Source organism: Canis lupus, chromosome 7, assembly GCF_048164855.1.
Source record: "Canis lupus baileyi chromosome 7, mCanLup2.hap1, whole genome shotgun sequence".
Taxonomy (NCBI): domain Eukaryota; kingdom Metazoa; phylum Chordata; class Mammalia; order Carnivora; family Canidae; genus Canis; species Canis lupus.
In genome coordinates, this window is record NC_132844.1 from 36,318,482 (window position 1) to 36,390,570 (window position 72,089).

The 72,089-nt window shown below is 35.3% G+C and overlaps 1 long non-coding RNA gene across 1 annotated transcript; it reads right to left on the minus strand.

The window, feature by feature from the left end:
* Positions 1-12,323: 12,323 nt before the first annotated feature.
* On the minus strand, positions 12,324-35,926 carry LOC140636282 (uncharacterized). Its single transcript, XR_012033573.1, has 8 exons — positions 35,868-35,926; positions 25,162-25,256; positions 22,518-22,654; positions 20,879-20,967; positions 18,806-18,912; positions 14,942-15,043; positions 13,677-13,754; positions 12,324-12,557 (listed from the first exon to the last, which is right to left on the minus strand). It is a non-coding gene; the product is annotated as an uncharacterized lncRNA (long non-coding RNA).
* Between the last annotated feature and the right edge of the window lie 36,163 nt (positions 35,927-72,089).

Genomic DNA, 72,089 nt, shown 5'->3' on the forward strand with positions numbered 1-72,089 from the left:
CTGAGCAACCATGTGACCATTGTGGGCTTCCTATCACTAAATGGAAGGAGAAGAGAATAAATACAGTACAATTAGCGAAAAGAATATGAATGTCTTCTTCCTCACTTTAGTGAGAATGTTTCTAGTGTATATCATTAAGTATCATGCTGGTTATTGTGTTGAAATATACTTTAACAAGTTAATAAGGTATCAATTTATTTCTATTTTATTAAAGTTCTTTTATCGGAAACATATATTGAATTTTATTTAATTTTTCCACATGTATAGAGCTGATGTATTTTTCTTTTTCATCCACTGATATAATGAATTTCATTAATTTATATATTTGTAATATTGAAGCCTTGCTTGTCTTTAGGATATGACTCTCACTAGGGACATCCTTTCGTAAAGGATAAAAAACTCAAAATAATTTGAATACCATTTTCTTCAAAAGCAAAATGTAGGTTAAGTAGTCCTGATTTTTTAGGGCATAGGTTTAAAAGATCCTTTGGGATTGAGAGACTTAAATTAAGCAGGAAGCACAGTCTGAAATGTCTTCAAAGATTGGATGAATGACACAAATGGAGAAAGAGAAAGTAAAGTGGTCTTAATGAGGACAGAATAAGTGTCAGGCCAGGGTAAAGGGATAGCTAATAGTTCCAGCCATGACGACTGCTATGAGGCATTTCTGTGATGCCAAGTTGTCCTTTTTTTCCCAAGCAAATCCAAATTCCCTATTTTTATATAAAATTTCACAATTTGTAAATATTGATAACAAATTTAGCATCACACACATACACATAGGCCAAAGAAAACAGTAACAGAATGGATCGGGCTGCCATTGGTTACCTCTGGTTTAGAAAATATTTACCCCAGGGGCACCTGGGTGGCTCAGTTGGTTAAGCGTCTGCCTTCAGCTCAGGTCATGATCCCAGATTCCTGGGATGCAGCCCCAGATAGGGACTCCTGCTCAGTAAGGAGCCTGCCTCTCTCCCTGCTCATGCTCTCTTTCTCAAATAAATAAATACTTTAAAAAAAAATAAAAACAAATAAAATAAATAAAAAATATTTATCCCAGCTCAGGGGGAAGTTGACTAGGAAAAGGCAATTGAATGGTTTAGGGCACATAAGGCAGCAGATACAAGGACCAGAACTAATGGAGATCTAAGCTGGGCTGTCCCCTTGACTGTCTATATGCACTGACAGTATGGTGCCTAGTCAGGCCCTAGGGCACAAGGGTCCCATAACTAGGGTGATGTTGAGACTTGCCTTTCCCCAGGGAACTGGGGCTCTAGAGTACAGTAAAGCCCAAGCGGAGGGCCCACTATACAGCCCTCCTGCTCCACTCTCACCTCAAAAAAGTAATTAAACCACTTCATGGACTGTGAGTGGCACTTTGCCCAACTTTAATCAACTTCCCCCTCACACTGGGGCATTTTTCATGGAGCACAGCCCAGGAAGAAAGGAAACTATTTCAGATGACACTACTTCCTTGGACTATAGGGAAGCTTCAAGCATGGGAAACTTTTTATTTATTGCTCCAAAAGTAGGATAACTGAAATATAAGTCTGCAAGGTTAGTGCCCTACAGGCTTTCCTATCACCATGCATCATCTAGGCCCACCAGCATGTCAGACTAGGCCTGCCATAGTCCTTGCTACTACTCAAGCCCACTGTCCGCCCTCTTTACTTTGCATTTTATACCTCAGCAACACAAAATTGTTCATAGTTCCCCCAAATACATAATTCTATTTCATGCCTGTATATGGCCCATACCTCCCACATGTCTTTTCCTATCCCACTTCTTTGCTTCCTGTTAATTATTTAGGCTCCACTTTGGATATCAGCTCTCCCAGGGGTTTTTTTCTGGAGCACCATCTCCTATCATCCCAAAGCCACACCCAGGCTTTAATTCTCTCATCGCATAATAAACCCTGCCTGCCTTCATCATAATTCTATTTTGCTTTCAATTTATCTGTTAATATGTATGTCTTGCATCAAGGGCAAGAATAGAGTTTGGGTTTGTTGGCGGTTTTGGTGGGTTTTTTCTTTTCATCTTTATATGCCCAATTTCTAGAATTGCATCTGTCACAGAACAGACATTCAACTGAACTGATCTGAACTATACTAAACCTCCTCTCTGGCCTCATCAGGAAATTAAAGCTATTGGCCTAAGCTTTAGAAGATTTCTGGGGTTGCTTCCAATTCTAAAGTGATTTAAGACATTCACTCCACAGATTTACAAATGATTTATGCTATTGTTTAAGCTGATATGAGACCATTCCAGACCTTTCCAACTCAATCAGACCACACCTTACACCAATTAGAGCATATTTTTTATCAGTAATTTACAGTAATTTCTCTAACTCAAAATGACCAAGTGATTTCTCCTGGCCTCTTTGCACAAATCTTTCCTGGACTTCAAGATGCTGCGATCAGCATTCAGTGTCTTCATCCTGCTTACTTCCTTTTTTAATGTCTCTCATGTCTCTCCCTATTTTTAATTATGCTACTAGTGTCCATACAAAATCCCTCAAATTTTCTCATTAATATCTGTCTCTAGGACTAACATAGTCTAGTTTACAACTCATATACCTCTAGAGAAATTTTTTTTTCAGATATCCCACCTTCAAATCCTCCTTCATTCAGTTTTCTTGATATGTCATAAAATAGTTCTAATACAAAGTTATTCTTCTTTGCTTTAGACCCACTGATCCTAAAGTATTCTACAACCTATGGGCAGGCAGTGAAATTCAACAAGCTTTTATCAAGCCCATTGTAGTCAAATAGTTGTAGTAGACCAGTAGATGATTTTTGAGATGGGATTACAAAAAGTTTGAATTTTTACTAAAGTATAAACAGGATATGAACAAATTATCCTAAAACAAGGTAATACATGATAAATATCTTAGGAGGTTAAAGCAAAATTCTGTAGGAATCTGAGAAGATAGTTCTTTTCTTGTAAGGTGACCAAAGAATGCTTAGTAAATGACTCAATACTGGGGCTGTCCCTGGAAAGTCAATGGGTTTGTGGTAGGTTTTGATAGGATGAAAGAGAAAGACATAGATAAAAGGATGACATGAGTAAAGAAAGGCTTGGAGACCAAAAAATGTATTAAATAACTGAGCTGCTTGTTTTATTGGATCATGGGGAAGCATCTGAGCTTCAGGTGAACAAATCTGGTTACAGAGGGATCATAGAGAGACTGATGGTCCGATCAAGAAAACTTAGTTTGGGATCCCTGGGTGGCGCAGCGGTTTGGCGCCTGCCTTTGGCCCAGGGCGCGATCCTGGAGACCCGGGATCGAATCCCACGTCGGGCTTCCGGTGCATGGAGCCTGCTTCTCTCTCTGCCTGTGTCTCTGCCCGCCCCCCGCCTCTCTCTCTCTGACTATCATGAATAAATAAATAAAATCTTTAAAAAAAAATAAAATAAATAAAGACAGTGCTCACCTCAGCTTTTTAAAAAAAAAAAGTTTATTCAAGAAATGAGATATAGAAGACTAATGAATTTTGTGGACTGATAAAAGGACTAGAGCTATCATGCCTTACAAGCTAAATAAGTCAGTCAAAATTTCACTTATATGTGGAATTTAAGTAACAAAACAAATGAGCAAAAGGGAAAAAAGAGAGAGAAAAAGGCAAACCAAGAAAGACTCTTAACTATAGAGAACAAACTGATGGTTACCCAAGGGGTGGAGGTGGAGGAATGCATGAAGGGGATTAAGTAGTGCACTGGGTGTTGTATGGAATTGTTGAATCACTATATTGTACATATGAAACTAAGATTTATCACACAAAGAGTGTGAAGCAAAGACTTTAGACTTTCTGAAGAAAGACTTCAGAGTCTGAAGCAAAGGACTTTGACTTTCAGTGTGAGGCTGAGGAGAGGTACAGTCTACCCTGTAGTTACATGACTAATGTATCCTTCTCTTTGGACATGAAATGCATAGTGTGCATTTTTCCAAAATTAAAGAAGTGATAATACCAGCACTTTTCTCATCTGGTGGTAGTAAGAATGTAAGGAAATTGGAAATAAAGTACTTAGCACAATAACTGCACATAATAAAACAGTAATGTTAACTATTGTTAATAGTAAATTATTTTAAAAGATTGTATTTTAAAGATAATTTTTGTTGTTATATGCAGTGAATTTTAACTACTACTCAGTTTTTTTGTTAACCAGAACAATTACCTGAAATCTCTCTCCATGACAAAGCATATAAATGATCGAGTAACTGCTATATGATGATTTTTAAGAAATACATACTCGGTCATTCAGGTGACCAAAATGTATTTCTCAGATATATTTGGTCTTCATCCACAGTTCCTGAAGCCAGGTGAAATGAGTGTCTTGTTATTAATAATGGTGACTTTGGGACCCCACTCAAGAGCAAGAATAGCTGCCAGGAGGACCAACTATATGATTAGAGGGTTCAAACTTTCAGTACCCTTCTCACTAAGGGTTAAATCAGCCAATGGTCAATGACTTAGTCAATCATGACTAGATAGTGAAACTTCCACAAAAATCCAAGAGTATAGCTTTTTTTATCCTCTTTATCCAGAAAGCTTCCACACTTAGGGAACCAGGACACTTCCACATGTTACCGAGCCAGGCCCCAAGTTCCCACAGGAACCTTGCCCTATGTAACTCTCCATCTGGCTGTTGATTCTTATTCTATCTTTTCATAAACTGGCAAATTTAAGTGTCTCCCTGAGTTCTGTGGGCCACTCTAGCAGATTAATTGAACCTAATTGGAACCTCCAGTGTTCAAATGGTGGGTCAGAAACACAGGTAATAGCCTAGGATTTGCAACTGGCATCTAAGGTAGGGATTGGGGGGACAGTCTTATATGACTGAAATCTTAACCTGTGGCAGCTGATGTTATCCAGATAGACAGTGTCAGAATTGAGTTAATTTCTCAGATACTTTGACAGTGTTCAAGAACTGCTTGGTATTGTAGGGGAACCCCCTCAAACACTGGACTTGAGTCTGGAAATATTAAAGGACTAATGTACCGTAAATGTTAATATATGCATAGAAGCATTCCAGAAGGCATGTACACAAACCTAATGTGCTAAGAGGAATTTTTCTAGGGGCTGAGATTAAAGAATACTCTCACTTTCTATGATAAACATTTCTAAAATGTTTACTTTTTTAACAATGATTAATTTCATAAGAAAAAATAACTGAAAAAATTAAAATATTTAATGCAAGCAAATGGATGTTTTATTCTCTTTCTTAGTAACAACAACTGTGTGTTCTACATATGTTCAGGACTATGTTATTTTTCAGAATCAAGGTTTCTCAAGTGTGCAGTGCTTTATCTAGTTTTGTTAAATCACTCCTCATGCCATTAGATTTAGAAATTACAGCAAAACATGGAAGTTTCTAAGAAATAAGTTTGAGAAATGTTGATGATTTGGCAACTTATCCTATGGAACTTTTACTACCATTTGAATTTTTAAACAACTATTCAATTGTTTATCTGAAAATAAATATTTTCAAATACATAGACTTTTTTCTCAGTTCCAATAAATGAATTGTCTTTTTCCATCTTTCCAAGAATAATCTGCATGCTTTCATCCAAGTGGTTAGTACTAAAAGCTATTTTGACACTGTCTCAACATATAACTATTCTTTCCATTGCACATATATTTATTTTAAAGGAATATTTTGATGTTAAACTTAAAAATCCATGGTTTAACTGTAAGAGTACTCTATTAATAGTTTATAGGTCTTTTATGCAATATGTCATTAGGATATTTGCAAAGGCAGTCCTTAAAGCAGTTTTCCAGTAATTTGATTCCCTCTCTTCCACCATTGTAGCTGAAGAAATCATTTGATGCAGGGAAGAAACTATATTTCTATTAATCTAATTTGTTTGTATATTGCAGGTATCCAGCTAGATATGAAATTCATCTTCTAAAAATTTTAGAATACCAAAAATGATCCACTTAGAAAGAATCTCTTATGCCATTCAGCTCCGGAGATCCATATGAATGCATCCAGGACACACAGCTGGTTAAAGGTAATAAGGGTCTGGGCCAGGACCCCAATCACCTGGCACTCATTTTCATGTTCTTCACTCCACACTGGTTTTCACACCCAGAAATCTTCCCCAATCCCAATTAACCCTAAACTTATTTATTCATATTACATTTCTTATTTAGCCTCTGCAATGTGCAAGACATTTCCTTCGAACAGGAATCTCTTTGAAAAAAAGTTCTACAAGAAAGAGTGAGAAATGGTACAGTTTTTGTTACTGTTTTTGTTATTTTAACACACAAGCCATTTCTGCCTACATTTTCATCATGAAACCTTAGCTGTTATGCTTCGGACATGAAATTTTAAGAGTTTATTGTTATAGTTGCAATAGACTGCAGAAATTTGCATAGCCTTGGAATAAGACATACTTCTCTGTAAACTCAGATGAGGAAGGGATTGAAATGCCCTTTGTTTCAACCGTGGTCTTTCTTCAAGATGTGCCATCCAGAATCTGCTCCCAGAAAACAAGATGATTGTTGGTTTCTATCCACATGCCCTTGATCAAATTAAAGCTAACATTTTGTTGGTTAAGATCATTATTAACTGTGAAGCGGAACCATTACTTCTGGATTGTGGATACTCGAACCAGTTGTGAGACAAGCTGAAGAATTTAATAGTCTGCTTTGGTCATTTGGCTTTTGTTTCATGTTGAATTACTATGTTATATGACTTTTATTTTTTTAAGATTTTATCTATTTATTCATGAGAGACACAGAGAGAGAGAGGCAGAGACACAGGCAGAGGGAGAAGCAGGTTCCATGCAGGGAGCCCAACATGGGACTCGATCCCAGGTCTCCAGGATCATGCCCTGTGCTGAACGCAGCACTAAACCGCCGAGCCAACCAGGCTGTCCTTATGTTATATGACTTTTGATTCAAATTTTTGCAACTGACTCAGAAATCTATAATAATCTTTTAAAATATATTGCTATGCCTATACCATACAATGGAAAAAGTCCTTTCCCAAAAAAATAAAAGCTTTTACAATAGCTAGAGAAAAAACTCTGAAGTGAAATGTTTCCAGAATCTATAGAGATATAAGACAACTTTAGTTATTTTGAATAACTAGTTACAGAAAAATAAACTAGATATTATTTAATTCACTTAACACAAACTTCATCTAGAAAAATGCTTACACTGCTAATTTGATTTAGACTTTTTAAGAAATTCTCTAATTCATGAACAAGCAGCATTACATGAAATAATAATATTGTGAATGAAAATTAATATAATTGGGCTAAATATCTAAATGGCACCAGGAGGGTATTCTTAAATATATATCTAATATTCTACATTAGACATTACTATGGGATACATATTCTTTACTTACTATAACATTATATTAACGTACAACCTTTCAAACTTTAGGAAATTAATAACTTAGGAAGCTAAGTCTTTAAAGTATTCCTCTTACAGAATTGTACTACTGATAAAACAAGTTACTCTTTAAGTTAATTATTTGAGAAGACATACAGATGGCCAACAAGTACATGAAAAGATGTATAACATCACTAATCATCAAGAAAATGAAAATCAAAACTACAAGGAAATACCATCTCACACCTGTAAGAATGGCTAGAATCAAAAGTCACAAAGTAAGTGCTAGCAAGGATGTGGAGAAAAGGGAACTCTTGTGCACTGTTGGTGGGAATATAAATTGGTGTAGCCACTATGGAAAACAGTATGGAGGTTTCCCAAAAAAGTTAAAGGTAGAACTACCATATAATCCAGCAATTCCGCTTCTGGGTATTTGGGAAAAAATGAAGAAAATGAAAACTGTAATTCAAAAAAATACATGCACCCTTCTATTCATTGCAGCATTATTTACAACAACCAAGATAAGCAAACAACCTAAGTGCCCATTGGTGGATGAATGAATAAAGATGTGGCATATATATACAATAGAATACTATTCAGCCACAAAAAAGAAGAAAATTTTGCCATTTGCCACACATCAATGGACCTTGAGGGCATTACGCTAAGTAATGTCAGACAAAGACAAATACCGTATGATTACACTTATATGTAGAATATTTTAAAAACCCACAAAAACCATATAGATACAGAACAGGCTGGTGGATGCCAGAACTGGGGGGTAGGAGGTGGGCAAATTGAGTGAGAGGGGTTAAGAGTACAAACTTTCAGTTATAAAATAAGTCATGAGGATGCAATATATAGTATGGTGACTATAATTAATAATATTGTATTGCATATTTGAAAGTTACTAAGAGTTAATCTTGGAAGTCCTCATCACAAGAAAAAAAATTCATAACTATGTATAGGGACAGATGTTATCTAGACTTATTGTACTAATCATTTCACAACATATACAAATATCAAATTATTATGTTGTACACCTGAAATAATATATTGTATGTCAATTACACTTCAATTAAAAATTATTTGAAAAGCACTTTTAAAAAAGCCCCCCAAAATTGTTTCTTCCTACATTTATTTAGCTATGACAATTTCTGCATTGGGATACTCTTGACACAGCTTAATTAGATTTATTCTGAAGAATCCTCAGGTATGAAACTTGTCAATGGGTCCTGGCATACATTAAAGTCAGCATTCTTTGGGAGGTATTTTCAAAGAAAAGGAACAATTTCTTTGAGGAATGTCTCTTGGCAAAAAGACTCTCAACTGTTTTATTAATCATATTCAGGAGTTTCACTTCCTTTCCATTTAGAGCAACATATTATATGCTGTTCATGTGGCAAATCTAAATAAAACTGGAGAATATGTGATGGCCAAAAATCCAGTAGTTGTAATTTTCTTAAAAACAACTGAAAAAGAAATGAAGGAAGGGGAAGGAAAGAAACTTCATTCTATATTTAATCTCTGCATTTTCTAATGCTCAGGAAATAAAAATAATATCAAGTCTATCCAATACTTTGATGTATGAAAACAATAATATAATACATGTTATTTGCAACTTGTACAAGTTCAATTGTATATGGTATGCTAACTATAAATACCACATGTTTATACAGTATCCTTCTTTTTCTTTTTTTACAGTATTCTTTTGGAAGTAAAACAGGAAAAGGATAAACAGCCTTTGGTTTTTATTCAGTTGATAATTAAATATAAAGTGACAAATCAGTGGGCTCGACCTAGATGCTGGAGCAGAGACAGGGACTGTGTTGGACCTCTAAATCTTCCAGGCCAAGGGGAGTACGGCCCTAGCAGTGTGCTTTGCCCCCACTGTGAGACAGAAAAGAACGTGTACTATATGCCTATGAGTCCACTGATTGCCTGCATCACGGGCATCTGTTGTCAGTTTTGCAGAGGTATAGTTTTTCTGAAAGTCTGGTGTGGCACATCCACCTCTTTTACAAGGTCCCAAATCCAACTTTATGAAGTACAGATTGAGATTGTCCAGGATATGCATCTGCCTCTTGGTATCAGCAAGAAAATTATGAACAACCAGCTTGTTTTCTCTACAGGGCAGAGATTCTCCATCCTCTTCCATTTCTTTCCTGATAAAGATTCAGTCCATCATCTAAGTCTTGTCTCCTCCTTGAAATTTCCCTAGGTTTTTCTTCTAATGCATAGAAAACTTTTGGGAGATCTGTGGGTGTATGACCCAGTCGTTTGGATTTAAACAAGTACCCCCATCCTTATGATTCAGGGGCCCAAACATATATTTGAGGAATTGCTCCCTAGTAAAATTAAAAGCTTTTGCAGATTTATTATGCAGAATATTGACAAAATCTAATATGTTTTAAAATAGTTACTTCTAGCTGCTTTATTGATAATAGATTTTAGGGGGTCCAGAGTAGAATCAGGAAGGTTAGAATCACTATGGGTTTTTGTTTTGGGGGGGGGGTTGGTTTTGGTTTTTTGCAGTAATCCAGACAACAGACAATTGTGGTTCTCACATTGGTGGTTGCAGTGGAAGGTGAGATGTACTCAAATTCTGATTATTTTTGGTGATAAAGTCAATAGGAATTTCTTAACATAGTGAAAGTGGGGCGATTTTTAAACAACACTTAAATATAATGCCACAGTATTTGCCTGAACAACTAGAAGGATGGAATGCTATTAAATGAGGTGAGGGAAGCTTCCAGTGAAATCAGTTTGGAGGGTAAAAGGAGCAGCCTGTCTTGGGAAATTAAGAGTTTGAGATGACTGTTGAGCATTCAAGTGGAGATATCAAATAGGCAGTCAGATATACAAGTCTGATATATATAGGAGAGTTTTAACCATGGAGAGTTTAGATCTTGAGGATTGTCAGTATACAGATGGCTTTGAAAGCTAAAGTAGATGAGCCAATCCCACCACTTGATTTTTGTCATCTTTCCCTCCTGACCACAAGTATTGATCCCAGGCTACTCTTTAATAAAATTCTGCGTGCTAACGTCCACCTCTGAGCTCACATCCAAATTTAGCTTTCCTTGATTTAGTTAAAACATGTCTAAAATAAGATCTGCCCATATCTTTTGTTTGCTTCTTACCAGTAAAAGACTCAAAATTCTATAATCTTTCATTTTAATTCTTTCTTCCTTCCTTTCCTTTCCTTTCCTTTCCTTTCCTTTCCTTTCCTTTCCTTTCCTTTCCTAATATTCATTGAAAACCTACAATGTGGGACACCTGGATGGCTCAGTGGTTGAGCGCTTGCCTTCAGCCCAGGACATGATCCCAGAGTCCCAGGATCGAGTCCTGCATCAGGCCCCCTGCATGGAGCCTGCTTCTGTCTCTGCCTATGTCTCTGCCTCTCTCTCTCTCTCTCTCTCTATCTCTATCTCTGTGTCTCTCATGAATAAATAAATAAAATCTTTAAAAAAAAAAAAAGAAAATCTACAATGTGCTCATTACCTTTCTAGACACTAAAAGACTAAGAGCTTCTTACTAGTAACCAACTAAATGATTGTAAAGTCTTCATATAAACTAAAACTAGAACATGGGTTTAATTGAGGCATCACATTGCGTAATCTACTAAAGATTCTGATACCACGCATCACTTTACACAAGTCATATTTGGCACTCAAATTTTCAGAGAACAGGATTTTCCATAATGTGGGAGATGAACTTTTTATTATCATGAATTTTCAGTGTTTTCCTCCATTCTTGGTGATTACCAATTGCTGCTAGATACTCGTAGAATTAAGGCTATATTTCTTACTTACCATTTTGACTTATTTCATTTTTATTATCTCCAATTCTTTGTTTATTCACTAGCAAATAAAGCCATGCAAAGTAAGTAGCTGATGAATTATTTGCATTGTAGTCAAAAAGACTTGAGAACCATTGGTAAGATACAATTACTGATGGACTAAGAGGCCACCTACCTAGTATAATTTCAGGGGAAATTTATAACCCAACATATCTGCTGTAAATTAGGCACAACATTACATATTTAAAAATGCATTACTTCAAGTAGAAGTATTATATCCCTTTTACACAGAAAAAAAAAAAAAACAACAACAAAAAAGACAAATACTTTGGACTACTGCTTAGAGAAAATAGCTTCATCGTCTTGCATTCCAAAGTAATATCTATCTATGAACAAGGTGGCTGAAAAGGTAAATTTAGAGAGTTTAAGGGAAGAGTTAAATGATAGTTGAACATGTTTACTCCAAAGAAGCTCTTTTGAACCCTAAGGGCAGGTTTTGAGAACCATGTTCAAAGGAGCTACTCTATGGGCCTATGGGATCAGAAAGCTCCATAGAGTCCTGCCTTCCTACTTCCCACGCCCTGTCTCCATGGCTCTCAGCTCTTCAGCATCATTATGTCTTGATCTCCTGACTCTAGATGCCTACATCATGAAATCCCAGAGAAATTGTTAAGAATTCCAGGTTCATACCCCTAAATTTAAGATTGGAACTCAGTCTCCCACTTAGTCTAGAGAAGGAAATCAGAGAGTCAATGTGAGACAAGAGTAGGGACAGCTTGGTGAGGAGCCAAACTGGAGTAAACCACACAAGCAAAATGAAAGAATGAGCTATTGGTGCAACAAGGTGGCAAGAAGCCAGGATAATGGTACAGCAAAAGGATGAAAAGAACAAGAGAATACAGGCAGGTATAAAAGTCTCTGAGACCACAGGGACAAATTTTCCTAAGGGAATGTGTAAGGGATTGATCATTTTCCACCTTTGAAACAAAAATGTTTTTGGGTGTGACTTTGAACACACCAAGAACAAAGGTGAACTTCTTACACTTGTGGTTTTCTCTTTTTTTTTTTCAAATGCTAAGAGATGCTAAGTTTAATTAAAAAAACAACAACAAAGTATTATCTTTGAAATATTTAATTAAAAACAGAAATCCCAAAGATAGGGAATACCAAAAAGACTGCTGGTGGGTTCTATTTAAAGTCTGTGGGACTTACAGTTTATGAGTTCAGTATTTGTCAACATCAATTTTAACTGAAGACCTGTTTGATGGTGCTCTTGAAAAGTTGTAGCCACTGAAAGAGAGTGCCTCAGTAACACCCACATCTGCTCCTGGTCCAATGTGGAACACTCTTTACACACACCAAATGCCTGACATCTTTAGGAAACCTGTTTCTTCATAGACAGGGAAATCTGGCCCCTTGTGAAGGCAGCAGTAAGTAAAAAAAAATAAAATACAATCTGTCAGGTGGCTTGTCATCAGTGCTTTTCCTTCCCAGAATTTCTTTCAACTTGTGCCTGATTCAGGAATCCCATTTTCCTCCCCATAGCTTGCCTATTATTGCCCTCCCTATTGATACAGAACTAACAGTATCTTACATCCTCAGAGACCCAGTTATCAGTTCCAAAGATTTCAGCCAGTAAGCTATTAGCATCTGTGGGCTGAGTTAAAGATTGCTATAGTACCTCTCAACTTAAATTATAAAATAAATAAATAAATTCCTTTTCCCATGTTCCCCTCCACATTTTATAGAAAAGCTTCTCAAGGCCTAATTTCTTTTCAATTTTCTCTCGAATCCACTCCAATAAGCTTCTGTTCCTTACTACTTCACCAGTTCACTCCAAAATGCCAAATCCAGTGGGCGAGTCTCCATTCTCATTTTATGTGATATAAACAACTTTTAACATGGTTGATCCACTTCCTCCTCCTAGAAAATGTATCTCATTTTCCATCCAGGACACCACTGTTTTTTAGTTTTTCCCACCAGCCTCTCCTTCTCAATCTCTTTTACTGGTTCCTCTTTATCTTCTTTTTTTTTTTTTTTCCTCTTTATCTTCTTGACAAACAATAAAGTATTCATCTCCTAAACAATAAAGTACTTTGAGGTCTCAGGCCTTGGGACTCTTCTTTCTGAGGGTTACTTCTAGAATGATTTCATTCAGTCATAGCAGTAAATACTGTCTACACTCTGATGACTTTCAATTTTATCACTTCTGCCTGAATGTGCCTCTGAAATCAAACCTTAAATATTCAAGTGCATTTTTCATGTCCCCTCTTGGATTTCTAATAATCATCTTACCACATCTAGAAGAAATGTCTTAATTTTCCCCAAAATCTTCTCTTTAAGCCTCCCCATTTTGGTAATAGAAATTACATTTTTCTCAATGGTCAAGGGTTACATGTGTCTCTTTCCTTCTCTTACACTCTACATCCAGTCTAACCTCAAGTCAGCTACACTTCCTGAATGTGTCCAGAATTCAATCACTTCTCACCACTTCCACTACTCCCACTCTGGTTCAAACCACCAACATCTCTTACCTGCATTCTTATAACAGTCTCTTAACTGTTACTGTTCCTCCCGCTTCTGCCTCCTTATATTCTGCATACAGAAATCCCCTAGACACAAAATCACAGCAGATCAAAATTCCATTCAAAATGTTATAATGACTTCCCACTGCATTGAGAATAAGGACCAAAATTCTTACCATAACTTATCAGATCATGTTCCATAGCCCGTCTGACCAGATGTCTGACCATGTTCCTATGGTGTGGTCACACTGACACTGGTTTCCTTCCTCTTTCTCAAACACAGTTCTGTTTAAGGACCTTTGAACTTGATTGCTCCCTCTGCCTGGAGCAGTCCTCCCGCAAATACCAGATTGGCTCAATCTCACTTTCTTCAGACTTTATTCAGCTCTCACCCCTCATCTTGTCAGGGCAGTCACTCTATAGTAGAGCAACCTCTTTTTTTTTTTTTTTTCCACAGAGTGAAGTTTATTCCCGACAAAGTTTCCCTCCCCCCTCCCCAGCCCGGGACAGGGACAGACAGCTGGGGTGAAGATGGGGGGACCTCCGAGAAAAGAGGAAGGGCCCTGGTCCCCCAGGCCATGCCGTGTCTGGCTCCCCCAGCCTGGCTGAGTCCACTGCACCTCCCTGCCCAGCCCTCGGGAGAGGGGAGGGAGCGCCGGCTCCTGGGTGGTTCCAAAGTGGAGTGTGAAAATAGAGAGATATGTATATTTATACGCAGTGGGCTCCTTTCTTATTAACTTTCTGTCTCCTTCATCCTGCTTTACCTTTCTTCAGAAGTTTTATCACTGTCTGGCATATTTAATATAAGTAATTCCTGATTATCTATCCTACCCTCACTGGAATGGAAGCTCCAAGGTAAAATTTTGTCTCTATGTTTCACTGTTTCACTGCTGTATCCAGAGTACTTAGAATAGTTTCTGGGGCTATACAGAAGATACTTAACAAATGAGCTTTTTGTTATGAGCTTAACTATTTAATTAAATAAATAATAAGTGTATTTATAGAGTCTTTTTAATGCCATTTGAATCACTTCTTTCCTTCCTGATGCTGTCTCCCAAATCCAGCTGCTAGTATCCCGGTCTGCTCATGCTGGCTCAGGTGAGCATTCTAGTTCCTCAAATATTCCCCAGGAATATTTCTTCATAGCACGGAATAGAAAAGAAAAAAATAAATTTGGATTTACCTGTTTACCTTGCCAGGTAACAGGAGATGGACACTACAGGTATAATACATAAAAAAATAAAATAATAATAAAAAAATAAATTTGGATTTACCTGTTTACCTTGCCAGGTAACAGGAGATGGACACTACAGGTATAATACATAACGTGTGGATAGTCTTCAGGGCATGAAGAAGACTGCAGAGCTGGAAATAAGCTAAAGAAATAGACAAGGATCAGGTCAGCAAGAATGTACATGCCATGATGAAAGAGTATATATTTTATATTGAAGTTGACAGGGAGCCACTGAAGGGATTTAAGCAAAGGAATGCAATGACCAGGATCTAATCCTGGCCCCGCCCCTCACTGACTAAGATTTAGGCCAAATTTTTTGATGCAGTGCCTATCCAATTTTTTCAGCCAAAGAAAGTCTTTGTTCAAACAAAGGGTATCCAGAACTAACACATAAATCAGATTAAACAGAACACTCTGGTTGAAGACTGACCTGTTTGACTCTTTACTCTTTTTAGCAGTCTCTGAAGCCCCTCCATGACATCCTCAGAGCTCCATGGATTACATGGCACAAAACCACTGACTACATACTTGTTTCCTCAACTGTGCCAAAATCCATAATCTCTAGAAAGCTTAAAATATGGTTTTTCTATACAGCCTTACACAGTTGATGTTCCCCTAACAACATTCTAAAGCAATCTTTTTTAGGTCATTTGATTGTGGCAAAAGGTGTCAAAATTGTACTTTCATTTTTCCTCAAAAGAGCTTGCCCCAGGTCAAAAATATCCTTCCAGAGAATGACTTTTATATGAAAAAGAGATATATCCAAATAATATTGTTTTTCTTAAATATTTTTTTTTCAATTTTTATTTATTTATGATAGTCACAGAGAGAGAGAGAGAGAGAGGCAGAGACACAGGCCGAGGGAGAAGCAGGCTCCATGCACCGGGAGCCCGATGTGGGATTCGATCCCGGGTCTCCAGGATCGCGCCCTGGGCCAAAGGCAGGCGCCAAACCGCTGCGCCACCCAGGGATCCCCCAAATAATATTGTTATACTAAGTATAGGAACCTCAAGGCACCTTAACCAGCAGTACATGCTAAAGCCTAACTAAAAATATAGGTCCATTAACTAGCAGTACTATAAATCAATAGGAATACTAAATACCAAAGTTATGCTTCAAAACCTAAAGTTCTTAAATATGTTATCAGAAAAGACTAGACAATGAGATTTTGTTGCCTTCATGTCTATTCTTCTCAGGTACTGCACCCTAGACAGCATCCTTTAATGAAAGCCTTCTTTCTCATTTTATTCCATAACTAATAGAACTCTCTTGCTATATGACTTTACGAGTTTAGTTAATGCTACCCTGGAGAAGCACTTTAGTTTATCTAATATAGAAGGTGAAGAACAGAAATTTTTGAGAGAAAATTATGAGACTGCTAAGGAAAAATAAGTCAATCGTGGTTTAGCATTTCAGAACATAAGCAAAACTTAAGTGGGGAAAAAAGAAGTATTTTAAGTTTAAGAATTCAAAATTCTATAGGATTCAAGACTTGAAATTTATACTCACAAATAAGGTACATGTATTAAGGCAGAATAAAAGCCACCCAAAGATATTCATCTCCTAATCCCTAAAACCTGTGAATATGATACCTCACTTGTCAGTTAAGCATCCTGAGATGGATAGGTTATCCTGGATTATCTTGATAATCACAATATAATCACAACAGCCCTTATGATTAAGAAAGAGGCAGGCAGCAGGATTAGAGTCAGAAAGGAGGTTGATATGGAACAGAGGGTCAAAGCCAGAAAATCCTGTTTCTGGTTTTGTAGATAGAAGAAGGCATCATAAGTCAAGGACCATAGGTAGCTTCAGAAAGTTTTTGGAAAAGACAAGGAAACAGATGGCACTGCTGACCCATTTTGGATTTCTAATCGCTAAATAATTAATTTGTGTTGTTAAATCACTAAATTTGTGATAATCTATTGATAGAACAATAGAAAACCAATACAGATTTTGGTACTGAGAATGAGTATGTAACTATGTAGAAGAGCTTTGGAATTAGGCAATGGTAGACCCTGGGAGAATTTTGAGGAACATGCTAAAAAAAAATAAAATAAAAAAATAATAAAAAAAACTAGAAATCATTGAACATACTGTTGTAGAAATATGGTTAAAGGCACTGCTGATGAGGTCTCAGAATGAAGTAAACAGCATGAGAGAGAAAGCTTATGACATCTTAGGGAACTTCTTCAGGTAGAAATAAAATCATTCCAAACAGAAACACAGAAATGTGTTTGTAAGGATTGAAGAGAAATGGAAAGAGTAAATATAAACAGATTTAACTAACAAATTATAATATAATGTCTAATGTAGTTTAAAATGTATGTAGAAATAAAATCTATGCCAACAATGTAAAAAAGAGAATTGGAATAAAGGGAGTGAAAGCGTTCCAGAGTTTTAGCACTACTGTAGAAGTAGAAATGTGATCATTTGTTATGAGGTAAGGACAGATATTTGTATAATTTAATAACAACTGAAGAAAAGTAAACACTAGTTTTTAAGAAGTGTCGCTAATAAAAAAAGAAGTGTCACTAATAAATTAATAGTAGGAAAAGTTAAATAATAAAATTTATTTTATTAATTCAAAAGAAGAAAGCAAAACAGAGAAAATAGAACATAAAACAAGTAGGTCAAATAGAAAACAATTAAGATGGTAGGTAAAAATCCAGCTGTGTTAATTAGTGTATAAATGTAAGTAGATTGAATGCTGAACTTAAAATACTAGTATTTTCAGACAGATTAAGAAAAACCTATATGCTGCATGCCAGAAATACCCCTTAAAGACAAATTTTTAAAGTAAAAGAATAGAAAAAATATACTCTGTATGTGAGAACCAAAAGAAAGTTAATGTAACCACCCTATTAGACAATTAATATTTTAATTATTTAAGTATTATTAGAGGTAAAGATAGACATTTCATAATAACAAGGCAACATGAAGTGGCTAATCCACCAGAGAGATAAAACAGCTCTAAATCTGTGTGTGTTTTCAATAACATAAAAGGAAAAAAAATTGACAGAATGAGAGGAACAGTAGACACATCCTAAATCATACAAGGGATTTTATACTTTCATTAACAGATGATGGAGCAAGCAGACCAAAAATCAATAGAGATATAAACCTAAAAGTACAATTCATATATTTCATCTAATTAACATATATATAACATTCCATCAATGACCAAATTAACTTTTTTGCAACTACACTTGGATAAGCAACCAAAATTAATGCTATTAATGCTGATACAATGAAGTCCTGACAAATTTCAAAGATTGAAGTCATGTATTATATGTTCTTTGTGTGCAAAGGAATTAAACTAGAAATAAAGACAAAAAGATAACAAGAAAGTTGCCAAATGTTTGGAAATTTAAGAAATACTATTACAAAGCGCCCATATATAAATGAATGTATGAAATCAAAATTTTAAATTTAATCAGAGTTGAATTATACTGAAGTTAAAACATATTGAAAATAGTAGACCATGGCACAATCCAATGAGATATGAAATTATCCAAAGTCCAGTATCTTGGAACAAAGAGAAACTAAACAAAGGGGCTACACAGCTAGGCATCTCCAAGAAGTGTAGGCGTGAAGGTGAAGCCCTAGCCTGGGTTAGCTCTAGGTTTTCTTATCGTAAAATGTAAAGTATGTGGAAGCAAGAAAGGGAAAACAACTCTAAACCAATCACAAGAGGGGCAGCAGAGACCTGCAGTGGTGAACATACACTAGCGGGCTGCAGGAGAACTAACCTCAACAGACCTGGTTATCTTGTCCACCATCATGGCTGTTTTCAGCTTGTACTGTTCTCAGTACCGACCAATGGCAGGAATAATTGGCTTTTTGCCATACGCATAAAGTGGTTACCAGTTATGCCTGTCCCTGTTCTTACTGTTTCTCTTACCAGCTCAGGTCCTACTCTCCCACAGTAGATTGTATCTAAAGTAGTACTCAGAAGAAAATGTAATGTTTAGGGCCCAACATCAATTCTCAAGCATGTTTCTCAGGCATCTAGAAAAAGGATAGAAAACCAAATCAAAGAGAGTATAAAAAATAATAATAAATATAAGAGCAAATATCAATGCATAGAAAAAAATCAATAATCACAGTTACTTTCAAAAGATTAATACTGTTGAAATATTCCTAATAGGATTGATCTAGGAGAGACATAAATCATCAGGCCTGTAAAAGGGCACATCTGTACATATAATATCTAGTCACTTAAAAAGATAATCAGAATATTATAAACACCTTTATACCAGTAGAAAACTTTAGATAAAATGGACAGAATCCTTGAGAAATACAAATTATCAAAATACAAAATAAAATATGTGATTATTCTACCATCTATTAAAGAAAGAAAATCTGTTCCTAAGTACCTTTCCACAAAGAAAGCCTTAAAACCAGATAGCATCACTGGTGAAATCTATGCAATTCTTTTATTTAAGGAAAACATAACGCCAATTTTATGCAATCTCTTCCAGAAAACAGAAAAGACACAAACACTTCCCAACTTTTTTTTAGGAGGCTATCATAATTTTGATACCCAAACTTGACAAGAACATTGCTAGAAAGGAAATTTGCAGATCCATTTCTCATGAACATAATATAAACACTAAACTGCTGAACAAAATATTAGCAAATGGAAAGCAGTGATATATAATAAGAATATACTACAACCATGAGAGAATTAGCCCAGGAACATACGGTTGTATTAACACTCAAAAATAAGTCAATGTTAAAAAACAAAAAACAAACCCTCAGAGTTAATTCATTATGTAACTGTTAAAAAGGAAAAGATATATACCTAAATATTTACAGAATAAAAATATCTGACCAAAGTTGATACCCATTCATTGTAAAAACTCTTAGCAATGTAGAACAAAACTTCTTAATACGATAAAGACCTTCCGAAAACAATCTACAGCAAACATATTTGATGGTGAAATATTGAAAGCTTTCCACCTGAGATGTGGAAAGAGGGACAATGATAATGCTAACATCATTTCTAATCAACATTTCACTAGTGTTCACTGAGGCAGAATCATGGTCACCAGTCTGCAAAAAAGGAAAGCTGTAGGCGATATATTATCATTTCCTTCTTCCACTATCCAATATGTCTTTTGTTCTCAAGCACGAAATCGGCTAGACTGAATTCCTTACTCCATAGAATAATACAAGCCTTCACTTCTGATGGGTCATTCTCTTCTGTTATTGATTGGTAGAGTTGTTAATTTTTACTTTGGACATTAAAGTACTAAAAAATATCTGAGAGAATCCTATGGGTCTCAAATATGGAGAATATGGTGTTGGCCACCACACAAATAAGTGATCTTTGTGGGGAAAAGCTGTAGCAGAGAATAAGAATGAAGAATAAGATACTTGCTTAAATTCAGTACAGATCCAGTTCATGTAGCCCATGGTCTAGATCCATGCATCACTGAAGCAGAAGAGTTATTTAAATGTCACATGCAACACTGATTATATTCTGATGTTTTGACTTGAAGTCCTGCTTTCCAGGACTTTTTCAGAGTCACCACCTCTGTCACCACTCTGAGTTTGTTTTGTCCAACCCTGCCATGTTTCTCTGGTACGATTATAATATATACATCTGGAGCCAATTGATTCTTGCTTACTTTTTAATAATTACCAGATGGGAGTAATAAGAACTGATCAGAAAGAAAAGCTTATACAAAGGGAATGAGAAAAAAAAAGCAGAGTGAAAGTGCTTTAGATACTGTTTGTCCCTAAAAAGAAATAAACCACCTTTGACACCCCAAGCCCAGAGAAGGAACCTCAGATCGTTTTGAAGGACCTAAGAGGAAAGGGCTCTTGTCTCCACTACAGCTTATAAAGGGGCAAGTACGGTAAAACAAACACACACATAAGCAAACACCTCGTACACAGTAGAGTAAAAGTCAATGGAGAAGGGATTACCACAAGTGATATCTAAGCTGACATGGCTGGTATGTCATACCATGAGTCTTCCATTGGCCCCTCCAGAGTCATTCTCTTCTCTATTTTGCTCCCTTCCCGCTGGTTCCAGTGGGATTTAGCCATTGGGGACTGCAGAAAAAAATGAAGACAAAGTGTGATTAGCAGCAGTATATTAATTTCCCTAAAGCCCCTTCTAAAGAGTCACCTTAGGTTGGCTGCATCCCTTGAATGATCACTGCTCCTTCCAAGTCAGCCTTCACTTCTTAATTGTCTCCCCTTCTAGGTTCTGGTAGCCTTTCTCCTCTCACTTTTAGGGTCTGCTAGTTCTGTGTACCTGTACTATCCCTTGCTGTCTCCTCACATTATCCACATCTTTGTAATTAGTTCTATGTAAATAAACTCTCTCTGAAATACATTAATTTGAGTGCGCCATTTGTTTCTTATAGAGACCCTTGTGAATATGAGCCTTAACGTGCATCCCACTGTGCTTCATGGAGGCAGGAAAGTTTCTTATGTTATCAAGAGTTGTATGGACTCAGCAGTGAGCCCTAGCTGTCCTGGTGGGCTTTCACACAGAAAGAAAAAGGAATAATGGTGACAGGGCAAAGATCATATGAAACGTAGCCATCTCTGCAGTTGCTGGCACCAAGAGATGATGACCAAGAACTAGACTCCTCTTCATCTAATACACAACCCCAAAACCCTTGGCATTATAAAGCCCACCAGAGCATAATAAGGTCAGGAAGTATAAATTAAGCTATTAAAGGTGCAAAATTCCTTTTCTTGGAAATGAATTATTTCACTAAAACAGGCATTCTTATTATACAATTGACCATGATAGCTCAAAAACTTAAAGTCATTTTAAACCATTCCTTCTCCTTGATTTCTTTATCAATTAGAAACTGAGTATTATAATTTTCCCTGCAAAGTATGTCTCAATTACATGTCTTCCTTTCTTCTTTCATTAATTACATCTTTGCTTAGGTACTTTTCTTCCCATCTTGAATTACTGCAATAACTTTTTAACATGTCTTTTGTATTAACCTCTAAAATGCTGGAATTCCCCTCAGTCTACTCATTTATAACATAGACACATAACAAATGTATTGATATTGACATAGTATACATTTCAACCCCTGATACCAGAGAAAAAATGATGTCAACTCTCGGAACTGGGGCTACTTCTCTGTACCTGGCATGAATTCTGCTCCATGGCTTTCTGCCTCACCTATAACACTTAAAAACTTATAATAAATATTTGTCATATTCTCTGATTACAAAAAGATTATAAATTAGGTAACAATGGGGCACCCAGGTGGCTCAGCCCGTTAAGCATCTGACTCTTGATCTCAGCTCAGGTCTTGATCTCAGGATCATGAGTTCAAGCCCCATGTTGGGCTCCACACTAGGCACAGAGCCTATTTATTAAAAAAATTACATAACAATTTAATTAATTGAGTTGTAACCTAACACTTTATTAAATGAGTTAGATATAGTAGTGCAAAAAAAAGAAAGTAATTTTACTGTTTTCTACCACTGTTTTTACAAATCAAGATTTGCTGTCATCTTTAGGTAAAATTTGAAGAGGTATTTAGATTTTCTGATTACTGCAAGCCTCTTCGTGTAAGGTGATAAAAAGTCCATTCCCACCTCTCTTATATGAGAATTATAAAGTTTACCTAAATTGTCTTTCCATTCCCTGCTCTGGCTGGCTTCCCTTTTGGAAGACTGTGTTAGACCACAGAGTCACAGTGTAGACTTTTTTCTTTCACCAATCTTCTAAATTTCCAAATTTGAGATCTTTCAGGGCTAGAAACTGAGAAATGAGAGGTAAGGGGAAGAAATGCTGTGCATGACCGACTTAGTTGTCATCTGAAGCTCTGCTAACTGAGCATGCTAATTCTTTCAAATTCTTTCTCTTGGCAATGCTACTTTTGGCTTTCCTATTGGCCCACCAATACTTTTAAGTTTTCAAATTAGGTTGTTCTCTTCCTTGGCCTAATCAACCCTGACTGACAACCCATTATGCAAATCAGCAAGCTCTCTTAGATCTTGTATAAATGAAAGATTTAGAAGTGTTAAAAATACATTCAATCTCCATTTACATATCAAATGCTTTCTAGGAAAATCTATAATACAGAGGGAAATGATTACTATGTACCAAGACCTTTCTAACCTCACAGAAGACTAATTATTGAAATCAAATGAGTTATCACATATAAAGTGCTTAGCTTTATGTAATAAATATTATCCAACAGTTAGGTAAACAAAAATCAGTTGGCTTCAAAAACATTCTCTTATTTCTCACTTGTCATTCAAAAAACTCTGAGTGTAGTTCATTCATTCTACAAAATCAGTCAGCATAGACTACTATCAGAACTCAAATTTTCTGCCCTTTTATAGCTTAATAATACATTTGAATGTGAGGCATACGTACCTGAGACAATCAGGTAATACGGCAAGATGTAGTCCAAGAAATGTTAATCATTATTACATTTGAAAAAGAGAGAGATTAGGGCACCTACGTGACATGATCAGTTAAGCCCTGGACTTTTGGTTTCTGCTTAGGTGGGGCTCTACCCTCCGTGTGGAGTCTGCTTGAGTTTCTCTCCTTACCCTGCCCCTCCCACTCATGCTCTCTCTCTCTCAAATAAATTAATTAATTTTAAAAAAAGAAAAGAAAAAGGGAGAGATTGATGTGAAAACAGCATCTAAAAATGAAGAGTTAAAAAAATAAAAATAAATTAAAATGAAGATTTAATATAGAATTCTAGACATCTCATCACAAAAGACAAAATGTTAAAAAAATGCATGTACAAAAGTCAAAACTGGACAAAACACCCACAAATCGCTTTTATAACCACCAATAAAGACAGAACCCCAAAGCAAATTATGTAAACAGTAACTCTTCTACTAAATATTCTAAAAAGTAGGGTGAATGGTTATTTATGTATAGGGAAGATAAGTATTTAGAAAATAAAAAATTATTCTAAAAAAGAAGAAAGACATTAGTTCATTGACATGGAATTTAAGAATACAGAATAGTCAAAATAAATAATTCAAACAATTGATTATTCAAGGCAATGTGGAAATAATAAGCTCTTAGTCAAGCTTCAAAAATAAAAATAGAAACTTTAAAGGACTATGCTTTTGTGTTCTTTGATTTTATAGTTGTGTGGCCCAGATTTAATCATTAGTTGAATAAAGGTGTTTGGCATTGAATATAAAGCTAGAGCATATATACGTGAATTTTTATATTCAAATATAGGACCTAATAAAAGACTAAAATTAAATTAAAAGTATATATGAACTCTGCTTTATTTTAGTTTATTACCTCAGCTTAATCTTATAACTATTTTTTAGTCTCTCTCTTAAAACATATTTCAACAGATAATTGGCTAAAACTGGATGCACAACAGATTTTAAATAAATTCCTCATGGATGGATTAATTTAATGACTCCAAGTGCATTTAAAAATTTAGCTTCTAACAAAGATTGTGTTTTGCCTCAAATTATTATTTAATAAACATACCTATTATCAATTAAATTATAACACCATTTTTCTGCCTCATATTTTTCAACCCTATTTTTTTAAATGTCAGCAGTCTTCTCTGATCAGTAAATGTGGAAACAACACAAATAAATTAGAGAAACCTAACTTACCTAAAGAATAAAATTAAAAGTATATAGCAGATTATATAATAAAATACAGAAAATAAATTTTTATTAAGTTCAGAATCAATTGATTGAAAATTATTTACATCAGCCATGTCCTGATCATTTTGAGATCAAGAAAACTAATTTTTAAGTAGTATGCAGTTATGGAAATTTTTAAATAGTAGGTAGTTATGGAAATCTGTGGAATGAATGAATAAATGAAGAAACCAGGTTACAAATACAATTTTAATATTTCCTCAACCATTTTAATATAAAGCACATAAAAATATTTAAAAAATCAAACTTTCAGGACACCTGGGTGGCTCAGCAGTTGAGCGTCTGCCTTTGGCCCAGGGCGTGATCCCAGAGTTCCGGGAAGGAGTCCCACATTGGGCTTCCTACGAGGAGCCTGCTTCTCCCTCTGCCTTCTGCCTTCTCTCTGTGTCTCTCATGAATAAATACATAAATAAAATATTTTTTTAAAAAAATCAAACTTTCCTCTTCATTATGATAATTAAAGAGAACCCTCATGTAATCATAGATAGAAGACTGGAATCAATATTATTCTCATTTGGTTTTTATTAATTTAACACATACTGAACTAATTCACTTAATTGCTAAAAAATTTTCACTCAGAGCAAGACGGCAGAATAGAAGATTTTTTACCATCATCTTCCCATAGACCATTGATCTTGACAACCATCCGGGGATGAGAATACTTTTATAGGAGTCCAGGAGTCCATCAGAGAAGTTTCAGCACACTGTTGGAGAAAAAGAGAAATAGGAAGAAAGAAGAGAGAATAGATGTAAGAGAGTAAAAGAAATGAACAGTTTCACTTTACCTGAATCATCCATCCCCCAAGACAGTACTGTTCAGCACCAAGAGAAACCTTATCAGCCTGCAATTTCTCCCACAGGGGAAAGTGAAAGTATACAGTATGAGCACCCGGTTTCTCAGCCAAGCAAGACATTGCCCAAGAAATCCATTTCTTTCTCGCCCCACCTAGAACACTGAAGTGATAGGCATGGCTGAGGGTTTGGGAGAGCTGGAAACACAGCAATAATGGCTCCAAAGCATGAGAGGACTGTGGATCTAACTAAATGCCTCACAGAATTCATAAAGAAGCCCACCCATGAGCCTCTGGCAACACCTTGCCTGCCAATCCCCTCAAATGGCCCAAGAACAACTTCTATGTTGTATGTGCCTCACCCACTCCACTTTGGCCATTTCCTCATGCATGCCCTCATAGATGTCCAGTGTGATCCTTTATAAGAGCTTGCAAAACAAACACAGAAACCCTGCCCTATTCTGGAGGATCAAGAGAAAGCATACAAATTTGAGCATTTTAGGGTACTATCTGAGGCAAAACAAACAGGCGACTCAGCATGCAGCCTACCTTTGCAAGATTAAAAGAAAGTATACAACTTTAGGAATTCCCCCCAAGAGGGAACAAGAGATATGGAATGGGTACATCCATAAAAAATGTCAGAAACAGCCTAAGTGCCAAGCCAGGCTAACTGGTGAAGGTGTTTCTCTCCTGAAGCCAGTCAGTAAAGACTGCAGGATGTGATAGTTTCTTGAAATGCAAAGACAGCAATGCAAGAGTTTAAGGAATTAAAAAAAAAAAATCAGGAAACATGACATTACCAAAGGAACACAATAATTTTCCAGTAATAGACCTCGAAGAAATGGAGATCTATGAATTGCCTGAAAAAGAATTTAAAATAATTATGTTAAGGAAACTTAGCTACAAGTGAACACATATAGACAACTCAAAGAAATCAGGAAAACAGTATATAAACAAAACAGAAGCTCAACAGAGAGACAGAAATCATAACAAAAGAACAAAGAGAAATTTTGGAGCTGAGGAATACCATGAGTGAAATGAAAAATACACTAGAGGTTGTCAACATTGACTTGCTCAGAGAAGAAAGAATCTGTAAACATGAAGACAATTCACTTGAAATTATCCAGTCAACAGAGATAAAAGGATAAAGAATGAAAAGAATTGAAGAAAGCCTATGTGACTTATGGAGCATCATTAAAAAAAAATAACTAAAATACATATTATGGGAATTGCAGAAGGATGCAGAGAGAAAAAGGAACAGACAGTTTATTTAAAGAAATAATGTTTGAAAACTTCCCAAATCTGAGGAATGATATAGATATTCAGGTACCTGAAGCTTAATGTTCCCCCAAACAGGTTTCATTCAAAGATTTCACTGAAAAACATTATAATCAAATCATCAAAAATCAAGACAGGAAATTTCAGAAGTATCTAGTAAAAAGATTTGTCATATTCAAGCAAAACCTCAGTAGACTTCTCAGCAGAACCTTGCAATTCGAGAGAGAACAGGGTAATATATTCAAAGGGCTAAAAGATAAAAACTGTCAGCCAAAAACACTTGAACCAGAAAAACTATTTTTCACAAATGAAGGAAAGAGGAAGTATTTCCCATACAAGTAAAAGATGAGGGAGTGCATCACTGCTAGACTTGTCTTCTAAGAAGGGCTAAAGGGAGTTCTCCACACTAAAATGAAAGGAAGCTAACATGAGATGTGAAAGTAATGTGAAAACACAAAAGCAGTAAAATTCACTGAAAAGGTACGTATAATAAATTCAGGATATTCTAATGGTAGTACATAAATCACTTTTAACTCCAGTATAAAGGTTAAAAGACGAAGGTACTAAAATGACTATAGCTATAATTTGTGGTATATATGTAATAGAATACTATTCAGCCTTGAAAAAAGAAGGAAATTCTGCCATTTGCAACAACACTGATGAACCTGAGGGACATTACACTCAGAGAAATAAGCCAGACACAAAAAGGCAAATATTGCATAATCTCACTCACCTGTGGAATCTGGAAAAAAAAAAAAAGTCAAACTCACAGTAATGGAGAGTAGACTTGTGGTTACCAGGAACTGAAGGGTGGGGGAAATGGGGAAATTCTGGTCAATAGGTATAAGCTTTCAGTTATAAGATGAATGAGTTCTGGAGACAGCATAAGTACAGCATGACAACTATAGTTATTAATAATGTATTGTGGGGATCCCTGGATGGCTCAGTGGTTTAGCGCCTGCCTTCGGCCCAGGGCATGGTCCTAGAGTCCTGGGATCAAGTCCCACATTGGGGTCCCTGCATGGAGCCTGCTTCTCCCTATGCCTGTGTCTCTGCCTCTCTCTCTCTGTGTCTCTCATGGATAAATAAATAAAATATTTTTTTAAAAATAATGTATTGTATATGTGAAATTTGCTAATAGTTGATCTCAAGTGTTCTCATCACACACATATGCACACACACACAAGTAAGTGTATTGAAGTGATAGCTATGCCAATTAGTTTAATTGTGATAATCATTTCACATATATATTTCACATATATATGATGTCATCATATATATCATGACATCACATTGAATACCTTAAATATATACAATTTTTATTTATCAATCATACCTCAATAAACTGAAAAAAATCCATTGAAACATATATTAATTCATTTATTTCATCTTTATAGCATCCTATGATTATATTATTATTATCCCCATTTTACAGATAAGAAAATTGAAGCACAGAGTATTAAAGAACTTGTCTAAGAAAAAGCAGGGCTTCAAATCCAAGCAATCTGGACCCAGAGTGATATGTGATGCCTAACTACACAGACCCTTTACATTGTCAATCCTTCTTTATCTTTAATGAGTAAATTTGTACCTCAAAATAAAAGCTATGTTTCTCATAGTCCACAACAGAGTACTTATTTATTTTTTTATGTAATATCTTCTTTCTTTCAAGGCCTACCTAAAGAAATAAGACCCCTTCATTCATTCCACACTAAACTGAAATCAGATGTTTTTGAATCACAGTATTCTTTTTTTTTTTTTTTTGATTCATCTCAGATTTCTTAATTAACACTAAGAATTCTTATCTAGCTCCTTTGAAAGTCCAGATGAAGTCATGGCTTTCAGTCTGTTTGAAGACATCAATCTTTTGAAGGAGAACAACCATAGTAAAGATATTAAGTAATCAACAACATTGGTCTCTAAATTCAAGATGTGAGTTTCTCCTAGATTAATGGTGCTCAAATTAGAGCATGCATCAGAAACACCTGGAAAGCTTATTAGAACACAGATTTCTGGGCAGTTTCTAATTTAAGAGGTCTAAGGTGGTGCACAAGCACTTATATTTCTAATAATTTCCTGACTGATACTGATGCCGCTGATCGCAAGACTGGCCTTGGAGAAACACTGGCCTTAGACCTAGACTAAGTTTTCCTAATTAGAGTTCCACAGAAACTGCTTTCTTAGAATAATAATGTTTTCTTTGAAAATGGGTCTTTTGGTCAAATAAACTTGGGGAATTATACAAACTTGAGGAATCACAAAATACCTTAGTATGTTATGGGAAGACTTGGAAAAATCTCCCATTTAATTTAGTTAAACCTAGCTTTTCCCAAACTTATATGACCATGGTTTCTGGCAGAACACTTATTAAATCACATAGAACTGATGTTCTGAGGGACAATGAGGAATATTTGGCTGTTATTCAACATTAGTAGATTCTGCTCACAAATTAATTTAGCCTGTTTTTTTTATTTTTTTCTCTTTGATTTACAAATATCCCATTAATGGCCTCAAAGAATACACTTATTCCTAGTTAAGATTTCATTTTTATGAGTGAGATGTAGTAGGAACATTGCCAATCCAAGTAGCAGAAATGAAATTATGATGTTAGCTGATGGTGCACAGAAGATATATTAAGTTCAAAGACTGTCAAATTGAGACCAGATAGCTTAAAAATGTGCATGCACCCTGGCAAAGATAACATAACTGCCATCACACACCATGTTCTCTTTCAAGTGTGCTAAATCAGCATCAAAAGAAAAAAGTAATTCTTTTACATATGCCAGGTAATTAAAAATCATAGTTCTAACATTATATACGATTAAATAATTTTATCCATTCTTATCTGTGCCAACATCAGCTTGCTGTAGAGCAAGAGAAAATAGGTTCCAAAGTTTTGAACATATGGGATTTTGTTTTCTAACATAAATGTTCTAACATTTAGCAACATTCAAGAGAATTGTGTTCACTTAAGATGGGCAGCTGTTCCCCTGAGCTATGATGAACAAAAAGTTCCTAGCATGGTCCTAGTAAATAGGATGTAATCAGTAATTGAAATATTTTCTCCCAATTATTTTTTATTAATAATATACATTTTAAAGAATAATTTTAGGTTTACAGAAAATGTATGCAGATATAAAAATAGTATTTTTTATTATTAACATCTCACTATATGCTACATTTATTACAATCAATAAACCACTATTCATACATTATTATTAACTAAAGTCCATAGTTTACTCATATTTCCTTAGTTTTTATGTAATATCCTTTTTCTGTTCCAGGATCCCACCAGGATACTACATTCCCTTTAATCATCATGTTTCTTTTGGCTCCTCTTGACCATGACAGTTTCTCAAACTTGTTTTTGATAACCTTGGCACCTTTGAAGAGTACAGGTCAGGCATATTATAGGGGGTGTCTCTATAATTGTGTTTTGCTCACAATTATCCTGGGATTATGGGTTTGGGGGAGGAATATCACAGAGACAAAATGCCATTTTTATTACATCATATCAGGTTTATATACCATCAACATAATTTGTGACTGTTGTTCACCTTGATCATCCAGCTAAAGTCATGTTTGTCATGTTTCTCCACAACTAAGTTATTCTTTTTCCACTTTTCTATAATATTGTCTTTATGCAACCCCATACTTAAGAAGTGAGGACATATGCTTCCCCTCCTTTAGGACAGAGTATCTCCATAATTTATTTGGAATTCGGAACAGATTTTTCTCTCCTTTATGTATTAATTTACTTTATAATTTATTTACATTTATTACATCAATATGGACTCACAGATATTCATTGTATAATTTGGTTTATAATCTAATATTATTTATTGCTATTGCTCAAACTGTTCCAGTTTGGGCCACTGACAGCTCTTTCACTTGGTTCCTATGTTCTTTTTGCATACCTCCTTCATCCCCATCATTGTGGGTTTCTTTACTTCTTTCAAATTAATTGCACCAGGATCATCCTGATCCTGTCCTAGAGTTAGCCATTTCTCCAAGAATACCTGGTTCTTTTTATTGGAGAATGTCCGAAAAACGAAGTCCTGGGCCCTAGGTGTGATTGTTGCTGCTGGAATGTCTTTTCTTTTAGACTCTCAGTTGTCAGAACAGAAAAATATATGTGTGTATGTTAATATGAGTATATATGTTATATATAAATACCTTTAAATGTATATCTTTATTATTATACCTATTATACCTAATAATACCTTTATGAATTAAACATGAATTCTTATAGCCATCTTAATTTTAATCTTCTGAATATGAACTATTTTATAATGAGAAATAGGCTTCCTAGATCAGGTCACTATATAGTAGTGGTATTGACTAGTGAGTTATGAAAAACTTACATTCCATAAATGGAAAAAGTGCAATCAAATGTGGGTGCAAGTCAATGGGAGCACTGAATCTCAGAGAGACATTATGACGAGGATGAGGAAATACTGTAATCCATTAAGAGAAACAACCAACAACAAGGCATGTGGTGTGCATCACTAGCACTTCCCCATACCCCATTCTGCTTTCCTTTGAGTTCACTTGCTCGACCCCTTATGTTCAGTAGAGCTATGTGTCAAGTTTTGTCCCCTAATTAAAAGAGAAAGCTATGTGTACCACGGCAAGCTTGATACACATCAGTGACTGGTAAGAACCTGGTATATTAGTCTACTAGGGCTGCTATAGCAAAGTACCACAGAATGTGTGACTTAAAACAATGAAATCTGTTTTCTCACAGTTCTGGAGGCTGGAAGTCCATGTGATAAAGGTGTTGGCATGTTTGGTTTCTCCTAAGGCTTCTCTCCTTGGCTTGGCTTGCAAATGGCCATCTTCTCACTGTGTCCTCATATAGCCTTTGCTCTGTGTGTGTCCATGCATCCCTGGTGTCTCTTTCTCTTCTTACAAAGATATCAGTGATATTGGATTATGACCTACCTTAGGACTTCATTTAACCTTAATTACCTCCTTAACAGGTCTATCTCCAAATCGGGTCCCATTGGGAGTTAAGGCTTTAATATATATATTTAGGGCCACACAGGTCAATCCATAATGCCCAGTGTTATTTAGAACAGAAAACTTGATATCAGGTCTAGAACTAGAACAAGGGCCTTAGGAGAGCTATATAAGGCCACCTGAGAGCAGTAGGGATGGAAGACTCCAAATATCAAACTACTGTCTTTTAGGGCCTGGTAATTCTGAAGGTATTCTTCTCAGATGCCTGTCATCCACCTACATTCTATGTTTGCTCTTCTATAAAAACTGCCATAAAAGATAAAATACAAATTTTAAGCAAAATTAGAAAATTAGTTAAAAGAATATGATAAAAATTAAAATACATGCAATTAACTAAAATCAATATAAAAATATATAAATTTTGAGATAGTTATAATAAGTCATCATTATAATGAAGAAAATCGACTGTAAGGACACCCTAAAACAGTATAAATTCACATGAAGACATGGAGAAGTACCAAGGCCAAGAAAAGGGTAAAAGAAGGGTCCTGTGAGTAGAAGTGAACCTTTGTGAATTTTCTTTGGCAGGATACCTCTTAAATTACATGGAACTAGTGTTCTGTGGGAATAAATTTCACTATTGGAGTCCCTCTTCTCTAAACATTTCAAATTTTTCTGCACAACATGTCAATGTCACCATTACTCAAATTTTAATATATGTCACCATTACCCAAATTTTAATATATTTCAACTTAAACTCATTTTTTATTTCTTTCCAAAGTAAATTTATCTTTCTGAATTTAATATTTTTTCAGCTGTGATACATGGTTCCTTTTTAATCCATTTTCTCAGAAGAAAAAGAAAGAATTGTCACCATGGACTCTTTCTTCTTTTATCTTTTCCTCAAACTCATCAACCAATAAATCCTATCTACCCATACCTTCAGAAAAGAACAAATTACTAAGAAATTATCACAGTTAATGTTCTGGGCAGAGGGAATACAGTAAAGGGCAATATGAAGGCACAAAGCTCTTATATTCCATATTGGAAGACGGACCATGAAATCAGTAAATAGGAAACAGAGTGACAGATGCTCTGATGAGAAACAGGGAGAGAGGATGTCATATAACAGATCATTGATTTCTGAAGTCATTAATCTGTCCCTTTTACCTCTGTTACTGTTCTAGTTTATTCTCATCACACTTGGAATAAAATCCAAACTTCTTAACTTCACAGCCCACAAAGCGCTGCATTATTTGGTCCCTACAAAGGCAAGGTCATCTCCTCCATTCTTTTCTTCACTCATTTCTCTCCAGCTACACTTTCTCATCCAGCAGGTAAGCCTAACTATTCTCTTAGTCATGGTCCATATATCTTCTATTCCTCTCAGCTTAGAATTTTTATCCCAGACTTTTGTCTAACTTCATCTAATTTCTGCTTAACCCAATCCCCTCACTCTCCATCCTTTTTCCCTACATCTTTCTAACTCCCTGAAATTATATTATTTATTTACTTGTTTGCTTGCTTGACATCTAATTAATTTCCAGTAAGAGAAACAACTATTAACTTTAAATACAGGGCTCTGTAATAACTACAATAATAAGAATGAAATTGGTTTTGGATTCACCTAGTTTTTCCCACTTTGGACATCAAAACTTGATTATAGAAATAGAACAAACCAGCAGTGCCAACTATATATATAATAGCAATGTAAAGTATTCTTCAAACAAAAAGATCCATCCATTTGGGAATAAATAAATTCACACATTGCAATGTGAACAGTACTTTTTTACCATATGTTCCTACTCAAAACTGATTAGAAAATATATACAGAAGATTCAAATTAAAACATAGTTTCAGTTCTTCCTCACTAAAGCAATGGTGATGATCATATGTCCTACCCAATCTTTACTGAGGTATCTATTTCTTGTTTCTTATTAGCACTCACAACAAAATTTTAGGTTTTCACTTAAGTGCTTACTCAAAGTAATGTATTACGAATTGTGTTTTTATAAGTTGATTTCTATAGTATCCTTTGCTTTTTCCAGCATGTTCTACAAACCTGCTGTGCAAAGTGTGGCTCAGAGACCAACACCGTCACTTAGAACTTCATAATAAACTTAGGACTCCTCAGATCTGAATTGGAATCTGTAATTTAAAATGACTCCCCCAGTAGTATTTATCCGTATAACAGTTTGAGAATCTTTGTTCTAAAAATACTGGCCACCTTTCTTTTCTTGTGCAAGTAAATAGCTGTATGATGTTACAGCTGTTTCTCTCTGATGGTATTGCGTTCTTGGCAGCTGAAATCTGTATGAACTCAACAAGCTCCACATGTTATGCCAATACATGGGGTACTTGAAGCCCTTTTTAGTATGAAAGAACTTTCTTCCTGGAGCATAAGCTAAAGATGTGCTCCAGCTTTCTAGATAAAAATTAATTTCTAATCAGGGCTATTTATTTATCTTGTTTATTTACTATAAAAATATTTGTAAATGTTCCTTAGGTTCATTTCAGGCAAATGGAAATCTAGTACAAAATTAAGATTTAAAAACTATTTTCAAATTTAGAAAATCTTTTATACTATAAGTCACATCATTTCACTTTCTTGCCATACCTTATAACTTTATTTAAAGAAATATGTGGTAATAGTGGATTAGTATATTACGTATAATTATTCTACCAAATGGAAACTCGAATTCTATGTCAACTAAAGGGAGTTAATCTACTAAACTTAGAGCCTTCATAGAACATTTATACTGCCTCCTAAAATCTTCTGTTGCATGAAGCAAGGCATGCCTTAATGTGATAAGCAGAATTATTACCTTCCTCCCCCAAAGATGTTACTTTATATGGAAAAAGGGACTGTGAAGGTCTGGGTGGGACCCAGTAACCATGAGAGTATTTAGAAAGAAAAGGAAGCAGCAGAGTCAAAAAAAAAAGGAGATGTGACTTTGGGAACAGAGGTCAAAGTGAGGCTATTGCTGGCTTTAAGTTGGAAGAGTGCCACAAGCCAAGGAATGAGAACAGCCTTTAAAAGCTGAAAAAGACAAGGAAATAGATTCTCCCCTGGAGCTTCAAAGAGAACACAGCCCTGCTGACACCTTGATTTTAGCTCATGAGAAATCTGATCTCTAAAACACTAAGACAATAAATTTGTAATGCTGAAACCACTAAGTTTGTAGTAATTTGTTACAGCAGCAATAGGAAACTAATACAATTAAATCAGTTTATAGCAATAGTATTTGTAACAAATGTATACAGATACCTAAACAGACTGCTCACAGAAATGGACAGAACCATGACAGCCACTTCAGTTCACTTGTAAAAAACAAAAATTGCTGATTTGTCTCCAGGGCTGATATCTTTATAGCAATCCAACCAAGATCGTATAATGCACCTAATGTTTTGGTTTTTGTTTTTTTGTTTTTTGTTTTTAGAAACAGCAGATCACCTCTAAGGTTTTACATATTTACTAGTCTTCATTTTTATTTTAAAACACCAAGTGTTCTCTTAGCTACTTAGAGGAAATATTTTTTAAAAACCACTTTATTGAGGTATGATTGATATTGAGAAAGCTATTTATATTGAATATATATATAAATTGCTAAGTTTGGCAATAAGTATACACCTGTGAAACCATTACTATAGTCTATAACTTAAACATATCCAGAACTTCCAAAAGTTTCATACTGCCCTCTCTCTTACTTATTTTGTGATAAGAACCCAAGATATACTATCTTAACACACTTATAAGAAAACTATAAGATATTGTTAACTATAGGCACTAGAGTTTATACCCTCTGATATACCCATTCTCCCTGCCCGTCAGTCCCTGGCAACCACCATTCTACCCTCTGCTTCTATGATTTGACTATTGGATTTCTCATGTAAGCAGTATCATGTAACATTTGTCCTTCTATGTCTGGCTTATTTCACTTAACATAATGTCCTCCAGGTTCATTATGTTGTCACAAATGATAGCAATTATTTGATAGATGCCTAATAAGAATCTAAAATTTTTCCATGTAACAAGTATTATTTTTTATAGACACATATTCAAAGATTTTTTTTTTTTTATATTCAAAGATTTTCTAAATGAGCACTTCCTTGTGTAAATTGGCAATATAAAAGAACGCAATTGTGGTGTAGGTATTAGCCAGATTTTTATTGAAAACAGTGAGATACTTGTTTTTTATTTGAAATTTTTGTGGGACAATATTTTCTTAGGTAGTTCAGACACTCTAATTTTCCAATATTTACAAAGTGCAGATTTTCACTTACTCTTGGACTTTTCTAATTCAGCCTGTTAACAAGTGGAGAAAACATCCGAATGCCAAACACTAAAAACAAACAAAAACATAATGAGCTCCACAGGTTAAAGAGATAAATGAGATGTATTTGTAAAATGATTAACTCTTCTGCATGCAGTAGTTCATCTGTTTTAAAAGATTTGGTTTAAAATACATTAGAAAATCATCACACAGGACATATATATTCTGTGTTTGTTTTTTTTTTTCCAATTTAAGATAGGGTTTAAGTACTATAGGAGAATACAGCATGGAATTATCAAAGTCACCTACATTACCCTCTTCCTTGTCTTAGACTAGAATTTGAGGCCATCTGTTCTGTCCCATTCATTTCTCAGCTAAGAAAACTAAAGCCAAGAAAAAATACTTCAAAATACCAAAACCAAACTTCTGTTCCAAAGTTTCCTAAGCTTTTTTAGTTCACAGAGCCCTTAGGCTCTCAGCAAATTTTTCACGATGCTCCTAGGACAAATAAACATGTACCAATTTCATTTATTAAGTAGCTACATCCAAACAACTTAATAAATTATTTATGCTCTAATAACCCAGCAGCCATTAAAAAATAATATGTTAATTGATAGAAAAAATGGTATCTTTACTTCATTCTTAACCACAATTACTTATTAATAGGATATATTTTCCTGCGAGGCACAGCATGATTTCTCAAACTTTGGAATCAGGTTGTACACCCCTACCCTCATTTCTGTTCCACATTGATTTTCATTTGCCACTTGCTTCTTTATCACAGTGACTGTTGAAACTTCAGCTTCACAAAAATATGATGTAATTGAATGGAAGGTAGTGTGATGTAACGTCAAAATCAGAAACTACCTTGAGCTAGAGCACTTTGAGCAATGTCCAATATATGTCAAGTGTCACTATGTTTTCCTCGAAAAATAAAATATCTCACAGCACCATGAGTTCAGTCCTGATGCCCCATGGTGCTTTGGTGCCTAGTCAGAGAATGAAGGGTCTAGACAAAGATAGAGATGGGCCTAAGTTCTTAATTCCTGATTCTAAGTTCAATGTTTTTGCTATCTTAAAAATTAATGCCCAATATGTATTTCTTTTTAATTTAAACACACTTTTTAAAAAGATTTTGTTTATTCATGACAGATACACAGAGAGAGAAACATAAAGAGAGAGAGGCAGTGACACAGGCAGAGTAAGAAGAAGGCTCCATGCAGGGAGCCCGACGTGGGATCCCAGGTCTCCAGGATCACGCCCTGGGCTAAGGGTGGCGGTAAACCATTGAGCCACCAGGGGTGCCCTAAGCACACTTTTCTACTTCAGTAAATGAACTCTCTCATGTAGCAAGCAGAGTACTAAAGCAATTTGTTCGACGTTACAAAGCCACAGATATTACACTTTCATCTCATAAGGTGCTTTCTTACCCCTAGTCTGAATCATGATGGTAAGAGTTATAAATGTAAAATCTCCTCTCAGTATAACATGGAGATTAAGATCAGAAATCCTAGAGTCTATTAACTAGGTTCAAATACCATTTCTGCCACTTACTCAACTAGGGGTTAAATTACTTAAACTCTCTATGTTCTTTATTTGTAAAATAGAGCTGAAAATATCTACTTTAGAGTAGGGATGAGTATCAGCTAATTTGATCTAAGTTCAATCAGACTAGAATTCTTCCATTATTTTTCAATCTTCATCATTATACATATAGCATATATATTTCACATTTACAAAAAACAAAATTGTCTATTATTGTCACTTTATAAAACACCTTAAGCTCTACCTTTATTTTTAAATGTAAATCTAAATATCATTTTAAGAAACACAATATTGAAATATGATACCTGATATACATGTTGTAAGTTTTCACATAAGATGTAAAGGTACAAATTACTAACAGAGAAGACATAATTCACACATGATAGAGCTTATAAACACTATACTTTGGAATCATCTTACATTCTTTTGTTTTTACATGAATCCCAAAGTATTAGTCCTCATGTATCATGTATGCTTACATTTCTTCTATTGAAGGACCAGAGGAGTGGGGAGTATAGTATCTACAGAACTCAGAAAAAAATTAATTATAAAAGATTTTAAAATTTCATTATATTGTGAACATCATTTCCTATGTTCTCCAGGGTCACATCTTTTGTCCATGAGAAAACACAATTTTCTTAGTCATATCTACCTTGACCTTGAGTAGTGAGCTAATGGAATGCCTAATAATAAAACCCTAATCCAGCAAGATCTAATTAAATAGACAGCTATGGGATTTGACTCTTCAGAACATTATGTCTTAAAAATAGAAGTACTTTATTTATATTTTGAAATGATGCATTTATTATGGCCTGTGAGGGCATACAAATAATTGAAACCTTATTCATTAAAATGCTTAGTAAATGGTCAAAGAAAAACAAGTCATCAACAACTGCTCTAATCACATTATCCACCCACACAAAGCTCTATGACTAATGTGAGTGAGCCTCAAAAGCGCAGAATTTAGAAATGCAGCAATATTCAATAATGACTAACTCTTCAATATCCAGTAGGGGTCAATTAGATATTTTTATTTCCTGAGGTTTTCTTTAATGTTTCCATAATCTGAGCAATTGGTTCAATTTGATTGATGTGTTAAAATTCACCTTAGAGCTATGTATATTTATTTTAAAATCATGAAACAACACTTATTTTAAAATTATGTACATTTAAAATCATTGCTTTGTTTTAATCCAAATGAGTACAGTGGGATGACATTTCTTGACAGAAGCGTATATGAGGACATGAAAGGATAAATAGATTGAGTTTCCTTATCTTCAAAATGTTTATGTAGAAAATTTTTCTCTGATTTTACCTATTAGGATCTCAGAGTAAGTATACACATTAAAATTATCTTCCTGGTATAAGGTAAATAAAATTGTACAAAGATCATATTGAAGCATTAAATTGCAGAGAAACATTCAATTCTGTAATTACATCTTTAACTCATTCTAGGTTTTGGCATTTGGTAGACCACTGATTCAAATCAGAATGAGCTATGAAAAACTACCAATTAGAAATCCCAAGGTGGGGGATCCCTGGGTGGCTCAGCGGTTTGGTGCCTGCCTTTGGCTCAGGACGTGATCCTGGAGTCCTAGGATCTAGTCCCACGTCAGGCTCCCTGTGTAGAGCCTGCTTCTCTCTCTGTCTCTGTCTCTCTCTCTCCCTGTGTGTCTTTCATGAATAAATGAATAAAATCTTAAAAAAAAAAAAGAAATTCCAAGGTGCCACCATTGGGCATCTCGAATAGAAATCTCCAGAATCAAAGCCTCTCAAGTGGAACAGGGCTTCTGTTCTGTTTTTGTTGTTTTTGTTTAAGTACCAGAGGTAACTGTAATGCTCAGATATGGTTAGTAAACACCAATGTGGGAAATTTAAGGGCATGGACTTGAATGAACCCAAGGGACCAGTAAATTTTCTGTAGTTTGGAAATAAGAAAGAAAGAATTCTAAAATTAATTACTATAATTAATAATGTGTGCAAAAGTTTGTATTATTTATCAAATTCTATGCATCCTTCAAAGCCCAGCTCATTTCACTTTCATGAATACTATTCTGATTCCACATGTCTTGTTCTAGCCCTATTGCTCTACTATCTATTCTAAAAAGGACCACACTACAGGTTCACCTGTGCTTTTGTTCTGCCACCTCCTTCACCTGGTAGAGACTAACCAAGAGTAAAGACTAAAGGAAGAGCACCCACATTTAAACAAAACCTAAAAAAAATAATAATAAAAAAATAAACAAAACCTATGTATAAATGTGTAAATGCCTTTTCTATCACCTTTCTGTGAACATTTCCAAATATTCCAGCTGAATTCATCTCTCCCACTTCTACCTTCTGATACCATTTTATTCACACCATTTTTATTTTATTTTATTTAAGATTTTATTTATTTATTCATGAAAGACACACAGAGAGAGAGGCAAAGACACAGGCAGAGGGAGAAGCAGGCTCCATGCAGGCCCAAGGTGGGACTTGATCCCGGGACTCCAGGATCACACCTGAGCCAAAGGCAGACACTTAACCACTGAGCCACCCAGGCATCCCTTCATGCCATTTTTAAAAAGATTTTTTTATTTGAGAGAGAGCACAGAGGGAGAGAGAGGGAGAAGCAGACTCCCCACTGAGCAGAGAGCCTGATGCAGGGCTCCATTCCAGAACCACAAGATCCTGACCTGAGCTGAAGACAGATGCTTAACCAGTGGAGCCACCCACAGGCCCCTAATCATGCCATTTTTATAGATTAATTATGTTACAGTGTAGAGTCAGTCATGTTTTGCATAGTTGTGTTATGATTGTTTTTAGATAGATAGCCAAGTTTAAATCCTTTTGTATCCCTTAGAAGCACAGTATCTGGCAAATAGACCTATATAAATAGCTGTTTCATCATCTGATATTTTATATTTCTTCACTTGCACTTACTATAAGTCTGTCTTTTATTATTATTGTGTGAGGGTGTATATTTGTACATGTCTGGGAATGTGTTATCTGCTACTTGTCTGGAAGTTCCTTGAAAAGTGTTATCCTAATCTGAATCTATCTGTCCCCTCCCATAAAACATAGTAGATACTTTTATATTGATTTGGAGCTGGCCTAATTTTATCCAAGACTAATTATTGGGACGGCAGGTTAGAAGGAAGAGATTTTGGACAACATTGAATGTTGTGATGAAAATATTGACTTGATTTGGTAGAGAATGAATTCTCATTATGGTTTCCTGAAGGGAAAAATGAGTTCTCATAACTTTTCTATATCCCAATTTTATCATTTGTGAAATGAGAGACCTAGACTGGTCAGTATGTCAAACTCCACTGATAATCAGAATCAACTAGAGAGATACATTTTAAAATACAGATTCCTTGTTCCTACCCAAATTCAAATACATTTGGATCTCTAGGAATGAATGCCAAGAGTCCATAGTTTTAAAACACTTGCAGCTGATTCTGATAATCAGCCAAGTATGGTTCATGAACCAGCAGCATCAGCATCATCTGGGAACTTAAAAATACAAATTCTCCATCTCCACCTCAGAATCAGATACTCTGCAGTGGGGCCCAGAAACTTGTTTTAATAATCTGTCCAAGTAATCTTAGTGTACAACAAAATTTGAGAACCACAGAGATAGATGAGGGATGAAATACTTGTCAATTTTGAAATTAGGTCATTGTAAGATCAAAGACAAACAGAAAGATTAACCAAGAGCAGAGTCTAACACATGTGTAAACATGTAAATGACTTTTCTGCCATGGAAAAAATGAGTTTGGCCTTTAGCCGTAACAGAAATTCCTATATTCAACCTCCAAATATCAGATGTTACCTTTCTTTAGAAGTGTGTCACTACCTCTATATCCAGGCTACACTAGAGTAAATACCCTTGTTCTGTCTCCCCTCTACTCCAATGGCATCCTCTGCAGATACTTATTATAGCATTTATAATACAGTATTATTATCATTTATTCTCAACTGCTTAGGGACAAGAACGATCTCTGTAATCCTAACTCCTAACATAGTGTCTCACCCCTCATGGACATCCCAAAATGTTCAATACATGAGTAAATTGATAGGACCCCAAGCGAGGAGTCGTATAAAGTGTGATCCTAATGCCCTATCTCTGCTGCTTCTAGTCACATGAAGATTACTATGTGTCTAAAATTTTCTATTTCAGATAAAAATGCCAAATTTTCAGTTGATGATTTAATACTTCATAATTATTTGGGAATATAGCTACAACAAGAGTATGCCCAAAATACCTAGTAGTCAGCTTTGACTTAATGATCTGTAACCATTAAGCTACTTTAGATTTTGGCTGGACACAATATTATTATAAGCTGGAAGCTTAAACTGGGTCTTAAGAGACACCTGAGATGTTACAATAATATAAAAATAAAGCAGAGATTAAAAGTTTTTGTTAAACAGTGTTGGAAAAACATTTTTCCTAAGTTGCAGATATATAAATATTTGCACATGTTTTAAAGATTGAAGTTCAAAGTTCATTCCTTTAATTGCTAACAGCTGTGTGGTGAGAAAAAAGATGGCTTCTCAATGTTAAAATTGAGCAAAAATTTAGTAAGTATATTAGAAAAACAACTTTCAACTTTTCAAAACTATGAACAACAGTATCGGAAGCTGTATTTCACAGGAGGAAAAAAAAACAGCTTTACTGTTCTCCTTTTTTTCTTTAAAAAAAAATCTACTAATATTGGAGTGCCTGGGTGGCATAGTTGTTTAAGCATCTGACTCTTGGTTTTGGCTCAGGTTGTGATCTCAGGGTCATAAGATTAAGTCCCATGTCGGGCTCCATACTCAGTGGGGAGTCTGCTTGAGATTCTCTTTCTCTCCCTCCTGCTCATGCTCTCTCTCTAAGACATACAAATAAATCTCCAAAAAATAATAATAAATTTAAAAATCTACTGATATTAAGGAGGGCACTTGTGATGAGCACTGGGTGTTACATGTAAGTGAGGAATCACTAAATTCTCCTCCTGAAACCAACATTACATTGTATGTTAACTACGTAAAATTTAAATTAGAACTTCAAACATACAAAAACAAGAACAAAAAATCTATTGATACAAAAATAAAAACCTAATTTGCAATACTAGGTGTTTTAGCCTAACCCAAGGTCTAATATTTCTTTTCTTGTGATATGTCTGATTTTTCTACACTAATAGGAAATGGAAACTAATACATATATTTTTGTCTGATTTAAGAAACATCTATTTATATATACTTAAACAAAGTACTTTTCAACCACACTTTCTCATGATTTCATTTATTTTGAACTATCCAAATGGTGTCATTATTTAGTTTTTCCTAAGTCTTTTTTTTCTAATCAGGTCATGACACTCTGACAATTGCATTACTCTTTAGTAGCTGTTATATCCAGTTATATCCATAAATAATTATATCATATGAAGCTAATAATTAATTCGTTAATATGAAGCTACACATTGGCTGTCCTGCACAGCATACTCTGAGCCTATGTAGAAACAGACTTTCTTAAACTTAAAATTGCCTCTCCTTGGAGAGCTGTCTTCAGAGACATGAAGGGGTTGGCTCTGGCATGGTTCCCCAGGCTTCTCAATGAAGCATTTTCCAATAAATTCTATTACTCCCTAGACCAACTTCTGCACATCTTTTTAAGAGAAAATTTTCTGGCCTAGTCAAAAGCATCCTCTTCTTTCAACTAATTCCACCTTAGAAACTAGTGTTTCAAAATGACGGCTAGCAGCTGGGCTTTGGGAACAGGAGCTTCAAGCTGCTGCTGACAGCTGGAATTCTCAGGGGTGTCCAGTAAAACCCCAGGATGTCTGCTACTTTGCTGTGGTGGATCCTAGGTATAAGAAAGGATACAGGTAAACCTGGATGACATTGAAATGTAGTTTCACCATATTATTGCAATCTTATTGTAGTTTCCCCCTATTATTCAATAATATGAGGTGTGTTCTTTCAAGATAAAGATGACACTACTGCTCTCCTTAGGAAGATTGTTTTGCTAGTAACTTTCAAGAATGTACAGTGACTCATGCACCCTTATTTTATTTCCCTTTGTGACCAAAAACAAGTATTTTGAGAGAGCTGGCTGCACTTAGAAGTTCAATCTGTGGTCACTGAAAAAACTGATGGTAATTGGACCAAAATGCTGGAGTCAACAGCATGTTGCCCCTCCTCTAACCTTCTCTTCTACCTTCCCCAAGAGAAAAGTGAGTAGATGTCTTGGGTCAATGATTCTTCATACTGATGGTTAAAAAAAAAAAAAGAAAAAAAAAGAGCTGAATTCTTAAATAATGCAACTAACTCTAAGATTCATGAAGATCTTAAATAAAATATTGAAGCCTGTGGAATAATCCCAAATAATGAATGTTTAGGCAGAACTTGGGCTGTTCCTTAGCTCTGACTTTATTATAAAGATTGGATTGAGATTCAAAATTCTATATCTAAAGAAATAGTATGCTTTAGAAAAATGTAAGTATGATTCTTCTGTAAAAGTCTACTTTTAAGAAAAATAAACGTCATTCTCAAAGAAGCACTATACCAAAGATAATGACACAAAGCAGAGCATGTGTTTTACTTTTAAAAACAAAACAAATTACCCTAAGAATATATTTCTTACCCTAGAATATATTTCTAGGATTTTAAAGGTATAAATATTGAAACTATTAAAGAATTTTGTGAAAAATAATTTTTAAGTAGAAGTCCATAAAATGTTAACAATTATCTCTGTGAGATTTTGGTTGAATAGTTTCTTTTTTCCTTTCCTGTTTTTTCTAAGTACATGTGATGAATGTATATTACTTTAAAAACCAGAGCACATAAATTCTACTATATATTCTCAAAAATTTTAATGACATTTGCTGTTTTGCAAAAATTGAATATTTTTTCAGTTTTTTGGATGACAGAAGTGACTCATCCTTTGTTCCTTCTCTTACTCATATTCCCAAGGAACAAGAATCAAGACACTTGCATCTGAGTTCCTCAGACATGACTTTAAAAGATCCTTGGCATGATCCGCTTTTATTTTCAAAAAGCAATTTCTGGAAAAAATATCACAATAGATTTAGAGATGGTAAAAAACAATACCTGAAAAAAGTAAAGAAAAAGTTACCTTGCTTACATGAAACCAAGAGCTTATATTTTAAAATTTACTGCCTTGAAAATTACTCACCTATAAGACTTCATCAGTCAAAAGGTAGGCAAAAAAAATCATAATAAGTTTTTACTAAGCCCACTTTCAACACAGACTCAGGGGTGAAGTTTGGGAGCAAGAATTCTGACCAAAGATTAGACTTGGGACAAACAAGAGAGAGATGAGAGAGAGAAACAGATACAGAGAAAGAGAGAGAACATTTTGTTGCCACTGTTCCAGAGCCCAATCCCTTACTATTGTGGATCATTTTCCACAGAATCCTACCAGAGAATTTATTACATCCAAGAATCAGATAACTCTGGAAAATGTCCTTGTTAAGTAAAACATTTTATTGCTAGCAAAGTCTTGTAAATTTCCATTATATTCCTTCTCCCCATTCTTACCCCCAAATGTTTACTGCAGTGGTTCTACTAAACTAAGGAGAGTGGGCACAGTCCCTAGAGTTAGTGTGGAAGACCCCACACTGTGCATAGTTACCTCACAAAAACATGGTCCCATGCGGTTCTGCAGTCTAGAGAGTTTGGATCAGAAATAATCATATCTCACCAGCCTTAAATTTCAAGAATATGAGTGTTAAGGATCAGATTTGAAAGCCCATACATCCTCAGGAAGTAAGTTAATATTCTTCAGAAAAAATGTTCCTCACCAAAGAATTACTTTTCTTAAAAAAAAGAAAGAAAAAAATAGGAAAATCTTATAGGTAAAATCAGAAATCAAAAGCAGCTAATCTTGGGACACCTGGGTGGCTCAGCTGTTGAGCTTCTGCCTTTGGCTCAGGGTGTGATCCTGGAATCCAAGATTGAGTCCCACATCAGGCTCGTTGCATGGATCCTGCTTCTTCCTCTGCCTCCGGCTCTACCTCTCTCTGTGTCTCTCATGAATAAATAAATCTTTTAAAAACAAAACAAAACAAAAGCAACTAATCCTAACATTTTATTAAGAACCTATTTAGGTCTGATAATTAATAGTTAGGAATTCAACCCTTCACAGTTTCATAAAAATTTTACCAGTGGAGAAGCATTTTATTTGTGATGATGGATTTAATGCCTTAACTTCTGTATATTCAAATTTTTTGGTTATTACATTTTAAGAAAATTAGTTAATTTCACAGCTTTATTTTACCTAATAATTTACATAAGAATTTTGAACATCTAATCAATATAAATTCTTGAATATAAAGCAAAAAAGGTAACAAATTACCAAGATATTTCCATATATAAGGATGATTACAGTGAATTTATGCATCATTATCAAGAAGCCTGGCATTATGAGAAAATTTTCTATATCTACATTTTAGACATTAACAAATCATTCAAGTGAAGAAAAAGAATTCCCCAAACTATCATTTTGTAGGATAAGAGGTTGTATCTATACAACAAATTAGAACAAAGATCATCATTAATCAACACATCATTTTGTCAAAACAACACCCAACAACAGGATGACTGTATTGGATTTTGGGGTTTTTTTCACTGAACTCACTAATTGATCTGGTATCTTATACTAACACAGTCTAAAAGATGGGGGAATTGACTGCAAAAATTTTGGAATATAAACAAAAATGTTAAGTCATTTTGGAAATTATTTAGATATGAAAAATGTATTAGCAGCTTCCTCCTATCAGGCCAGGGGAGTTAAAGATGTAAAAGCTAGGCAACAAGGTTACTATCGATAAACTAAGTTCAATAGTAGGTATTTGAGACACCTCTTTGTTCTTCCCTCCAACAAATACCAAATTGAACTTGACAAACAATAAAGCTTTGCAGAAAATACTGGACTTCCACATTCCTCATTTCACTAAATAGCCACTTTTACTTTCAAAATTTTTGTATTCATATCAACTACCAATTCTTGCCAAGTTATTTTTCATTGAGCAACAGATACTATTTGCCATTATGATGACTTCATGATTTGATTGTCAACAGAGACAGAAACTGGATGAGGTCTGAGGGCTCTAGAGGGGTGTAAAATCTTTGATTTGATGCTCTTTCACTGCTGCTGAAAGACAACAACCCTGTCCTATCCATTATAACTCCCAGAAGGCTCTTGAATCTCATTAGAATTAACACTGGAAACAGAAGCCTCTGGTGTTGATACTTTGGAACAGCGATTCCCTTAATCATCACAGGAAATAAAAGCAGATATGTGTTCTTGCTGCCCATCGGCTCTTGTCCCTAGATAAAAGGGTCCTGAATGCTAAAAATAAAACTGTCATTTAAAATACTTTCACAACTGAATGAAAATAAATATATGCAAAGATATATGTGAGTATGACAACATGCACATACAAGTCATGTGGGTTTGCAAACACATATAAAAATGGTCAAATTATAATGGAAGCATTAAACTAAAAAGTTGTCACTATGACTCAACATTATGGAATTAACTGTAATATGCTCAACTATTGATTGACATTCATGCACCATCACATGTACAGACACATATATAAAGCAACATGCAAACATGAACTTTCTTTAAAATGAATAGTCTGTTTTTATTAAGCTTTTATATTTTGCAATATTTTAGATCTACAGAAAAGTTGCAAAGATAGAACAGGGTTCCCATACACCCTGCTTCAGTTTCCCCTAATTTATCTTCTTTCTTCACCATAGTACATTTGTCAAAACTAAGAAACTAACATTGCTACATTATTAACTAAACTCCAGACTCTATGCAGATTTTGCCAGTTTTCCATTAATGTTCAATCTCTGTTCCAGTATCCAATCCAGGGTCCCACAATGCATTATTTTGCCTTGTCTCTAATTAGGCTTCTCTGGACTGTGAGAGTTTTTCTCGATCTTTCTTCATTTTTTATGTTCTTGACAGTTTTGAAGAATTCTATCATATATTTTATAGAATGTCATTCCATTTGAGTCTGTGCAATATTTTTCTCATAATTAGACTGAGGGTATAGGTTTAGAGAAAGATGACATCAAAAGTAGGGTCCCTTTCATCAAACCATATGAAGGGGGTATATGATATGAACATCACTTAAAACCAATTAGGTTAACCTTGATCACTTGGTTAAAATGGTGTTGTTTCTTCACTGTTAAGTTACTATTTTTCCCTTTTAATCACTCTTCTTTGGAAGAAAGTCACTGATTCTAGCCCACACTCAAATTATGGGTTGAAAGGTGTGGTAAACTCCACGTCCTCTAGAGAGAATTATATACAAATATTATTTGGGATTTATTTATATGAAAAGTTTGTCTCTTTGACCCAATTTGTTTATTCAACAATGGATTATTTAATATGAACTCATGGACATTTATTTTATAATTTAGGTTATATTTTAGATTATAATCTATTCCTACTTTTCTTGTTTATATTGTTCCAGCTTTGGCCATTAGGAGTTCTTTCAGATTGGCTCCTGGTATCCTTTGAACATGCCCCATGCTTTGTTGTTTTTTTGTTTTGTTTTGTTTTGTTTTGTTTTGAAGTTTTTTGTTTTGTTTTGCTTTGTTTTGTGGCTTTTTCCCCCTACTTGTTTAATTTCTGCCACTATAAAATGGTCCAGACTAAACTCGTATTTTTTTCTGTTCTAGCTCTGACATCAGCCACTTCTCCATGGCTCATGTTATGGCAGAAGAGTACTCAGAAATCAACAACTGGACAATGGTAGAAATAAATACATTTTTCACATATTTGCTAACAAATAAGTGCTGTCCTATTTGTTTTCATAAACACAATATATGACAGAACTTACTTTCTATTATTTCCCAGGAACAAAAAATAGTTACTACTTACTTTCAGTATAATTTTGAACCTCCCTATATTGTTCAGAAGCCACCCAATTTTTCTTAAAATCCAATAGTTAATTTTCACAATTTCACTTCTTTCTAAAAGGATCCTTGACTCATCATGACTACTCTGCTTATTATCCACGTGGCCTTGGGAAGATTATTTAACCTCTTCTTGTAAAGATTAGATGAGATGGCAGATACTACATGAATTATTGAGTACTAAAGACATATACATATACAAAGTCTTGAGGTAATACAATTATTAATCTTGTTAACATACATTTTTTTAAAGGGTGAACTATTTGGCTGCTAAAACATATCATTGTAATCATTCTCAAATCAAGTATTTCCCATTATAGAGACAAACAGGTTCATACTTTTGTATAGCATAGGCTTCCCAACCCTTCTTAAAATTCACAAGTACCACACTTAGTCAATTACTCCCAAGACTGGTAGATATTCAGCTAGAAGATCCTAACAATTATTTGTGGTTTGAATTTCCATTCTAATCAATGATTATTTGCTATGATTGTGGGCAGCTCTGCCTCACTGGTTGTTAGATATTTTATGTCACCTTGACCACCATTCAGACAGACAGATGATACACAAATGCTTAATCTCTTTCCTGACACCCCTACATCAATCTCACTCCATTCTCTGTTTCCTTTCTGCCTGACAGTCCCATGACTCTCTGTACTTCAAGATTGTACGTAAGTGTCTCAGCAAAAGACAAGTAACTAACCCTAGCCAAGAAGGATGAAAAGATAAAGAGATAGCATCTGTCATTAAAACAGAAAGACAGCAGTGTCTCTCTTGGGCTTTACAATGTATGGAGAAATTTGGCAGCATGGATTCTAAAACATGCCAGCTTTCCTTTTTTTTTTTTTTTAAGATTTTATTTATTTATTCATAGAGACACAAGTGAGAGAGAGAGAGAGAGAGAAAGAGACACAGGCAGAGGGAGAAGCAGGGAGCCCAACATGGGACTCGATCCCGGGTCTCCAAGATCACGCCCTGGGCTGAAGGTGGCGCTAAACCGCTGAGCCACCTGGGCTGCCCACATGCCAGCTTTCTTAAGCAACTGCTTTAAAAGCAGCATAATTGTTTGAATTTCTGTGAGTTTAAAGGAAGTTTACATGTATTATTCACACTTAATAATAAATACTACAAAACATTAAAAATTTCTCAAAAAAAATAGTATGATCTAAAGACCGTTGTAATTCAGAAATGTAAAACCATAGGAAGAATCAATGGCCCAGGCAAAAACACTTAGAATTTGTGAAAGATTAGTTGTGAGGATAAAACGAAATAACCTTGCTATATAGCCTGTTAATATAGTATTGGCATCAAGCAGTCTCAGAAAAAATGTTTGTTCCTTCACTACTGAATTTGTAATATAAATGCTGTTTCATGTTGACTGTGAATCACATTAAATTTGCTCTAATATGGCAATAAAGTTGCCAAGTAGCATGTGGCGCCATCTCAAGAATTAGCATTTCCACTAATAAAAAGAGGTGCGATGAAGTACAAAATTACAGCAAAAGCATAAACCTTGTTTGTATGGAGGAAATACACACGCCAGACATGAGTGCTTTTTCTGATTCAAATCTGAACTCCATCAACAGAAAACCTTAAAAATTTTGTGCACAAAAAAAGTGTTATATCAAAGTCCCATAATATCTTAAAGTAGATTTTTGTAAACAGATTCATTTGTTTTATAAACCAGGAGTTTTTACAATACATAAAGCAAAAGCAGTTCTACCCTCAAGCAGTTCACAGTCCGAATTAAGACCCACTTCTCAACTCATGCTCCCTGGTATCCCCTTCTCTCTATTACCCGTTTCATGAATCTGGAATCATCTTTGACATCTCACCCTCTCTCATCTCCCATAGCTAGTCAATAACTAAGTCCTGCTATTTCTATTTGGGTCCTTCCCATATGCAGTTTCCTCTGCCTGGCATTCTTTCCTGCAGTTCATCTTCCTTCATCTATCTAGAAGCTATCAATCTTTAACTTCAGCTTAAAAATCACTTCCTCAGAGGGATCCCTGGGTGGTGCAGCGGTTTGGCGCCTGCCTTTGGCCCAGGGCACGATCCTGGAGACCCAGGATTGAATCCCACATCAGGCTCCCGGTGCATGGAGCCTGCTTCTCCCTCTGCCTGTGTCTCTGCCTCTCTCTCTCTCTCTGTGACTATCATAAATAAAAAAAAGAAAAAAAAATCACTTCCTCAGGGAATCCCCAAGCATATTTATGTTTCCTCCTGTTTAATTTTCTAATATCTCTCTATAATTTTTTCTTATCGCACTTATCAGAACCAGTAAGTACATAAATAGTAGACTAATTGATTCTTTAATGTCTTCTTCACTACTCCAAATATAAATTTAAATAGAGTTGAATGCTTTTGGGAGACAGAAAGGGTGTTAAATTTCTTCTAAAAGATTACCATTTGAGTCATATTTGAATTATTTACTTACCTACTAAAGCCATTGAGATTGTGATGATTAACTTTGTGTAACTTGACTGAGCTAAGGAATGCCCAGATAGCTGGTAAAGCATTATTTCTGGGTGTGTCTGTTAAGGGAGTTTCTGGAAGAGATTAACATTTGAATGGTAGTTTGAGTAAAGACAAATGCCCTCACCAATGCAAATAAGTACCACCTAATTCACTGAGTTTGAGAGCCTGAACAGAACAAAAAGGCATAGGAAAGATAAATTCACTCTTTGTAATTGAGCTGAGACTTGTATCTTCTGCCCTCAGACATCGGAGCTCCTGGTTCTCAGGCCTTTGGACTCAGACTTGGGTCCCCTGGTGCCCATATATCTTACTGGTTCTGCTTCTCTCAAGAACCTTGACTAATATAGATATTGACTTCTCGATTTCCCAAAGCCCGTCAGAGACTTGAGACAAGCATGTGAATTAATCCCGTTTCAATCTCTACTTTTATATCATTTTAGAGACACAGCCCAGAGGACTCTGGAATTAAGACAACAATAAAAATCAAGATTAACTGCAAGCAATAGTAAAAACAAATTATAGGTACTACAGTAAAAGACACTCTGTTTTGGAACGCAAAGATCTTTAACATTTTTCCCATTCTGTTTTCTCTCAGGATTCTGGAACTATTTTTTACAACATAGGAAAAACTAGTCAGAACCAAGCTTCAAATCTGTGTGTTATTTACAGTATATTTCCTTTTTTTATATTGAAATCATCAGAGACCTCACCATGCTGGATTTATTTGCTTTTCCCTTAAAATGCACATTACAAAAAAAAAAAAAAACTTATTTTCCACTTGCATACAACAAATGGATTTTTGCATTCCTAAAGTCTTTAGGAATTGTTCTGGAATTGACTGCAGCTAAGATTTCCTTTAACACTTAATCATGTCACTCGAAAGATTATTTTTAATTACATAGCAAAGGGAGACTGCTCTTTCTGGTTTTAATTTATTTATAATCATGAAGACTTGCAGAATCTTCAAAGAAATAAAAAAAATAAAACATGCTCTGTACAAGGAGAGCTACAGTTGCCCACCCCTCCCCCTTTGCAATATAGTGATGATGGAATACCAAAAAAAACAGAACGAACACAATGTACAGCTCAACCTAGATGCAGTCACGACAAAGAACAGAGGTCATATAAGAAATTCACTCAGCTTTTAATGCGCCTCCCCTGAGGATTACATAGCAAAGTGAAGAGTAATTCTTTGGGAAGCAGAGAGCAAAGAATATGCTTTACATGCATGTTATGTGCATCTCTGTGTACATTTATGCTTGTTTTATATTTACTAATTTACTGGCATTTAGAAATCTGTTATTGGCTTTCAGACTAATACTGCATGAATGTGCACTACCACTTCATACCTACACTGCATAATCCATCTTTTCCCTCTTTTCACCAGTTTACAGATTATTACCAAAACACTTTTATCACGTCATGCCATGATTCAAAATCTCCAATGGCTCTCCAAGGCCTACAGGACCAAATAATAAGCCCCTTACCCTATTGTAACACTGTCATTCTCCTTGTGCAAATTTATGTCCACATGTGCCTCACAGGGATTCTCTCCTCTATCCAGACCTAGTCTTCACTGACTCAAAAGTGCCCCCGCCCTTTTCCAGCCTTCTTCCCTGCTGCTTCCTATCCCCCTACATTAATTCACATGGAGCCCATCCCTCAAGGTCCAGTCAAGCCTCCATGGATTTCCTATTTCAATGAACTAATACATATTTGTTCTTTCTATGAACAACGTTGGCATTCACTCATATACGTCTTTGTATCATTGCTTAATTGATTCACATGCATATATCAAACTCCCTTTTTAGATTATCACTTCACATGAGATAAGAATTCTAATTTTTTTCCTCTTTGTATACCCTTTACACACACTAATGCTGAATATAATGCTATACACATAACCAATTATCAGATATTTTTAAAAGTATGTATTATAACAAAGTTAAGTATTTATAAGTGTGTTGGAAGGGATGTTTTTAATGCTATAATTTTCCTTTTTCCTCTTTCTCAATAAAGATATATTTTGCAGTATTTCTGAAAGAAGACTTATAGGTTACCCTGAGATGAACAGATGCACGAACCAGGATGTACCTTTGAACACATGCCTAAGGCCCATGCTATTTCCTCTGCTAATAAGGAAAAGAAACAATATGGGCTTGGTTTCATAACTCTTCCCAGACAAACTCTCTGTGACTTGCATGATAAATTTTTACTCTCTCCAGTCATTCCTCATCGCAAATCATGGAGAGCAGCGGTAAAATCCAATGAGCATCATGACAGATAATTTCTTCCCAGGTCTGCTTCCTGCTAGGTAAGATCAAAGTCAAGGTTAGTCTGAATATTCTCAACCCTGAGGTCCTCAGACAGCTTATTTAATATAATCCTGTGATCTGAAGTTTGGATAGCTAAGTCAGGCATAGCTCTTCTTCAGGAGACATTCCTCGGATAATCCAGAAACCACTCTGGCAGCCTTTTATCATATTGGCTCTGCAACTCCAAATGAAGTCAGTGTGGAATTTTCCCCCAAAATGGCAAAGTATAGTGGCTCATTTTTAAGACTAGTAGTTCATATTTGGAGAGCAAAATGTTGGCAGAAAAGTTAAGAGGTCTTAAGGGGCTTGTCTATATGCAAGTTTTCCCGCAGTCCTTCTTGTGGCGACTGTGGAGGAGGTTTGCACCTAGAAAAAGCACCTACCAGGTGGAGGTGCCAGACAAAATACAGGATCCCCAGTTAAATCTGAATTTCAGATAAACCATAAATAGTTTTTTTTTTTAAATAAGTGTATCTCAAATATTTCATGGGGTATACTTATACTAAAAATATGTATTATTTACCTAAAATTCAAACCTAAATTTAACTGGGCATCTTGTATTTTTACTTGTTAAATCTGGCAGCCATATGGACAGATTGTTAAGGTACTCTTACCCAGGCAGAAGCAAATAACATCTCCCATAGAAATTTTTTGTTATCTTATCAAAAAATACATTTTCTAGGAGCTTATCAAATATTATTGTCCATATTTCCCTTCTAGAGATCAAATGATGTGATACTTGTATAAAGTATGAACCATATTGGAAGAAAATAAATAACAGTTGAAGAAAGAATACCACTACAAAAAAACTTAAAATTTCTCTCATTTTTTCCCATTTCTTCTCATAGGGTGAGATACTAATTATCTTGGTCTTGAAAAAATTCAAAAATGAGAAAAAATTACTATCAAACTGAGCATCCATATGCGGAGAATTGGGGGAAGACATGAACATCTCATTTTTAAGCAAGTATAAGGCAAGTGTCATGGAAGTCATTTATGCAAAGCTGGTCCTAGTTCCAGCTAAGTCATCAGTCTCATCCTGCACCCGCAGCCCCAGCAATCTTCAATAACTTTACTGAACTGACCAACCTCAGGACATGGGCTACGTGCCACATATGAGCTGCAAGAGGTACAAGAAGCCCTGCCTTGAACCAAATGCATACTTTTAAATGAATCTCTCTCACTTGCTCTTGCTTGTTTATCATCAATGAGGAAAGTTCCAAGGAAAACAAAAGACATCATCCAATTTAGACCCTGCTCAGTAAAAATGAGTCTTTAGGGAATACAGAACTGTGAAACAGAATGCTAGGCCACTGACTGGTTGTGTTGGAGTGACAAAGGTAAAGTATGTTATGGAAAAGGCCATCAAAGAAGAGCAGCAAGGGTAGTGTGAGAGTTAAGTCAGAGATTCAGAAGGAGCCACGTGCCTGGACAAGCAGTGGGTAGTCAGCAGACTTGGCCCCAAATTGTTTAACTTGGAAGATCCACACTGCCAATCTCATGGTTTTGGACAAAGTGTTATAGTGTTTACCTAGGAATTTTTGACTGGCAAGTTGATGATTGATTTACAAATTGAATTAAATCTTCATTTTGGACACTCAGTTGCTAAATATACTTTGGTGACTGTGCTTTCTTAAAAGTTAAAGAAGACACTCAGAATGAGAGCTGGTTAGAAAGATCATCTCATATGAAAATTAAAATTTATTGGAACTTAAGTCCTGTGGAGTTCAGGTTAAACTGGATTGGCTTTATTTATATTGACTTAATTTTTCCCAAATTAAACATATTATTTAATTATGCATTTGACTTTGGAAGCATCTTAGAATAGTTTAAGTATTATTTTCTATTGATTCAATTCCATTGGCTGGAAGTTTTCTAGTATCAATCCCATCTCTAAAGTAAAAGCAGCTCTCCTCAGCCTTCAGGATCTTTCCAAAGTTCAAAAGGGGGGTGCCATCTGGTGGAAATGTAGTAGAATTCATTTTTATTATAGTTGGGCCATTTAGAATCCATACATCTTTCCTCTTTAAAAATTTTACTGCCTGTTCACAAAAAGAAATTATACTTATCACTTCAGAAAAAAAATTATTTTAGTTAACCTTAAGTGAGTTCTGTTTTATGCCAAAAAGCTTAGGAAGTTCAAATGACTAAGTTGGGAGAACAGTTGTGTCTGAGAAAAAGTTTCCCTAAGGCAGCACTGATGCTAAGGTAAGTTGGGAAATGAGCTTATCAAGTTTCACTTGATTAACCTAGGTCATTATCCATCATATTAGGTCTAGCTCCTGCCAGGATTTATCCAACAGTACACAACTAAATCCTGTCTCCTTTCAAAGAAATACAAAGTAAAGGGAAGAAAAAAAAAGCAGCAAGCTCTTAATTATTGCTTACACTTGATTTTTTAAATTACCAAACACAATTATAATTTTTTTAAGATTTTATTTATTTATTCATGAGAGACAGAGATAGGCAGAGACATCGGCAGAGAGAAGCAGGCTCCCTGCTGAGATACTGATGCAGAACTTGATCCCAGGACCCTAGGATCATGACCTGAGCCAACGCCAGACACTCAACCATTGAGCCACCCATGCACCTCAAACACAATTATAATCTAATTAAAGACAGGAGCAACTTAGTTTGAGTACCTTCCATATATTTCTGTAATGCCTAAGTCCTCTTCAAGAGAACATTAAATAGTATAAGGTTACAGGCTAGATGGCCAAGCAAAACATTTCAGGAAGAACTCTTTATCTCTTGTTAATTCAAAGAATAAAAGAAAATACAAAAAGAAACCAAGAGAAAGAAAGATGAAAAGAGAAAGAAAAGGGAAGAAGTGAGAGAAGAAGAGCAAGAGAGAATGAGGGGGAGAGAAGAGGAGGGAACAAGAAACCATCCCTGTGGGTGTTTAAGGACTTTAGAAGCAGGATTCATTTATGTGGAGACTAAGGCCAAGAATATAACTTTATGCCACTGGGCTAATGCCTTTTTATTTTTTTATTTTTGTTTATTTATGATTCATTTATTTTAAGCATGGAGCCCAATGTGGGGCTTAAACACATGACCCTGAGATCAAGACCTGAGCTGAGATCACGAATCAGAAGCTTAATGGACTGAGCTACCCAGGTGTCCATGGGCTTATCCTTTTTAAAATTAATATTATTTTAGTAAAATCAGGAATGTCATCTTCATTGCTTCCCCACCACCTTTACAGAGTAAGCTTTGGTTCATAGTTCTTAGCACCAAGACAGCAAGCAGTTCAGAAGTTTCTCCAAGATAATGCTAACCCAGCTGACCAGCTCTCCCAAAATAGGTCTGCACCACAGGAAACCACTGAAGTTCAGGACAAAGGAGTCCATGCCATCCTGTGTTACTGAAATCAATGCATTTTCAATTATGCTACTCTTATAGATACACATAAAGTCTCCATCCAGAGCTAAGCACATCAATTCTGGCTACCATCCAAAGACGGTAAGTGTGGTCATTTCAGTCTCTGTTTTAGCCCTGCATGGTAACCTGCTAAGGCATGTGTTATGTGGTTGTGCTTAGATTTGAGAGGGTTTAAAAAAGTAAAAAACCCAGGGTACAGTAGACTATGCCCAATGGTCACATTGGCAAAGTAAGAGAGCCTGTTCTGTACTTCTAAGTTCATAAAGGATTGTGCTTTCCCACCTTCTTGAAGTTAAGAGTGGTAGTGTGCCCTAATTTAGCCAATGAAATGTAAAGGGAAATAATCATGCCACTCTGGGAGGAGCATTTACCACCAGTGCTCAATTCTTGCCCCCTTTTCCTCTGAAGCCAAACACTCTGAAGTGGAGAAAGCATAGGGTAGTTGAGGAACACCTTGGTAGAGCAGCCCCCACCTCGCCACGGACCCACTGTGGACATGTCACATGAGCACTTTAGTTAGGTTAAGCCATTGAGATTTGGGCATTTTTGTTACTGCAGTATAAACTAAGTTATCCTGACCAATAGAGTTACTTTTCCAAAAAAGAAGTGAGAGGCTTTAAAATACCAGTAAATAGGGACATAGGATTAGGATGAAAATAAAAATAGATATACTTTTAAATGAAAGTGATCATTGAAAACTATTGTACAGACATATAGGATGAGTGTTTCACCTGTAGGAATATTTGTAAAGGATAAAGAGTGAATCATATCACTTATAAAAAATTCTGTGTCCAGGCAATTGATAATCAACAAGCAATGACATTCACGAAATGAAAAAACCTACTTTAAATTCAGGAGAAATATAAGAATTTGATAAATTAAAGGCTAGTCAGATAAAATACCATTGATAAAATTTTTATCACAAGTATAACTTTTATCTGGTACCATGGATTCAAATAATATATGATTACTATTAGCAATAAAATGTACAATACTGACCAATTCTATAAAAAGATCCCTGACAAGACAGACATCATTGGAATGGAATATGCAAAATTGCAAACATCTGAAGAACTCATTTACTAACCTATTTCATAAAAATATATTCTGGACTTGAATTTAAAAACAAATAGGCCTAACAAACAGTTTTTTAAAAAGCTAATACATATACAAAGAAGCATCCATATATAGATACTCCTTTTAATTAAGAAATTTAAAAGAAATTCTGAATTATTAATTTAAATAGAAGAGAGGGGCACCAGGGTGGCTCAGTCAGTTAAGAATCTGTATCTTGGTTTTGGCTCAGGTTGTGATCTCATGGTTGTGAGAGATCAAGCCCTGTGTTGGGCTCTGCTCAGTGCAGCATCTGCTTCTGGTTCTCCCTCTCCCTCTGCGCCTCCCCCACCACCTCTCTCTCAAATAAATAAGTAAAATATTTTAAAAATAAATAAAAAATAAAAAAAAGAAAGCCTTATCCATTCTCTTTCTTTCATTTTTCTCCATTTGCTCTTCCTTCTCTATCTTTTTTTCATGCTTTGAAGTTCATTATCTTTCCTCTTCCATGCTGACTCCATTTGCTAATTTCATAGATTTTTGTAAAGGAAATTGAGAGCTGGATTCGGTCAAGGGGAGCCAAGGGGGGATTTCGCATGGGACACCTCAGAGACAGCTACTCTTGATGGCAAGGTTACAAATAGACATATCCATATGAATTTTTTCCATAGTATCATGGACTCCATGACAGGAAGAAAAAGAGTTTTAAAAATAGTTTAACTTGGCCCTGCAGTAAAAATATTCATTGTAACACTTCAGTGAGTCTTCATTACATCTCCAACAGATTATCAACCGAGGGGACACAATCATTTCTAAAGTACTCCATTCTACTTTTGTACAGATCTCATCATTCGAGGGCTCTTTTTATATTTAGCCTGCACTTGCCTTGCTATGACTTCTGTGGGTCAATGTTTCTTGTCTTGACTTGAAGCACACAAAGCAAAGGACGTAGCGAGTTGCAGTGTTTAGGTAAGGCCCCTGAGGTCAGAATACCTATATTCAAATGTTGGCCCCACTATTTCATTATATATGTGTGTTCTCAGGAAAATTATTGAACTGTTTCATGCCTGGATTTCTCCATCTGAAAAATGGGATAATGGAATAATATGATCAATAATGTCTGTTAATAATGTTCATTTGAACTTAAATGGGACAATTTATGTGAAAGCATCAAGTATAACACCTGTCACTTAATAATCAAATAATGAATGCTAGATAGATTATAAATCTTTTAAATTACAGCCATTCAAATGCTTTAGGGTTGCTCCATCTAATATGTCTATTCTGCATGTTAACTCCATTTCCTTTATCACATATCTATTCTCTCAAGCTGTAATTTTGTGCAAGAGCAAGAATTTTTAGAAAGAGATCCAGAAAGATTTCAGAATATTTGAATAAATCACCAAGAAAGAGAGCAGTAATCTGGCCCTCTGTAGGCATAAAGAAAGTCCTAGATAATAATCATATTTCAGAAATTACAGAGTACTCCAATGTAATCACTCCCAGGCAAAATCCTGTAGAAATATTGCTCTTTGGCTTATGTTTAATCTATCCAAATAGATAAATGCTATTTCTGGTATTCAGATTATAATCCTTTGTAGTCATTTGCATTTTACTTTCTTAGAACTGCTTCAGCATAAAAAAATATGATGTTTTCTACCTTAATATTTTCCTTTTCCAAAAGAAGTAAGCAGTGTATCAAGCAACCTTTCAAGGATTTCAGATAAAACTCCAATTTTTATTGCATTGAAACACTGAAATAGTTGTTTTCATCATCCTTGACATAGTATCAACTTGAAACACGTGAACCACACAACTCAGCACTGGTTTCATTTACCTTATCTCATTGTCTTCTGTATCTTTGAGTTAATTTAATATAAAAACAGGTCATCAGATATCAGATGGGGAAAAATTTATCTTATTGAAGGATCCACTGATCTATACAAAATGAAAATTGTCATAACTAAATAATGAATTTATTTATAAAATACAATAGTAATAGTAAGAAACAAACGAAGAAAATGAGTGCCATAGAAGCCAAAGGAAGAGTGCTTGAAGAAGACTGACTGTTTAATTAAAGTGGATTCTGCTAAAAGAGCAAATGATATATCCCACCTAGCCTCAGTGAGTGATAGACATAAAAGAGTTATGCTATGTTCTTCCACAGAATTTGCTACAGTTGGAATCATAAGTGTCAGATTCTCATCTGTCATGTGGGAAATTGTATTTAAGACACCTAAAACGCCTTCTGGATAGTAATATGTGAGGCCACCAACCTCCTAACAGATGAATTCAATGACAAGGCATTATCTTGCTAGCGTTCTCTCCCGGAATTGGACTCTCTTCTCCATTCTGCTCATATCAAATGGGAACCAGATGGCTATTGATCTCCAGGGAACGTGGTGGGTTGTGCAAGTCTGACAGTGCTATGAGAAGTCTTATATATACCAAAGGTCATTCTTTGTATTTCATTTACTTTGGGGGAATTGTCATTTCTTGTATCAGGCTCCCAACTATTCATTTCTTTGTGTTTCCATCTACCTGTTTACAGAAAAGGACTACAGAAAGTGAAATGCTAACCTTTCTTTCCAACCAGTGATGTATTCAGTCACGTAGAATTGATTTATTAGAAAAGTAGTGAGCTAGTGCCAAGGAAAGTATTCACCATTGTCTATTTATAAAGTAGCTTGGAATCTTTGTAGTGTAGGCTTATTACTGTTTTATTATTCTCTGGTGTTGTTTTTTTTTTTTTTTTTTTTTTTTATTCTCCGGTGTTTAGGAGACGCTCTATGATCTACTATTTTCTAAATAGTAATTTTGAACGTATAAAATCATACAGCATTTCCCCATAAAATGTATACTGATTGCTTCTATTCTAACAAGATGGTTGTATCTTTGGAAAACAATGATTCAAAGAGAAAAAGATTCAAAATGGAAAACAGGCTTTTTAAGATTTAGGAAATATCATAAATGCATTTTATTTGCCAAAAGTAAAAGTAATTTAATGTATGTTAGAAGAAATTACTTCATTATTAAAAAATATCTGCTTTGTCTTATGACAGCTAAAAAAAAAAGGGAAGAGATTAAGGAAAGAAGATGAAAAGAACAGGGAGGAAGGGAGGGAAAGATGGAGGGAAAACAAGACACCAGGGACATGGAAAGAAGAACATGAAGATGAGAGACAAAGGAACCAAAAGGTAGGAGAGAGGGAACAAAGCTAAAACAAAAAGAAATCAGACTTTCTTCAAAGTAGAATTAATTGGGGAGAAATGTATCTTGTTTCCTATAAATAAGTCAAGCAACCCAATTATCCACTAGGGCAGTAGTTATTGAATCAGTCAGTCATCATACCCAGGCTCTAGTCCTTTTGAACTGTTTTCTATTCAAATACTGAGACACTTTTCTCTGAATAGCATTAATTTATTCAATAAACACTTTTTAAAGAATTTACTATGTGCCAGATACAGACATGGCTAGAGCACTATAGGTTGTGGACAAAATTTTGTATGTACTTAAATAGCTGAAATTATAACATTTTTCCTTCATAAAAGCTTTCTAGGAAAACCCCTATTGTGGCTTTCCTAAATATAACTGACATGTAGGCACAAACCCAATGTCCAAGAAGGCTTGAAACAGAAATGAAAAGTAAGACCCGCAGTTTGGCTTATTCTTAGAACCAATTCTTAAAGGCAATAAAGAAGTAAATACGTGTAGGAAAAGCAAAAACATAGTTCTTTAAAGTTCAAACCCCTTGTTTTGTTTTCTTGTTCTGCTACTTTTCAACCACATGATTCCCTGCAGCAAACTCTCCTGTGTATTCAGCATTCAGTTCTCAGTGAGATCCCAGGCATGTAGAATTATTGACTTTCAAAATCAAAAGTTATTGCCTCCTTCTACAGGTCTTTGCAGACAGACTTAGTTAATATTCACATCTTCTTTGATGCTCTTAAATCTGGAAACAAACGTTTTAAGATTATAGATCTTCTCATTGTACAAGTTCATACTATAAACAAAAAGATGGAGAGAACTACAGAGACTTGGCTTCTGGCTTTTGTCCAGAAAGAATCAAATACTTGATTAAAGAAACCAAACCTATAAAGTTCTGAAAGGTCACAGGTGTAGTATCAAACAGCAGCCTGGGGTAAAATATGAGATCTCTTGTTCTTTGAAAATACACCCTATCATAAGAGAAATGTTACATCTAATTATCGAATGCAAGATTCTTCCAAGGCTGCCTGGGTATTTCTAAATGTTTTCCTCTTAAAATACCTGGTGAAAGAGTCTTCATGAATTAGGCCCTGGTGACTGATATTATCATCAACATCAATTCTTTGTGCTTCTTGATAATCAACCATCAATTAAGTCAATATGCAAAATAAGTCACTGTAGAAACTCTGCTAATTTGCTTAAAGCTGCATTTACCAAATGGCTGCATGTTCTAATAATCATTGTTAAATTCATATCAGTATTTTTAGCCAGAGACACTGTATTTTGTTTATTTGCAAAACCTAAGTGCTACTAAAAAAAAAAAAAAAAAAAAAAAAGGTAAAATGCATGTGCTTTATTATCTACATAGCGTGCATACATTTCTTTAAAAAAATATGTACATACACATATTTCTGGGTTATGAGCTAAAGTGCTAAGATGTTAACAGCCTAATGAAAACTTATCTAAATTCCTAAACTTTAAAGATTCTTTTCCTCAGTCTTCTTCTTCCTCATACTCAGCCTCCCAGATCTTGACTTTTCTACTCATTTTCCAAATTCATGCTCTTTGCATCCAACAGAAACTTTAAAATCTTAAAGTCTGAGAAAGAGTGTGGTAAGGGAATGTTGTCAATGAACCTAATTCAGGACGGAGCTCTGGCCTCAATTCAACAGACAAATCCACAATAGCTCCCTGCTGCCTTGTCTGCCTACTTCCATCAGGCCAGAGAGATTAAGATACCTCCAAAAACAATTTGGGAGCAGACTAAAGATGTGGCCAAACAGTAATTTACATGAGTGAGTTATTGTAGCTACTCTATGAGCAAAAATTCTCCTTGAAAGATCAAAGGATCAACTTCAAATATAGAGGGTTTATAAATCTATAAGAATTTTGCCATTCATCATTTTCTGGCCGACTGTTAAAATTCAAATAATTTTTATATTTTGTTTGGCTTTAGTATTAAATGGTATTGAGCATCCTCCTCAAAATAAAATTATCAAAAACACATTGAATTTTATATATTTCCAGCCAGTAAATAAATGAGTCCTTTTCACTTTGGAACAATATATGTAGCTGATTGTGCACTGTATTATTATTACTTTTCTAGTTTTTTAAAGGCATAACACTGAAAGATTTCTTGTTTTGATGTTATAGTCTATATTTATTTCATGCAAAAATCTACTCTAGTAGACACCTTCTGGGTGAGTTGAGATCTGTCCCATATTTTTGTGGTGGTCTCTTGGCAACCATTTTCTTCCAGGACCCCATGGCATGGCCAGGCAGGAAAGACCAAATCCAAGCCAGGGCAGTAAAACATGTATGCAGAGTAGCAAAACAGAAGCTGATACATAAAGAAAAAGTAAAAATAAACGACTGAGAGTATGACCTCCTCCTGGGTCCCCTCATGGCCTACCTAATCTTGGATTCTGTGAATGCTTATTATTCATCCACAAAAGTCCCTTTCTAGCTCACATGATTTGATGTATATTTCTGTTTATTTTAATTAAGAGGTCATTGACCAAGCCATAGTAATTTTTTCCAGCAGAATGATCTTCAATTTTATTATGATCATCAATAGTTAAAAAGGGCCAACTTGATAATTTTAAAAATTAAATGAAAACCTCAGCCCTTATATAGAATATCAGTTTAGTTAAGTGAAGGATTCCCAATTGCTCCCACATTTATTTATTTATCTCACACCCTTTCTGTTTGCATCAAAAGATGGTGTGGTATTTCTTCCATAAAGGAACATAAAATGAAGTTGACTAATAATTTAAAGTTTTCAGGACAGAATCTTAAGTTAAAAGAAACAGACAAAAAAAAAAAAAAAAAGAGAGAGATGAATCCACTTAAAGCAATACCGACATGCTGAGTGCTGGGTACATGTCAGGCTCTGCTAAGAGCATGTTCTACATACCTTCTCACTGAACCATCACAACAACCCTGCGAGGTCAGCTTTCTTGCTATTGCCATCTCACAAATGAGTAAACTAAGGCTCTGAAAAGTTGCACGAGATTATATACCTGGAAAGTGCCAAAGCCAGAAGTCAAGCTCATGCAGAATTGCCTCACCATCCTGCTACTAGCCACCACATTACAGATTTTAGGTAGACTAATAAGCCATAAACAATCATAAACATCTTTTCAAAAGTGTAAATACTGACCTTGCCCTTGAAAAGAAAATAATCTCTCAACAGTAGCTTTATTCCTAAATTCCTTAGTCCTTCAGTATTTCAACCTCTGTTGGATAAAGATTTCCAATACCTTAATTATAATTTATATCATTTTTTAATACTGTAAAAGGAGTATCATAAACTTAAACTCATCTAATCCTTTGAAAAAATCCATCAGGACATTCCAAGAATTATTATTACCCTCTTGTGCAAATGAGGAAAATGCAGTTCAGGAAAACCAAATGACTAGCCTAAAGAGAACGGAACTAATTTATTATTACGGAACTATTTATTGAGGACCTACTATGTTCTCAGAACTCTGCAAGGCACTTCTTAAGTAGGTTATCTCATTTAGTTAAAGTAGCAGCTACATAAGGCCTGCATTACTCCTGCTGTTTTATAGCAGTGGAAACAGAAGTTCCCTGAGACTCAGTTACTGAAGACCAGAGTAAAAACTCAATTATATCTGACTCTGTTTTCCAGCAATTATTTATTGAGTGCCTTTTACTACGTGCCAAGCACTGTGCCGGCTGCTCCAGCCAGCAGAGAGGGAAGTATAAAAATGAATAAAACAGGACCTGATCTCAATATTATATCTCATTTTAATGCTCAATACAACGGTGCTGCATTCTCTCAGTTGCTTCTATCCTCAAGGCATGCAGATATGAAGTCTTGGGATAAAAATAGAACTAATTCAAACTATTATTTAATAGTTAAATAATTCAAATTCAAATAGTTAATTTGAAAGGATCTCAGCCTTCAGAATCCAAGGCAGGAAAGGATGAGAAAGTAGAAAAAGTTGAAAATTTAGCACAGGCGCTGAACCTGAAGAAGTTGTTTAGTGCAAATAAAATGAGAGGAAGATGGAAAATAAGTTGCTGGATAAATACTGCCGAAAGAATTTTGTATTGGAGAGGAAGGGATTCAAACTTTGTTAAAAGAGATTCTCTGCCCCCTTCTCTCTTTCTCTCTTCCTCTTCACTGGTCTTAACCATCCCAAGTATGAAGGGATGGCAGGGTAAGGAGGTTAAAGGACCTAGCTGGAACACTCCGATCATTTATATATTGATGGATAGTTACATAATAGCATTTTTCATTGAAAACATCACTTCTTGTTTTTTTTTTTTTTTTTTTTTTTTTTTTTTGCTGAAGTCGTTAATGGATTTGTGGCCACAAAATGGTGGTCTGAAGCAAATACCACAAAGACTTTCTTTCTTCCATTGTGGACATGTCATGGTACACTGAGTCTACAAAACAAAATACCTTCTTTATGCCTATTTAAATATAACAAATTAATAGCATTACCTAGAAAAAATTGTCCCAGCCTAAAACTGAAAGATGGAAGGAAAAAGCTGCTGCTGTATCACTTAAAATATTTTATGTGTCCATTTGTTCATCTAACCCTTTAGAGTTTATCTTTGGAAAATATTACATTCTAAAGATTCCAAAAATTAATGTTATCCTGACAAAACTATGAAAGCTTTGGGGTTTTTTTAATGGCCCCAAAAGATTTATAGCCACTTTGTTTTCTATCTGGAAAAGTAACAAGTGAACTATTTACACAGTAGCTGCTTTCCTCATTCATCTGGTTTGGATCAAATTAATCCCACTTTTGGATGAAAGTTATCATGAACTTAATGTTTATGATGCACAGTGGTATTTACTAGGTATTACACAATTGCATTCATCTATGCTTTTGGCTACTTCTGTTCCTTTGACATCAAAAATATATATAAAACTATTCTGCTCATTAGGAAGAGATCATGATTATTTTATCCCACATAATAAATCAGTAATGAGATAACTAATTTCTAAATGGTGGCAGTTGTTCTCTGAGAAGAACAGGTTTAACAACATGACTATCCAACCATGTTCCCATTCATGATCTCCCCTTCCAGGACAAGCTCACCAGGTGTTCCTAGAGAACTTTCTGCTTCCATCTACTTCTGCCCAGTCCTCCCCACTCTACCCCATAAATGATCCTTTCTACCATTGGATGTGAGCAATCAGAAGACTTAACTTCCAAAAAACTCTCTGCAACTGACATTCTTCAAGGTATCTTCTCCAAATCTAGCCATGAAATCAAAGTAAGTATTTTAAAGAATAAAATTGTAAGCCAGTGTTCGAAAGTGATTATCATTCATTATACATTCATATGTATTTACATACACAGGCATATATTATGCATCCATGTGCTATGTCATGTTGTCTCCAATCTGAGATTTATAAATATAGGTATCTATCATAGTATTGTGTTTCAAATACAAATCAATAATGGCTAGTAACCAAAATAAATGTTTTAGAAAGATATGATAATGAAATAACTCTTTCCTAAAATATTGAGCTCATTATTTATTAATTCTGTATAAGGCAAGAAGCCAGGAAAAAAGATTTGTCACTACTACCCTTGGGAACTCTGATAAATGTGATCAGGGCTAAGATGTAGTCCAGGCTGGAGATGAGCTCAGCCTTTTTTGTTATTCTTCTTGCTATTTCTTCCACGTCCAGCCTCCCTGTCCCCACTCCTCTATCAATCAGATTATGTCCAAAAAGAGATGGAATAAGGACAAGGCCAAAATGATTTTCAAATTCCTTCTTTGCTTGATTCAATTTCTTTTAAGATATGTTGCTTACTCTCATTAATGCCATTGTTATAAAGTTAAAAGTAAGTAGTTCTAAAATCATCTTTTATTAAAACAAGCAAACAAAAGAGAAATAGATTGTATGTTATTCCTCTGAGGGTAAATGGACAACCCAAAGTTGATTAATCAAAAATAGCGACAATGGGACGCCTGGGTGGCTCAGTGTTTTGGCTCCTGCCTCTGGCCCAGGACGCGATACTGGAGATCCAGGATCGAGTCCCACGTTGGGCTCCCTGCATGGAGTCTGCTTCTCTCTCTCTGCCTCACTCTCTGCCTGTGTCTCTGCCTCTCTCTCTGTATCTCTCATGAATAAATAAATAAAATCTTTTAAAAAAATAGTGACAAGACTATGTAAGGTATAGAAATTTTCTGTTCTTCTTTGTGTTGCGATTAACACATCAACCTGTCATATAGCTGGAAACTCTTACTTTCATCTCTTTTTTATCCTTTGCACAAATATTTCTAAAAGCTTCTTAGGAAAGAATTTTATTTTGTTTTCTTCCTTTGTAGGAAAAACAAAAAGAACTTCACCAATTAAGAAAGAGAAACAGAGATAAGATCAAAAGGGCAATGTGCTCTGACTGCAAACTGTGTGGCTGGCTAAAATAATCACTTTTTATTATTCATTAAAAATAATATTATTATATTATTAATTATAATATTATTAAATAACATAATGGTTTTATTATTTATTAAAGCACTTACACATGCCCAGTCCTGGTGCTTCATCTTGCAGGGCGCTGTCCTGCTTAGCATCCTTTAGAACTCCTCCTGCCAGCCATCTATTCTGTACCCATGGATCTGTCTTTGGCTCTCCTGATCTGGGCCCCACATATTTTACATATAATTTTTTTAAAGACTTTATTTATTCATGAGAGACACAGAGAGAGAGAGAGGCAGAGACATAGGCAGAAGGAGAAGCAGGCTCCTGCCAGGAGCCTGATGTGGGACTCGATCCTAAGACCCAAGGATCATGACCCGAGCTAAAAGCAGACACTCAACCACGGAGCCACCCAGGTGCTCCTCTTTTGCATATAATTTTGATTACTACTCACTCTCCCAATTCTGAAAAGAGCTAGGTAACTTATGGTAAGAGCCCATCTCATCTCAGGGGCTACAGATAACCAACTTTGAAACCTAGTGTCTATGTAAATAAGTCTTTGCCAGAACTTGGTGGTGCACTGACCTTATACCTGGACTTGAGACCCACAAGTACACTCATGAGAACTTGGGTAAATGTCATTGTACCACAGATAAACTTGCGGTCTATTTTCCAAAGGCACACTCAGTCTTCAGGGGGCTCTGCATGTCATCGTGGGACTATGCTGTTGAAGTCTGAGCCTCATCTTGGCTCCAGGCTATGAGACGTGTAAGTCTGGCCCAGCAGTTAGATTTTCAAGTGAAGAGTATGTAGGTCATAGCTGAATTCCACCAAGTAGCTCCCTCATGAGTAAAAGGACAGAAGACAGGACTCTGAAGAACGTCATTATTTAATAGATGAACACAAGAAAGGAAATAAATGCAGAAGATTAAGAAAATGTGGTCAGTAGTAAAGAAAAAATGATCAGGACCTGGCATTGCCTTAGAAATCAAGAGAGAAAAGTGTTTCAAAGAAGATAAGAGGAAAACATGCCTCAGTTGTCCAATAGCAGTGATAGAGATCAATATAAACATCGCATTCCAAAGGGTACCACAGAATGTCAAATGATTAAGTTCTTTTTTTATCAACTTAAGTTTGTAAAATAAAAAAACAACTCTTCCTCATCCTGTTTCCTTTCTTTCCCAGGCAACTCAGACCCCCACATCATTAGGCGGCATCAAGGAAACAAGGGGAGCTCCTGTGCTCCAAAGACAGGTGTCAATGCCTGAGGAGTGGGAAGAGGGTGCCTAAGATGGAAGGCTGCCTAGGGTGCTGTGTCAGGGTCCAAGCTGGGTGAGGAAAGTGCCTGTATTGGGAAGTGTTGCCAGGTATGTGGTATCAGAGCCTAAGCAGGGTAAGAAGGGCTTCTGTCCGGAGAGGGGCAGCATGCAGAGCAGGTTGGTTATATGCAAGGGATGTATCAAATAAGAAAATATACGAAGGAAAATGGTGGCCAGATTTCTAATGGTGGGAGAAGAAAGTTAAAAATATGAAAAGCCTGGGTGCCTGGGTGGGTGCAGTTGGTTAAGTATCTGACTCTTGATTTTGGCTCATGTCATGATCTCAGGGTCATGTGATTGAGTCCTGCCTATTGGGCAGGCTCAGCTGGTAGTCTGCTGGAGATTCTCTCCCTCTTCCTCTGCCCCTCCCATGTGTGTTCTCTGTCTCTCTCTCTCTCTCTAAAGTAAATAAATCTTTAAAAATATATATGTATAAATAGAGAAAAACAGGATAAATGCTGAATGTTGGGTTGAAAATGGATGCAGCAGTATGAACTCATGTACTTCAATATACATATAGGGTAGGTATCAAAATTAATATAGCTTTGTCCACCAAAACAGCCTGGGAATAACAACACCCAAGAACAATAGGCAAATCCAACCCTCAGATCTACAATTCGAATTGTCATTCTTCAACAAAAGGAGCACAGGAGAAATAGTAGACTTTATGGCTATGGCAGGAAAGAACAGGATGGACGCATGTCGTTAAGTCAGAAAATCTAAGAATGAACATTTTGTGGTACTAGAAAGTAAGAAAATGTTCAAAATATGAATGGAAATCTATTTTTTCTACCTTTATTGAGATATAATTTTTTTCTTTATAAATTTATTTTTTATTCGTGTTCAATTTGCTAACATATAGAATAACACCCAGTGCTCATCCCATCAAGTGCCCCCTCTCAGTGCCCGTCACCCAGTCACCCCCACCCCCTGCCCACCCCCCTTTCTACCACCCCTAGTTTGTTTCCCAGAGTTAGGAGTCTCTCATGTTCTGTCTCCCTTTCTGATATTTCCCACTCATTTTTTCCACATACAACATTGTGTAAGTTCAAGATGTACAATATGGGGCAGCCCAGGGGTTTAGCACTACCTTTGGCCCAGGGCATGATCCTAGAGACCCAGGATCGAGTTCCTCAGGGGCTCCCTGCATGGAGCCTGCTTCTCCCTCTGCCTGTGTCTCTGCCTCTCTCTCTCTCAATCTCTGTGTGTGTGTGTGAGTGTGTCTGTGTGTGTGTGTGTGAGTGTGTCTGTCATGAATAAATAAGTACAATTTTTAAAAATAAAAGATGTACAATATGATGATTTGATACACATATATATTATAAAATGATTACTACAATAAGGTTAGTTAACATAGTCATCACCTCACATAATTATAATTTTACTTAAGATTTCAGATTTATTCTCAGCAATTTTCATGTACGCAATACAGCATTGCTAACTATAGTCACCATGTTGTATATTCGATCTCTAAAACTTACTCGTTTTATAACTAGAAGTGTAACCTTTGACAAACATGATCCCATTTCCCCCATCCCTCAGCCCATAAGAACCATAAGTCTACTCTTTGTTTCCATGAATTTGGTTTTTATTAGATCCCACATATAAGTAAGATCATACAGAATTTGTTTTTCTCTGACTTATTTCACTTAGCATAATGGCCTCAAATTCCATCCATTTGTCACAAATAGTAGGATTTCCTTCTTTTATGGCTAAATAAATATCCCACTATATGTATTTTTTCACGTTTTCTTTATCCACTCATTCATCATTGAAGATTTAGATTATTTCCATGTCTTGTTTGTTGTGAATAATGCTACAATAAACATGGGGGTGCAGATAGCTCTTTGATATAAATATTTCATATCCTTCAAATATATACCTAGAAGTGAGATTGCTGAATCATATGGTAGCTCTATTTTTAATTTTTTGAGGAACCTCCATACTGTTTTCCAGAGTGACTTAGCCAATTTACATTCCCAGCAATCACACACAAGGCTTCCCTTTTCTCCTTATGCTTCCCATCTCTTGTCTTTTTGATAATAGCCATCCTAAAGGTATGAGGTGATATCTCATTGTGGTTTTGATTTGCATTTCCCTGATTAGTAATGTAGTACCTTTTGAATTACTTGTTGGCCATCTGTATGTGTTCTTTGGAAAAAATGTCTATTCAGGTCCCCAATCCATTTTTTAAATCAGATGATTGGTTTTTTTGCTATTGAGTTGTAAAAGTACATTATATATTTTACTTATTAACACCTTATCTGATGTATAGTTTGCATATATTTTCTCCCGTTAAGTAGGTTGCCTTTTCATTTTGTTATAATTATTCTTCAGCTTAAACAGAAGCATTTTAGTTTGATGTAGTCCCATTTAAACAAATTTTTTTTTGTTTGTTGCTTGTACTTTTTGTATTGTATCCAAAACACCACTGCCAAGACCAATATCAAGGAGCTTTCCCCTGTGCTGCCTTCTAGAAGTTTTATGGTTTCAGTTCTTATATTTAAGCCTTTAATCCATTTTGAGTTAATTTTTGTGAGTGGTATAGAATAGGAGACCAATTTCATTCTTTTGCACCAGAATATCCAGTTTTTCAAACACTATTTATTGAAAAGATTCTTTTCCCCAGGACTATTCTTGGCTCAAAGTGGACTTTTTAAAAAGGTCCCAGTAGTAAGCCTAAAGTTTACAGAAGCCATTGACTAAACTGGAGACAATTTGAACATGAAAATAAATATTTATAGTAATGAGTTATCACTTACTGAGCAAAGTAGGAGTTACAAATTCATATGAATATAATTAAGTAAATTGAAATTTTTATGAGGAACAGGACTTTATATCATTTCAAGCTACCTTCATATGAAATTTTTTTTATTACAACGTGAAAAGGAAATAACTTTACAGTGGGAAAACTTAGTGATACTACCTCAGACCAGTGATAAAAGTAAATATTATCAGCAATAAGAAAAATTTAAAAAGTATGTCACCAAATAGGAGGTAGCTAAAACAACATAGCCTAACTTCTTTCATAGTCCTGCCTAATATACATAACCTGACTCTAAGCAGGAAGAAATATCAGCTATGTCCAAGTTGAGGGACATTCTGCAACATACCCAAAACTTCAATTGCTACAAACTCATAAAGGACAAGGAAAGACTGAGAAATGGTTTCAAAGTGAAGGGGATTATGAGACACAACTAAATATATCACCTAAATATATACTAAACCTATCGGTCAGTATTAGTATACTGCATCTTTTTGCTATAAAGAACATTGAGATAACTGGGAGATTGAGTAGAGCCTGAAGACTAGATGGCAGTCAAGTACCAATATTAGTGTCCTGATTGATGACTGTATTCTGATTTTGTTGGAGAAAAATCTGTTTGCAGCAAATATATACTAAAGACTCTGGAGGGTAGTAGAATATTATCAGCAAGTAATTCTCAAATGATATCAAACAACAACAACAAAAAGCTTTTGTATTACACTTGCAAGTTTCTATAAGCTTGAGATTGTTTCAAAAAAATTTTTTAAAGTTAGCCATGAAAGAGATTCTCTTAATTTTGTATCATAGATGATTTAAA